This window comes from Rutidosis leptorrhynchoides, chromosome 11 (assembly GCF_046630445.1).
Source record: "Rutidosis leptorrhynchoides isolate AG116_Rl617_1_P2 chromosome 11, CSIRO_AGI_Rlap_v1, whole genome shotgun sequence".
In the NCBI taxonomy this organism is placed as follows: Eukaryota; Viridiplantae; Streptophyta; class Magnoliopsida; order Asterales; family Asteraceae; genus Rutidosis; species Rutidosis leptorrhynchoides.
The window spans coordinates 354711854-354783942 of record NC_092343.1 but is presented as its reverse complement, the minus strand read 5'-3'; the positions used below and the strand labels follow the sequence as shown (position 1 = coordinate 354783942).

At 33.2% G+C, this 72089-nt stretch overlaps 3 protein-coding genes across 3 annotated transcripts; 2 read left to right on the top strand and 1 right to left on the bottom strand.

Annotated features, from left to right (window-relative positions):
- Window positions 1–3331: 3331 nt before the first annotated feature.
- LOC139875855 (uncharacterized) lies at window positions 3332–3724 on the top strand. The gene has a single exon (XM_071863148.1). The coding sequence runs from the start codon at window positions 3332–3334 to the stop codon at window positions 3722–3724; it is 393 nt and encodes a 130-aa protein (XP_071719249.1).
- A 1111-nt stretch (window positions 3725–4835) lies between these two features.
- LOC139875854 (uncharacterized) lies at window positions 4836–5858 on the top strand. Its single transcript, XM_071863147.1, has one exon. It carries the CDS (start codon window positions 4836–4838, stop codon window positions 5856–5858), a length of 1023 nt encoding a protein of 340 aa, XP_071719248.1.
- A 34165-nt stretch (window positions 5859–40023) lies between these two features.
- LOC139875853 (uncharacterized) lies at window positions 40024–41809 on the bottom strand. Its single transcript, XM_071863146.1, has 2 exons — window positions 41654–41809; window positions 40024–40536 (listed from the first exon to the last, which is right to left on the bottom strand). The coding sequence occupies exons 1-2, from the start codon at window positions 41807–41809 to the stop codon at window positions 40024–40026; spliced, it is 669 nt and encodes a 222-aa protein (XP_071719247.1).
- Between the last annotated feature and the right edge of the window lie 30280 nt (window positions 41810–72089).

Here is a 72089-nt window from a genome sequence, read left to right as displayed (position 1 = left end):
CGAATCCAACTTCAAACAACCATAACTAATCATTCAAAACACGTATCTTATATCGTTGAAAAGGTAATTTAATGAGGAATATAACTAAACACTTTTCATCACACAAAAATATCATTTACAATAACCGAATTCTCGTCAAGTGATCATTAAAGGTTCATTATCAAGGTTTCAAGTTCACAAAATGCGTAAGATGATTCGGGAACTTAATACACATATATAATATGCCGTTTCGTAGGTAATTATGCATACAATACTACTAAACACTTATAATTAACATTGAAAAGCATTCAATGCATCAAAAATCCATTTTACTTCTATCAAACTCTAACTTAAAATCATAAATTTAGCAATTATGTTTATGGAGTCTTTCTAAGTCAACCTACACATCAAATTGAAGCTAGTGATGCTAGTAACACATTTAATACATGCACTTTTAACTTCTAACAACATTTAGGCAAACAAATCCCAAGATCAAACACACCAAATTTCAAATTCATGCTAGTTACTTAAAATAACAAGATCTAGTATATAAATCACATATTCATGTTAGACTTGAGCCATAGACACTAATTAATACTTTTATAAGTTAAAAACATCAAGAACACAAAATCTAGTGTTTTTAGAAAGTTACCCAAATGTAATGAAGTTGGTATGGAATCGAAGAGGAAGTTGCAAGGATTCCAAATATGTAATTTTTTTTTTTTGATGAACACTTGCTAGATCGAAAATGGATGATGATTCTTTAAATTTGGTGTTGAGAGAAAGAGGTGGAAGTATTAGAAAGTGGGAGGTGATGAATGAGTGAAGGAGGTGAAGTTGACCCTTTAACCTAGTTAAATCTTTGGACATTTGGCAAGTTTAGTCCCTCAAGTTTAGAAGCAGGTGCGTGAATTACCTAAACGAGATATTTTAAAGTGCGTATTAACGAAAGATGTTATAATTATATAACGGACTTTAAAATAGTATAACGGAAGGTAAACGGAAAACAAACGGAAAAAGACGGGATGTTACAAACAATACCCAAAACCCCCAAATTTCACAAGAAATGGGGTTTATAACCCTAACTAGCAAAACCCTTAACATACTTTAAATTAAACAATGAAATTCAGAGTTAGAACTTACCACCACTACCAAAATGTAGCTAGGAACGAGATGAACAACTTTAACACTAGCCTTTGGTGAGATTTCCACTTCTTCTCCAAACCAAGTTTTCTCACTCTAAAAGTCACCCTCTCTCTTTAAGATAAGATGGAAGTATTTTGTGTGGGTGAGAATGAGCTCCAGTTGAGGTCTAGATCAGGTTTGATGATCCCAAACCGACCCCAAAGTGGAAAGACTAAAACATCCTTCAAAAACCACTTAAAAAGAGGGTTAGTATGCGTGAATTCTTTGCATATAAACTTCAAAAACATGCTGTACCCACACTTGTGCACTTGGTTCATAAGTTGTATCAACAATTTGTAGTTGATGCTTACACTATGATTGAGGCCGAAAGAGTCTCATACATCAGGAATAATCTGAATATTCTAAGAGCAGATATTTTCACCAACTTAATGAATTCAGCGGCATCAGATTCTGCGGAGAATAGTATGATGGGAAATAGGATAAAACTTCCTTCCTAATTCACATGGAGTGCTAGATATATGATTGAGAATTATCGTGATGCTATGACACTTTGTCGTGTATTTGGTTATCCCGACTTGTTTTTAACTTTCATATGTAATCCAAGTGGCCAGAAATCACAAAAGAATTGGACGGGACCGGTTTTAAAGCAGAAGACAAACCATATTTTTGTACAAGGATGTTTAAAATGAAGCTCGATCAACTGATGAAAGATATAAGGAAAAAAACTTATTTGGTACTGTTAAAGCAGGTTTGTCTATTACCTTTTAATTAGTTTTTGTATATAATCTTCTGTTAAATTATTTTTTATAGGTAATGAGTACATAGTATGTGAACAATCACTAATATACAACAAACTTTAGACTATTCAATAATATAAAACATCCTTATTAAGAATTTGTTTCTTTATTTTTAGAAGTCTATACCATGAAATTTCATAAACGTGATTTGCCTCATGCCCACATATACTTATTCCTTGATGAAAGAAACATAATGCCTCAACTAGAAGATGTAGAAAAGTATATATGCGCTAAAATACCGAATGAAATCAACGAACCAGAACTTTATCAACTCGTGTCAGATTTAATGATACACGACCCTTGCGGTGAAAAGAATCCATCGTGCTCATTCACTGATTCAGAACGAAAATGTACAAAAAGGTTTCCAAAACCTTTCTCAGATGTCACAAAAACTGATGAAGACGGTTATCCAATTTACCGGTAAAAAACAAAGGTCACGAATTGGATAACAGAAGTGTGGCAGCTTATAACCCTTACCTCCTAAAAAGGTACCAAGCTCATCTCAATGTTGAGTGGTGTAACCAAGTTGCTTCAATTAGTTATTTGTTCAAATATATCAACAAAGGTAATGATAGGATTACAATGATTGTCGATATGTTTCATCTTATGAAGTCATTTGGAGGATTTTGAAGATCGATATACATCATCATTACCCCAGCGTTATAAGACTATTGTTCCATTTGGAGGGACAACAGCAAATCATTTTTGATGGAGAGGAATTAATCGCTGAGGTATTAGAAAAGCCATCAGTCAATACGTCAATGTTTATCGAATGTATGAATTGTAACGTTTCCAACCAAGAAGCACGCGAATCAACTTATGTCGAATTCCCGACAAAGTTCATTTAGAACAAAGATAATAGGAGTTGGATTAGGCGTAAAAGAAACACCGATGCAATTGGACGTATTCATCATGTGGCACCAGCGTCTGGAGATCTATTTTTTCTTAGAATTCTACTCAACAAGGTTAAAGGACCAACTTTCTATCAAGATATTCGGACAGCAAATGGTCAGGTATTTAATAGCTACAGAGATGCTTGCTACGATTTAGGTTTATTGGATGATGATAAGGAGTATATAGAAGGTATACAAGAGGCATTTTTTGGGGAGGGTGGTCATTTCGTCAGAAAATTATTTGCACAATTACAATTATCTAACACTATGAGTCGACCTGAAGTTGTATTTGAGAAAACATTTTGATAATTGTCAGTGGATATCGTTCATCCCCACGGAACAAGTAACGATATTAAATTATATTATACTTAAATTGTCATATTTACTATATTAATAAATTAAATTTAATTCTTTGCAGGATCACATATTGAGATTGAACTTTTAAAAGATTTGACTTTATAAGAGATTGACAAATTGCTTCAACGCAATAGTAGTTCATTGAGAAGTTTTAGTTCAATGCCTTGCCCATCGAATCATACAAGGAATATTTTAGAAAACCATATTATTATAGATGAGCTCTCCTACGATAAAAGTAGACTTGCAAATGAACATTCAGATTTCATTACGAAGTTAACATCCGAACAAAAGGAGGCATACGATCAAATAATAAAAGTTGTTGATCACGGCAAAGGAGCTGTGTTCTTTTTGTACGGTTATGGTGGTACTGGAAAAACCTTCCTTTGGAAAACACTCTCAGCTGCATTGCGCAGTAAAGGAGAAATTGTTTTAAATGTTGCGTCAAGTGGGATAGCAGCTTTGCTATTATCTGGAGGTCGGATGGCTCATTCACGTTTTCACATACTGCTTCATCCGTATTTAATAGCTACAGAGATGCTTGCTACGATTTAGGTTTATTGGATGATGATAAGGAGTATATAGAAGGTATACAAGAGGCGTTTTTTGGGGAGGGTGGTCATTTCGTCAGAAAATTATTTGCACAATTACAATTATCTAACACTATGAGTCGACCTGAAGTTGTATTTGAGAAAACATTTTGATATTTGTCAGTGGATATCGTTCATCCCCACGGAACAAGTAACGATATTAAATTATATTATACTTAAATTGTCATATTTACTATATTAATAAATTAAATTTAATTCTTTGCAGGATCACAAATTAAGATTGAACTTTTAAAAGATTTGACTTTATAAGAGATTGACAAATTGCTTCAACGTAATAGTAGTTCATTGAGAAGTTTTAGTTCAATGCCTTGCCCATCAAATCATACAAGGAATATTTTAGAAAACCATCTTATTATAGATGAGTTCTCCTACGATAAAAGTACACTTGCAAATGAACATTCAGATTTCATTACGAAGTTAACATCCGAACAAAAGGAGGCATACGATCAAATAATAAAAGTTGTTGATCACGGCAAAGGAGCTGTGTTCTTTTTGTACGGTTATGGTGGTACTGGAAAAATCTTCCTTTGGAAAACACTCTCAGCTGCATTGCGCAGTAAAGGAGAAATTGTTTTAAATGTTGCGTCAAGTGGGATAGCAGCTTTGCTATTATCTGGAGGTCGGACGGCTCATTCACGTTTTCACATACTGCTTCATCCGTATTTAATAGCTACAGAGATGCTTGCTACGATTTAGGTTTATTGGATGATGATAAGGAGTATATAGAAGGGATACAAGAGGCGTTTTTTGGGGAGGGTGGTCATTTCGTCAGAAAATTATTTGCACAATTACAATTATCTAACACTATGAGTCGACCTGAAGTTGTATTTGAGAAAACATTTTGATATTTGTCAGTGGATATCGTTCATCCCCACGGAACAAGTAACGATATTAAATTATATTATACTTAAATTGTCATATTTACTATATTAATAAATTAAATTTAATTCTTTGCAGGATCACAAATTAAGATTGAACTTTTAAAAGATTTGACTTTATAAGAGATTGACAAATTGCTTCAACGTAATAGTAGTTCATTGAGAAGTTTTAGTTCAATGCCTTGCCCATCAAATCATACAAGGAATATTTTAGAAAACCATCTTATTATAGATGAGTTCTCCTACGTTAAAAGTACACTTGCAAATGAACATTCAGATTTCATTACGAAGTTAACATCCGAACAAAAGGAGGCATACGATCAAATAATAAAAGTTGTTGATCACGGCAAAGGAGCTGTGTTCTTTTTGTACAGTTATGGTGGTACTGGAAAAAACTTCCTTTGGAAAACACTCTCAGCTGCATTACGCAGTAAAGGAGAAATTGTTTTAAATGTTGCGTCAAGTGGGATAGCAGCTTTGCTATTATCTGGAGGTCGGACGGCTCATTCACGTTTTAACATACTGCTTCATCCTACAGATGAGTCCTTTTATACTATTTCTCCAAGCAGCAAATTGGGTGAGCTCATTAGGAGGGTAAAACTGCTTATTTGGGACGAGGCCTCGATGGGTAACAAGATGTGCGTTGAAGCACTGGATCGTTCTATGCGTGATATATGGCATCAAGTCAATCCTGATAGCATGGATACTCTGTTTGGGGGTAAAACAGTTGTGTTTGGTGGCAATTTTAGACAAATGTTACCCGTTATTCAAAAAGGTAAAAGAGAAGATATAGTAGATGCATCTATAAATTCTTCCTATTTGTGGGATTATGATACTGTTTTAAAACTTACAGTTAACATGAGATTATGTGGTATTGAAACTAATGCTAATACTAGAAATTTTGCTCAATGGATACTTGACATAGGCAACAGTGATGTCGGTGAATATGAAGACGCGGTTTTTGATATTGAAATTCCACAAGATCTTTTGATAACAGATATTGATGATCCAATTGGTTCTATCATCTCAACTATTTATCCAGATTATCTTCTTAATCTTGGCAATCTAAAATATTATCAGCAACGTGCAATTCTTGCTCCAACTCATGAAGTAGTTAACATCATTAATGATAGAATGATGATGTGTTTGGAAGGAGAAGAAAGGTCATATTTGAGCTCAGACAGTATAGGTACGTCATAGAAAGATGCTAACTGTAATAATGAAATGTACACTACCGATTTCCTAAATAGTATTGAAGTTGGTGGTTTACCAAAGCACAATCCGAGGCTCAAAATTGGTGTACCAGTTATGTTACTTCGAAATATAGATCAGGTAGGAGGTTTGTGTAATGGTACACGTTTACAAATTGTTCACTTACGAGAAAAAATCATCAAAGCAAAAATTTTAACCGGGTCAAACGTGGGGAAGATTACAGCTTTATCATGTATGCTTTTCGTAGTGATGGACAAGAGAATACATTTTAGATTCCAAAGAAGACAATATACATTGTCGGTGTACTTTTCAATGACAATAAATAAAAGTCAAGGACAATCACTATCGCATGTCGGTTTATTTCTTCCAAAACCGGTCTTTAGTCATGGACAACTATACGTTGCACTATCTCGGGTTACTAATCTGCAAGGAATCAAGATATTAATCTTAGACAAGGATAACAAACTATCCAACACAACAAAAAATGTGGTATACAAAGAAGTTTTGCAACACTTAGAGACTTAATTGAAGAAATGTTTTAAATAATTTCCGTTTGTATGATATCTATGAATTATTATGTATGTTTAATGTTTTTTATTTTAAATATTTAAATTATGTTGCATTATTATGAGATCCATCAAGTATAATCTATTTTTTAAATATGTTTCATTCATATCATATATATGAAACGTAGTATATGTTTTAATGTTATGTTACTAATATTATACGTACGCTATCTTTGAAATAATATTAAATCCAACGTGCAACGCACGGGCTCTTAACCTATATATATATATATACATATCACATATATATATATACATATCACATATATATATACATATCACATATATATATACATATATATATATATATATATATATATATATATATATATATATATATATATATATATATATATATATATATATATATATATATATATATATATATATATATATATATATATATATATATATATGAATAAGGTTCTGAGAAAAGGAGCAGAACCAAAAGAGATTCGAGAAAAGAACTCCTGACAGTCAAAAAGAAGGATGCTCATTTTGAAATTCCCGACAAAAATCTGAAAGGATTATAAAAATCGATCCTTAAAAAACTCCTATCTATCCAAACCCCTTTCACACCCCAAACCTCCAATCACCATCTCTTCACGAAATAAGTCGAGCCTATAACAGAAAATTCTCTCAAATAAGTGATGGAGATTAAGTCTTGATCAAGCCTATGGCGAAGAATGCCAACATGATTAGCTATGAGCATTTCATTTCTTAGAACTTTAGGACACCTGATACACTTTAGTAAATTGAGTGACCCGAGTGAGATAGCCTTAGTTATGTAACCTCCTCTCATGCTTGCGGGAAAAATATCCAGGAATAACAAAAAGGATAAAACTAAGTTTTCACTCTTACGTCTTGCGAAACAAAGATCGATTGACTACTACGAATAGGAATCTTTTGTGCTAAAAGATCGAAAGTTTGCTTAAGGAAAAGCAAAGTCTACGTGTGGGATATTTGATATCGGCTAAAAAGTCGCATTTTTACCTCGATATTAAGGCCCAAAAATAATAAAGTTACAAGCTTTATCGGCAAAATAATCACATTGTCGGTTGATTTTGTAGATTTATTAATCACGAAGATGATGTAAAATGAATCAAGTAAATCGGAGCTAAAACGAAGATTCTAGAGCGAAAACGGTGAAATAAAAGTTACGATCCAGCAAAAATAGCAAGTCAGGCAAGCCATACGGCTTTCCATGTGGGCTACCATACGGCGTGCCATAAAGGGATACGGCCTTCCATGCATACGCCCAGGTCAAACGGGCTGCCAGGTAATACGAGCAGGCCATACGGCCTGCCAACCGTATGATAGCAAATTTTAAATCTATTTAAAGGGCACTTGTCATCCATTTTCACATACCTCTTCAAACTCTCTCACTAAAATACACTTTCTCACTAGAAGCTTTCAAGGCCTTCTCACCTCCGAGCAGGAAATTAAATACCCGGAGGTGAACGCCGAAGATTGTACTAGGAGCGGTCTAGAGGATGTCAGCACTTGTAATGGTCCAGATCTCGTCTGTATATGGTAAACGCCTTCATTAATTTAATAAAGTTATTTTATTACTTTAAGTTGCTTTCATCTTGCATGCTTGTCTATCTGTTGCAAATGTTTATTATATGTTGAATATCTTATCCGAAACTTACGCTATTGTTATACTGAAACCTTGACAGTTTAGAAGTCTAATTCACAGACCACCCTTTCCATTTAGTCACGTGGCTATAACCTAGTATTAGGACTTGATCAACCCTAGGATACAAGGTAAGTATTTATGTGTGCTTAACGTCACAATAGGGATATAGTACCTACGCACGGTTAATCACTTATCCGTCAAAGAAGAGCTGCCCATTTAGGTTGTGATTAGAGTAAGCAATATAGAGTTTAGTGAACATTGGCTTACTCAAAAGCATGATTCGCGTTAGAAGCAACGTTCTTGAGATGTTGTAAGATGATCCGGGGTTGAGTAACTGATCGCAAAGGAGAGACCTCTAATCCAATTGGCAGTACCTTAGGATATCTAATATTGCACATCTGTTAATATTAAGGCATATCTTGGTATTAAGTGGAGGAATGTTATTGTAGTTAAACCAACTAGTATTAAAAAAAGATGAGACTTTCCTTTAGGGATATACCACTTTATTCATCTACCTAGGATTCTATCCATAAGGTCGTTTAAACCCTGTAAGGTTAACGTTGGGAGTAGGGATATCCTCTTAGCTAGAATCTTCAAAGCCTAAACTCTTAGTGACAAATCGATTAGGTTCATAGCCCGATTGATTGAGGTTTAGTGTTCATTCTAGGAAGTTGATTCTTTTAACAGCTTTCCATCAGTATCTTATTCTTCATACCTATCCCTTTTTATCTTTATAGTTTGTATTACCTTAGTTAAGTTTAATCTATCACTACTTGTCGCTAGGGTTAACTATTTAGGCACTTTTGTCCCACATAACTAAACAAACATACAAAAATATGAACCTAAGTTATACTTACCGCTTACTCATTAAAAGGAAGACAAGTAGGTGAAATATACCTAGAAAAATCCAGCTAAAAATAAATAATAAAACCATTACTCCCTTTTGGTAACTGATTCTGACATTTTATGACCTAACGACACCGCATAAATAAAACCGTCCGTTTTGGCCATATCACACCCTCTCTCAAAAATTAGGATAGTTTATCACAAATTAGTGTAAGTTTGTAAGCTTTAAAGGAGCGGTCTTTACTTCTTAAAGCAAGAGTCAGAGCTCTGTCTTATGTAATATTTGTCTATGAATAAAACACAAGTGAATTACCATGATAGCAAGGATTCTAAGATCATTTATGTCATTGATGTGCATAGATCCTTGTTGAATAAATTAAAAAAAAACTAACTAATTAACTACTATCGCATATTACATGAAATAGGGTCGATCAATGTAACAATAGGTAATAGGTAATTCCAGTTCGTCCCAAAAAGAGTACTGCAATTATGTTTTGTATCAAAGTTGTCACAGTTTATATTGGGAAGTTATTGTTTATTAACTAAACAATATTTAATTAACAATAAAAAATAAAATGTATTCACATAGGTTTTCACAATCCTCCTAGCTCGCGTTAAGCTTTTAATGATACTGTAGTTTATTTAACTTGTACTCTAGTTCATATACCTACTTAATAAGTTAGACTAACCGGTTATTAGTTATTCTCAAAGTGAATTAGGTAGATAATATGATTCAAGTGTTCGACTTAATTAGGTTCACTAAATCTTCAACTCTTGTTTATTGGGTAGATAGTACAATATGTTACAGAGCTCATCTAAATCTCAAGACTTAGGTGTATACTAGTCAAATTATTATCTTCAATTGGTTCGCATTTAATAATAAAAATAACTACTTAGGTTGACATGCATGGAAAACTAGTAAGAGCCAAGTATTAGGATTAGCTAGGTTCATCAATCTTATCCTTTACCTACGCATATAATTCCATCTTAATGTCTAGATAATCAATGGTTCTTACTTGAACATATAAATTCTAAATCACACAAGCAATTAAATAATCATTAAGCATAACTTGGAATCATGTATTATTTAGGGTATACTAACAAAATTAGCTAGCCATGCAAGTAATAATAAAGTAATAAAGACCGAACAAATAAACAAGACAAAAATTAAAGTAAACCTTGAAGTAAAAGTAAACATTAATAACAAATAAGAAACACCTCAATGGTAATTGTAGAACAACTGCAATAGGATATTAGAATCCCTGAATACTTGAATGTGAAAACCCTAACTATTCTTGAGAGAACACTAAATAAAAATGAAAAAACTGAACTAGAAATTGTATATCTGACCCTCTGGACTAAGACCCAATTTATAGTTCAAAACCCCTAAAAACATTTGATTAATAGAGCTGGCGGCTGTTGAGAAGCCAGCGGTTTGTTTTCTATTTTAGTCGGCTGCTCTTTTGCTATTTCTAGATCCTTTTCCAGCAGATGGCGGCTCTTTGCATAGATTGCGGCTCGAATTACTTTCTTCAATATTTTTTATCTTCAGTTAATCATTATGATAGCCACCGACCCTTAAATAGTCGGGGGCTCTTTTCACTTGAAGGTTGGCGACTCTTCTATAGCCGTCGGCTATTTTGGCTTTTCTGGAAATTCGAATATGATCTTCAATATGATAGCTGGTAGATGTAGAACAGATGGGGGATGTTTTCATAGTTTTTTACTTTACTTCATTCCTCATCCCAACTTCATCCAGCTTTTGTCCTTTTAGCCTCTTCTAAAATTATTTTCATTACTTTTCCTAAAAAATTACTTAAACTATTCAAAACACATAAAACATTATTTTTTTCTCAAAATAAACACAATTAAACTTAGAATAGAAATAATGTCGCTTTAAATTGATTTATAAAACATGTATAATTTAAGCGATATCAGTCATTGTAAGCCAAATTATTGCTATACTCATTATTATTACGTTAACGTATATCATAGTTATATAATTATTATATGTGTTGTTATATTTTTAATTATTACTGATAACGCTCGATTTATACATTTTTATTCTTCACACTATTGAGACAGTCGCATTTATTTCGGGTGGCATTTGAAACTAAAGTGTTTATAAAGATTATAATTAACGCCTTTTATGTCATGGTGGTGTTTTGGTCAACAGTTGGTGATTTTGATGATTTTAAAGTGCTTCGAGGCCAAAATATTGAGTATAAGGTTTCAGGTTCGAACCGAGGTTGACGCCAATTTTTGGTAGTGATTTTTTGGGACAAAAACAGAGTATCTGGTCTCGCTATCTCAAGGTATGGGTCACCAGTCACGAGAATGGAGCCGAAGTCAAGTTCGCGAACCGAAAATAAGAAAAACGACCGCGAAACCTAAAAATTCAAGCCTCGCGATCGCAATGTGGGCAGTGGAATCAAGCTCACGAACGCGAGCTTAAGTCGGCCAGACCAGGTGTATAAATTCACATTTACAAATCAGTTTTGGGGGATTACGTTTTTACTTCGTTCTTGGGTGTTTTTTTGCCGAGTTTAGAGCTACAAAGACCATTCTTCACCATCTAAAGGGGATAATCATTAAGCTTGAAGATTGGATCAGAGATCAAGATTGGTACTCAGTTTTCATCTATTTTCTGAGATTATAATGAATACTTTTGCTATCTTTGTTTCTTTTATTGTTTTCATGAACATGCTAGGCTAAACCCTTAAGTGTTTGCTTTAATGTAAGACTTTTGATGATGGATTGCTCATATTTTGAAGATTATTAATGTTATTATGTTTAATTGATTATGTTCTCTCACAAGTCCACTGTTATGATTGTTTATATGTCTTAATTTTATTATATGGATTGTTACTAGTTAATGTGAGTTGATTAGTGATTAACAATCAACACTTAGGTGATCTAGACAATTGTATGTGAGTGCAATTGGTGATTAAATGGCATTGTGATAGCATAATTGTGTAGTTTGTTTTAAGTAATCTAAATAAACTACGGTTTATGTGAGTTCAACGAAGAGGAAATCTCAATAATTAAACAGGGTAAATTGAACCATGAATGAGGTTTATGTGAGTTTACTGAATTCATTAGGTTTTAGTTCATTGATATTTTGAGGTTGAAGTGAATTACTTACTTATAACTATCTAATAATTAGTTTAATCGTTAAAGAGTAATCCTAGTTAATTGTTAATCATTGAAGTGAACAGTGCTTCGTCCATCTGGTTATTCATTTTACTTACTTTTCGTCATTAGTTTAATTACAAAACTCCCCCTTTTACAACTTGTCTTTAGGATAATTATTAGTTTTTAAATCCTAATCAACCACTCTCTGTGGACAAACATGACTTGCTAAATCTTTACTACATTGATCAGGATTAGTTGTCTGATTTGTGTGTTAAAACCATCTAGTTTAGTGCAACAATTTTAGGTGCGGTTATACAACATCAATTACTATATCATTATCGTAATTCTAATAAGTAATATCTCTGTAATATTCACCGTGTAAGCTGTTGAATATTACTGTATCTATCAAATAATAAACTCTTTAATATACTTTCTGGTTCTACACTTTAAAACTTCTAAAAACTCTCGGTAACTACTTTATATATATATATATATATATATATATATATATATATATATATATATATATATATATATATATATATATATATATATATATATATATAACGTTGGTCAACTAAAATACTAGTTTACGGATTACCCTTTACAACTTTTTGTGTCGTTAACGGTTAATTACTCTTATACATCAAAACTTTACTTTTCATAAACTCGTTGATTATCTCTGTTAACGTCTCCGGTGAGGCTCAAATAATTATACGTCATAATAATTACGGAAGAGTAGGGTTGGCCGTAGTGGTTGAGACAAACAACTTGATTGAAAATGAGGTTTTAAGTTGTTGTTACACACGTTCAGGCATTATACTCGATTAAGTCCAACGTCTAATCAAGAACTTTTATACAATCGTTAAATATATTTTAAAGTAGTCATAGTGGTTTGCTAAAGAATTTACTAAAATCTTGTCGTTAAAAAAACTATAATATTAAATAGGTCAACGTCTTATTCCGATAGCTAATTATAGGCCGTCAGTATTCTCTGTTAAATGGTGCGGTGCCGGAAACAGGTAAGTCACCCTATAGTTAGAATCACTCATGGCTTAAAGATTACCAGTGACATCCTTGGAACCTGACCAATTAAGGAGGGCTTTCAGTTTACAACAAGTTTTAATAAACTATTAGGAACTTACCTTCGATTAACCTTATGAAACCATGAATTATAATCTATAGAAGTTTGATAGATAAATCTATCTCTAGTTATATATATATATATATATATATATATATATATATATATATATATATATATATATATATACCGGTACCAGGTCTCGCGCTCAGGAGGCTTGATTACCCGAGGTTTTACCTTCTATGGGGGAGTCAATGTGCTCGTTCATAGGAGAGTTTCCTCGCTTACCCAATATATATATATATATATATATATATATATATATATATATATATATATATATATATATATATATATATATATATATATATATATATATTATAATAATATAAGTATGTGGTTATATATATTCGAAAGCCATTCCACAAAAATATTGAATATTATTATTATAAGTATATTTAAACACAAAAACCACTAAAAACAAAGCATCAAACTATTGTTGGTTTAAAAACATGAAAGTACTCACAAAAATATAATAAACATTAAACCGAATATGAAATTAGAATACCTATAAGTTTTACCACAACTGGTCAGAACCTAGGTCATACATACCCTATCTACTTGTTAGAGAAAAGTGAGTACGAATCTAGTCATACATACCTCTAATGCACTCGTGCGACAGGTTTGCTCTCTGTAAGCTGAAATGCCCAGCTCCTGAAATGACCAGAGTAACGCAACTGTGCCAACCATCACTAGTAAAAGCCGAAGCAATCTATCATCCGAAAAGAACATGACCATTGGTGGCGCATCAAAATTCAATAATGGATTTATTCTAAATGAATTTTTCAGTTTCGTATTGAATATGTGTTAGGAACAGATTTCGTATTGTTAGGAAAATATTTCCTATTTATTAGAATTGATTGGATAAAATCGGTAGTTTGTATAAATCCCTCAATTAGTGGGATTTGCATTTATCTAGGGGATTTAGTTTCCTAATTCTTATCCCCAAGACTCTATAAATAAAGAGGTCTTGGGGTGAGGTTAGTTGTCTTTGCCTGCAGCAAGAACCGATCTCATAACTATGAGATCGTCTATCCGCTGTTTTTCATTGTTTATGTTCTTTAATTATTCAATAAAATGTTAAACTTTGAGAAACTTCTTTTGTTCTTCGTTTCCGCACTAAGCTAATGTTTAATTCTTTTGCTTGATCGACGTTATGGGGTCTATCAATTGGTATCAGAGCAGGATCAACATATCTTGTTGATGATCCGGTCATTTTCGAGCAAAAGATGTCTTATTGAAGATACAAAAGAAAAATCGTTTTCAGATTCGTCATGCTATGCGCAGTCTATGTAAAACGATTGTTTTAGATTCGTTGGCCGTTAGATCGTCATGATTTTTAGATATGAGGTTAACGGCATATAGATCTATCTCGTGTAAAATTTTTAGCTTGATCTGATAATTATATTAAAAGATATGTATTTTTAGTTCTGCTATAATTCTGAGTCTGGAAACTCAGACTCAAGACTCTGATTGAGATATGAGTCTGGATTTCGGACTTAACAGCTTGACTCAAATGCAGACTCAAGATCAGACTCAAGCACAGATTATAAAGATCAGATTCAGACTTCAGTTTCGGGTGAACTTATACTTAGTAGAAGTCAGACTTACACGAGGTCAGACTCAAAATAGTTCAGACTCTAGGACTCCAGACTCAAATCAGGTCAGACCCATTTGAGTTCATCTCTTTTGAACTCAAATTTTGAAGTGGTTATTCCTCAATAAGAAGACCGGATGTTAGCTCAACATAATCAACATTTATGAAGATGAAGATTCAACAAATATGTTCAACATTTATACGCAAGTGGTTAAGCGGTGGTGAACGCGGTTTTTCATGCATATTTTCAAATGCAGTTTTGTCATGATTATGTTCATGTTAGTTGATGATTTGTCTTCAGGATACATAAGTGCTGATGAGATGTTGAGGCTATGTGTACAACATTGATAAATAAAGAGGAGGAGAATCAAGACTAAAGAAAGATCAGTTTATCAAGAGTTATGAAGATCATACAAGATGGTTAAAGCTTTGAAGACAAAGATTAGATTTATTTTTAGTCTATATTTACATCTTGTAACCGATTGTTTTATCCTAATCAATTAGGGGGAGATTGTTAGGAAAAGGTTTCCTATTGTTAGGAAAATATTTCATATTTATTAGAATTGATTGGATAAAATCGGTAGTTTGTATAAATCCCTTAATTAATGGGATTTGCATTTATCTAGGGGATTTAGTTTCCTAATTCTTATCCCCAAGACTCTATAAATAAAGAGGTCTTGGGGTGAGGTTAGTTGTCTTTGCCTGCAGCAAGAACCGATCTCATAACTTTGAGATCGTCTATCCTCTGTTTTTCATTGTTTATGTTCTTCAATTATTCAATAAAATGTTAAACTTTGAGAAACTTCTTTTGTTCTTCGTTTCCGCAGTAAGCTAATGTTTAATTCTTTTGCTTGATCGACGTTATGGGGTCTATCAATATGCCGTAATTCACGATAATCATTCAACAAACACTTTCATACACTCGTTTCCAACTTTTTATTATATTTTCTGTTTATTTTTTTTATTTTTTATTTTTCGTCTTCCTTTTTCCTTTTTTGTTTGATTTTTGCTTTACTTTTCTACTTCCTCGAGCTTGATTATATTTTAGTTTTGCACGTTTAGAGTGAAAAAGATGGCTGTGTCTATTTTTTGTTTTGCTTTTCTTCTTCCTCAAGTTTGATTTTATTTTAATTTTGCAGTTTAGAGTGAAAAAGATGTGTGTGATAGCAGCAGACGAGGAAGAAAGTGAAAGATAGGTTAGGATATTTTGTTTGAATCCTTTTAACAAGTTATTTTTATTTCTTAATTCTTTAACAAGTAATAAAATAAAAATTGTTAGAAGCTAAACTTGATTTTGGGTCATGTGTTTGAATTTGGGCTTGCAAGTATAAGTATATTATATCAAGATTATAGTCCATTATCTAGAAAGTTCATATAACATGTAGTAGTCAAAGTGTGTAAAATAATCTTGTAAAATATCTGAGTCTAGAATTATCATGAGAATACTTAAGAAATATTTAGATACCAGTATATGATGAAGTGTTCTATTCCATTGTGTAGTATAAATACAGAGCTTCACCCCTCATTTGTAATCAAGCAATAAGCAATAAAAAGAAAACCTTTCAAGATCAATCAAACTTCTAAATCATCAATCCTCTCTTCTAAAAATAATATATACATAGCCTCCTATTTCTAACAAATTGGTATCAAGAGCTTGGTTTCACAAGATGATGGCCAACAATGTCATCACATTTTGTCACCTCACAAAGGATAATTATGAACGATGGAGCATCCAAATGAAGACCTTCCTAGGTGGACAAGACCTGTGGGAGATTGTGGAGGAAGACTATGAGGAACCTATAGAAAAATGTTCTCTCAGCATGGAGAAAAAACTATTGAAGACTAACGATCAAAAGGCTCTTTCCTTCATCCAACAAAGTGTAGATGATGGAGCTTTTGAGAAAATTGCATGTGCAACCACCGCCAAGAAAGCATGGGAGATCTTAGAAAATTCTCACAAGGGAGTTGAAAAGGTGAAAAAGGTTCAACTACAAATCCTATGAGGTGAGTTCGAATCCTTAAATAAGAAAGACTCTAAATCAATTTTTGATTATTTTACAAGAGTCTTGGTGATTGTCAATCAATTAAAGAGGAATGGTGAAACTCTAAGTGACGTAAGAGTCATTGAGAAGATTCTTAGATCATTAGAATCAAAATTTGACTATATACTTGTAGCCATCGAAGAATCTAAAAATCTAGAATCAATGACTATCGACGAACTCATGGGTTCACTACAAGCCTATGAAGAGAGGTTCAATAAGAAAAATAAGGAGCCTTCGGAGCAAGCTTTACAAGCAAAACTTTCTTTCAAGGAAAAGAGCAATGAAAAGACTCATCAACCGAGTCAATAAGGTCATGGTCAAGTACGTGGTCGAGGACGAGAGCAAGGATATTTCAAACGTGGAGGCTATAGTTCTCACAAAAATGAAGAAAGAAGCCAAGATTTTCACTCGAAAAGAGGTCGCGGGAGAGGCTACACAAGTAGAAGGCCAAGGTATGACAGCTCTCAAACTAAATGCTATAATTTTCATAAATTTGGCCACTATTCTTCGAAATGCGAGAAGTCAAACAATTACGTGCAAGAAAGAGTAAATTTTGCACGAGAAGATAACGAAGCCGTGGAAAACACTTTGTTAAAAGCATGCAAAGGTGAAGACAACGGAGAATCGAATTTGTGGTATCTTGACACGGGTGTAAGCAACCATATGTGTGGTGATAAAAGCATGTTTGTGGAGTTGTTCGAGGTAATAAGTGAAAATATCACCTTTGGAGATTTCTTCAAAGTCCCGATTAAAGGCAAACGTAAGATCCTCATCCGCTTGAAAAATGGAAGGCATCAAGTATGTCTCTAACGTGTATTACGTGTCCAATATGAAGACGAATATACTGAGTATGGACAACTCTTAGAGAAAGGCTATGATATTCATATGATAAATCGTAGTCTTTCTTTAGGAGACCAAAAAGGAGTTTGATTGCTAAAGTGACAATGTTAACGAATTGGATGTTTTTGCTAAATATTCAACATGATATTCCATGATGTTTAAAAGAAAGTTTCAAAGATAATTCTTGGCTTTCAAACATGAGATTTGGACACTTAAATTTTGGAGGCTTAAAATTATTATCAAGTAAAGGAATGGTGAAGGGTTTGCCTCTAATTAATTATCCATATCAAATATGCGAGGGATGTCTTCTAGGAAAGCACTTCCGAAACAATTTTCCAATAGAGGCTTCTAGTAGAGTGAAGAAACCTCTAGAACTTATTCAGAAGGATGTATGTGGTCCCATCAGTCCACCGTCTTTCGGTAAAAATAGATATTTTCTTCTATTCATTGATAATTTTAGTAGAAAGAAATGGGTATATTTTCTAAAAGAGAAGTCGGAAGCTATTGAAATGTTTATGAAGTTTAAAGCGTTTGTGGAGAATCAAATTGGTTTCACCATAAAGGCGACGAGATCCGATCGTGGAGGAGAGTTTACATCCAAGGAATTTAAGGAATTTTGCGAAAACAATGGCTTACGACATCCTCTAACTCTTCCGTATTTACCTCATCAAAATGGTGTTACGGAAAGAAAGAATAGGACCATCCTTGATATGGCTCGGAGTATGTTAAAGATCAAAATGATGCCTAAGGAGTTTTGAGTTGAGGCAGTGGGACTATACGATCTATCTACCAAATCGCTCCCCACTGGAAGTGTCAAGATCAAAACGCCCATTGAAGCTTGGAGTGGAAGGAAACATAGCATCTCACACCTACGAGTTTTCGGAAGTGTAGTATATGCTCATGTTCCAGATCAGAAGAGGACGAAACTTGATGATGAAAGCGAGAAGCTCATATTCGTGGGCTATGACTCAAGTTCGAAGGGTTACAAGCTATACAATCCCAAGACCAGAAGAGTAATCTCTAGTCGAGACGTGGTGTTCGATGAAGAAGAAACATGGGATTGGAATGTTCCCGAAGAGGAGAACTATGATGTTCCCCCTTATCCGTTCGAGAGTACTATAAGGAACGAAGAATATCTAGAGGTTCAAGAACCTTCTAGTACACCATATCCACACTCACCACATACCTCAACCACATCAGATGAAGCAACACCAACATCAGGAGGAGAATTAAGTAGGCTACAACATCTCACAAGGAGCATTGAGGAGTTGTATGAGGTAACTCAGCCTATGGAGGATCTAACATTGTTCTGCCTTGTTGCTGATTGTGAGCCAATAAGCTATGAAGATGCAGCAAAAAGCCAAAAGTCGAAACCTGCCATGGACGAGGAGATTCAAGTAATCGAGAAGAATGATACGGGGGATCTTGCCACACTACCAAAGGGGCATAAGGCTATTGGTGTAAAGTGGGTGTACAAGGCCAAGAAGAATTCCAAAGGTGAAGTTGAAAGATACAAGGCAAGGTTGGTGGCGAAGGGATATAGTCAACGAGCCGGGATAGACTATGACGAGGTATTTGCTCTCGTCACTCATCTAGAAACTATAAGATTAATAATCTCACTTACGGCTCAGCATAATTAGAAGATTTATCAAATGGATGTCAAATCCTTATTCCTTAATGGCCACTTAGAAGAAGAAGTCTATATAGAACAACCTTTGGGATACATCGTGAAAGGTCTAGAGAATAAGGTGTTGAAATTGAAAAAGGCCTTATACGAGTTAAAGCAAGCGCCTCGTGCATGGAATAGTAGGATAGACAAGTATTTCCAGCAAAATGACTTTACAAAATGCCCACATGAGCATCCTCTCTACACCAAAGTAAGCAAGGATGGAGATGTTATGCTTGTGTTCATATACGTGGATGAATTGATATTCACCGGTAGTAATCCCAAAATGTTTGAGGAGTTTAAGAAAGCAATGGTTCGGGAGTTCGAGATGACCAACATTGGACTTATGGCTTACTATCTTGGGATCGAGGTGAAACAAAAGAAAGAAGGAATATTCATATCCAAAGAATGTTATGTGAAGGAAGTGCTGAAAAAGTTTAAGATGAATGACTGCAAGACAATGATCACTGGTGGATTGCAATCTCAAATTATCAAAAGATGATGAAGAGTACTTGGTTGACCCAACACAATACAAGAGTTTGGTTGGAAGTTTGAGGTACATAACCTGCACAAGACCAATTATTCTCTACGAAGTTGGGCTAGCAAGTTGATATATGGAAGCACCTACAATAAATCACTTGAAGGCAGCTAAGAGCATACTTCGCTACATCAAAGGTACGGTTGACTATGGTAAGTTTTATCACCTTCTCATCATTTCAAGATAGTTTGATACAGTGATAGTGATTGGGCTAGAGACAAAGATGATCGTAAGAGTATGAGTGGTTTCATGTTCTATATGGGAGATACAACGTTCACATGGAGTTCGAAGAAGCAACCCATAACCCATTGTGAATTTTTCAACGTGTGAACTCGAGTTTGTAGCAACAACATCGTGCACCTGTCATGCATTATGGCTGAGGAAGTTACTAAATGAGCTTAATTTTTTCCAAAATGAAGCTACAAAGATATATGCGGATAAAAAGTCTGCGATTGCTCTAGCAAAGAATCCAGTCTTCCATGATCGAAGCAAGCACATCGATACGAACTACCATTACATCAGGATGTGTGTTACAAATAAAGAGGACTGCCAACTGAGGACTATCAACTGAGGACTGCCAACATTGAACAATTAAAATGAATTAAAAATATTGATTATAACATATGAAACTAAACAATTCTTCAAGTTTGCCACTAGATTTCACCCTAAAACCTCATTTGTATCTTGACGATTACAATCTGCGTCCAAACCTTTCATAATTCTTGAAAACACCTCAATCGAGAGGATGAACTAACCGCACTTCATCTACGGAAGAAAAGATTTAGGTACATAGTTATGCACCTGAAGAACTCTCGAAAACTGAGTGAACATTTAACACGTAACAGTGCTAGTTTCTTTAGTGTTTTTATTACCCAAAATAACTTGGTGATCCCTTTCAAAGTAGCAAATTTTGTCACAGCTCCAGCAAGTCAACTTCGACTTTTCGTTCGAAACAACCTTATTATAACTTTGATATATATGCGTGCTCTTTATTGTTACCGGGGAACCTTTTATATTCCACCATATTACCATCAGCGTTTAATCATCTAAAACACAATTCTCCTGAAACCACCTCGGATTGATAATCGACGATTCAGATATGGCTGCATTAAATGCAGAGGAAACAGTAAAATTGTAGATGGCCTAAATGGCCAAGAGTTTGATGATAAAGAATGGAGTGTTGGGAACGCTCGATAGAGAAATTGGTACTGAAAAACGGATTGAGCTAACCATGAAGGAGACCAAGGCCAAATACAAGGACCAAATCCTATATTCAAAGAATCCATGTAATTCTGGATCCGATGAAATCTTTAGAGAATATCTTGCTCAGAAGTCATGTTAAAATCGTGCGGAAAATTTTTCTTCATCAACCTTCGAACTTAGAAATTCCAAAATATCATCATAAATATCTTCGATATTTTTGAGGATATTTTCATAAATATTCTTGCCCGAAATTATCTACCTCTTCGTGTTTACTGTATTCCATTATATTGGAAACTTCTGAAAAATCTAAGTATAAACTATGAATGAATTGTAGAGAAGTGTTGGGAATTGAAGCATGGGTTAGTATAATATAATAACGCCCGGCCAACGTGATTATGTTACAGTAAGTCATGCTGAGTTTCTAATGGAACGTGATAAAGGATCACAGATCATACCTTTATCATGAACCATGTTACATAACTCTTTCATTTTACTTAACCTCTGAACATATCAAGAAAATATATTCTTGATAGTTCTATCCTCTGTGATTCTGGTAATTTACTAAATCAAATCATGATATTACATTCCTTCCTGCTTAGAATATTATGATCAATCGAAACTTCATACCTATGAATTCTGAACCATTATTCGCTTGATTTAAAGTCGGAAAGAGAAAACAAAAGGATAGAACTCCAAAATATAAAAGAAACGAAGAAGGTGAATTTATAGTGAAATATCCGACAGAGCAATCAAAACAGATCATCACATTTAAATTAAAGAGGATCCTAATCTCCTTATTTTCTAAAGAATCAAATCTTATAAAGATTTCGAAGATTTTCTCTAAATCCTTAAATTATGGGAATCAACCGTGATTACGTCACCGGTTAAGACGAACCTACATTTACTCATTTCATTCTTTTGTGATAGCTTTACTCGTACTCTTCGAATAATCGAAATATTTTATACTTATTACTCAATGGTAATAAAACTCTATTTATCAGTTCATATGAGTCATGAAAACATACTTATTATCAGCCATGACCATCCCAATCCAATTTCGGGACGAAATTTCTTTAACGGGTAGGTACTGTGACGACCCGCAAATTTCCGATCAAAATTAAACTTAAATCTTATATGATTTCGACAAGATAAGCAAAGTCTGTAATGTTGAGTTACAAAATTTTTGAAACTGTTTACATGAATTCATTTAACCTTTGACTATTTCCGACGACTCACGAACAATTGATGTAAATAAAGATATATATAAAAATAAGATACAAGATAATGAAGTGGTTATTAAAAATAAAGCTATATATATAATTATATAAATAATTACTATGATATGTATATTGGAATATATATAAAAGGTATAAATATTATAAGTTATTATATATAATTATTAAATATTACTTAATTAATAATATGTAGTATTATTACATTAAATGTTAATTACAAGTAAAAAAAATATAGTTGTTATATTATTACTATTACTAATATTATTGTTATCATTATCATTATTTAGTATTATTTTGATGTTATCATTATCAATATCATTATTAATTCTATTATTATTATTATTATTAGTATTTTTTTATCAATATTATTATTATTAATATAATTATTAATTATTATTATTATTATTAATTTTGTAATATCAGTTAACTGAATTTGTATCAGGTCACCATTTGAATTATTATTATTTTTGTCATAATATTCCTACCCGTGATCCATGGTCGACACCCACATCATTCTTTTTCTGTTACCTATCCATATCTATCCCCATCCGTCTTTAATTAAATATTTTCATCTATCTATGATATAGATATATACATACACATGTAAATGATAAGAATACACACTTCATCACCATTACTATGATCTCTCTTCAACTCTCTAACTTCCCTATTTTTTTCTTCTTTCTTTTGATTCGTGAACCTCACCTATCACTACTATTATTTTTCCACATTACTGTTCGAAAACCAACCCAAGAAAAATCAAACAAAATGTCATAAAGTCTTTGTGGACAAATTTGGTGGTGGCCACTAATTGTGAAAACACGATTGAAAATGGATTGAATTAGATACTTATGATTTTGGTTCTATTCTAATTTTCTTAACATATACATATATACATGTATCCATAATCGATTTTTTTTTCTATAAGAGGAACCCCACCATTTCAACCACTTTTAACTTTGTGTTTCATTTCCTCTCTTGTTTCTTATTTACTAATCAACCTCATCGCCTTTAATTTATAAAAACAACCCATCACTACCATTGAGAACCAACCACATCATCTTCTCTTCCAACCCCCACCATAACCGGAACCATACTATTATTTCTGTTGTCGATGAACTGAACCACATGCACACACCATCATTTACCGTCGACTACTACTGCAGCTATTTAACTTGTTGCTGCTACTACCGTGTACCACAACACATCACCCGAACACCTACTTGTTACTACTATCTTCTGTTTTCCTTTCTTTTGTTCGACTGAAGTAACTCACCACCTTGATCACATAAACAAACCAAATCTCTTTATGTTTCTGTTTCTGGGTCAGCTCAACAATCCACAAATCATCTTGCAAATCAATCTCTAAACCATCTGTTTACAAATTCTTTCGACTGCTACAACTGAGACAGCTTTCACGCCACCCAAACACTCACCTACACCGCTGCTATTTGCTACTGTTTCTCCTTCTTCTATTCAAACAACCTTATAAACCTGCAACCTGCTAATATCCTACTACTGCTCTTCCGTTCTGTTACAAACCGATCGTTTTCTGTTTCTCTGTCCTACTCGACAAATAATAATCCAACAAACCTGCTATAATCAGTCGTCTTCTTCTCTGTTCGGTCATACCATCACCGTAACAACCACTGGTGCGGTACACGTTATCCCCCGTTACAGTGGAAAACAAATGTTGATGAGGGAATAAAAAGAAGGTGGATGGGTCAAGAAAGAGACGTATACCTTGATTCTATATCAACCGACACCTCCTTATTCTAATTTAACCATTGTGAAAAGAAACTGAATCGGGCCATCAGTTTATATGGGCTGTGGTAATCATATTCTTAAACATTTGAGTTGTTGGGCTGAATTTTTGATTTGTGGGCCGAAGTATATAAATTCTGTTGGGCCATAACAAAAACTCTTTTGTTATTTATTTAGAGATGTTACGGTTGTGATTAGATTACACGTATGATGAATATATATACGATATACGTGATGATTAAGTGATAATCGATGTATTAAGATGATGATTAGATCATGAAAATGTTTAGGCAATGATGATGATACGAATTAAGATAAAAATGATGAAATACATGATGAGATTAGATGATACGATAATAATGGTATCGTGATGATAGTATGATGATTATGACGATGAAATTATGACTTAATCATGGTAATGGATCGTAATGATGGAATTGATTCAAATGATAATGTTTAAGATAACAATGATGATAGTAATAAGTGTTTGAGAAGGATAAAAACGGATTCATCTGTTAAAGAAATATTCGTGCAGTTTAAAGCAGAAAAATAAAGATAGGGTAATGGTTTGGTGTGTTGTCATTGAACGAGAGGTCTTGGGTTCGAGCCGGGGCGACGGTGTTATATTTTTATGAGCTTGTTTTCTTCAAAGGTTATATCCTAAAAATTTTATTTTTATTATTATTATTATTATTATTATTATTATTATTATTATTATTATTATTATTATTATTATTATTATTAGTATGATTATTATTATTATTATTGATATTATTACAATTATTAACATTATTATTATTATCATTATTATTATTATTATTATTATTATTATTATTATTATTATTATTATTATTATTAGCATTATTTTTATATAACAAATTATTGATTTACAATATATATATATATATATATATATATATATATATATATATATATATATATATATATATATATATATATATATGTATTAATATAACTATATGTACAAATATTAATATACAAAGTAAATATATATAACTTTAAAATAACAAAGATATTACTAAATTAAATAAACTGGTTTGATTATTATTACATGTTCATTATATGTGTTAATATATATAAATGATATAGGTTCATAAATCCGTGGCCAACTCTGCATTATTCAGTTGTTCAATATCGTAATATGTATTTTTACTACAAAATACGATAGGTGAGTTTCATTTACTCTCTTTTATATATATTTTTGGGACTGAGAATACATGCGCTGTTTTTATAAATGTTTTACGGAATAGGCACAAGTACTAAAACTAATTCTACGTGGATTTAAACCAGAAATATACCCTTAGCTTGGTAACATTAAACTACTTGTCTATGTACGGTAGGCGCGAATCCTAAAGATAGATCTATTGGGTCTGACAAACCCCATCCTGACTATGGGATGCTTTAGTACTTCGAAGTTATATTAAACACACCTAATCTGGTGTACTTCAGAGGGTAAAACATGAACGTTAAGGCTTGTTACCGAGTGCCTATAACTTATAGAATACTTTCATACACTTGCGAGTGTACATATATATATATAAACGGAAATCTTGTGGTCTATTAATATATTGAAATGATTGTTATGATAAACCTATGAACTCACCAACCTTTTGGTTGACACTTTTAAGCATGTTTAGGACGGGTCATTTCAGAAAGATTGTTAATGATGTGTTGGTTAACAACTTTATACTCAGTCATATAATTCTTTATCGATTCAATACATCATCATATAAACATATTGAACAGAATCATTAGAAAAGTTCATAAACAAAAATTATAACAGTGAATCATATCGATTAGAAGTTTAGGGCTACAAATAGTTATGTTTAATTTCATCTAAATTGAAGCAATCGTAATAGATTATTGGAAGAAGACAGAGAAAGGATGATCATGAAATGAATTATAGATGCGCACAAAGAAAATAGAAAGCTGTGTATAGGGTAGGATCTTGCTATATGGCAGGGTTTTAGTTTTGAGGAAATAAAAAGAAAAAATATCATGGTTGGTCCAAACTTTGTATCAAAAATCAAGATAGGGACTAAAGTTTAAAACGATCACGTTTGGTCTCAACTTTTTAACATAATACACGAATAGTCCCAGGTTTTAACAATCGTTAGTCACTACCAGTTAAGTTGAATTAATGAAGGGTATAATGGTCATCTTATCTTTTCCTTTCACCTTCGTCTTTTTCCCTAAAAAATTTCATAAATCCTAATTTCTTAATCTTCATACCTATTCATCAACTTCAGATGACAAACTTACAAATGGCCTTTTTTAAATAAAGAGTTACAGATCTAATTATATAAAGACACGTAACATTTGCTTCACCATGTTCCACCACTTACTTGAATTTGCATTCAGATTCATATGCAAACTTGACAGTAAATAATTAACAATTAACAGAACATCAAATTCAAATTACTTGAAATAAAATAAACAAAAATCAAGGTGATTCATGTATTAACCATCTTATTATTAAAAACCAACGAAATCAATCATATTTTTTTGGTGCTCTGTTATTCCAGCAAATTGAGAGTTTCCAACGTTGCGATTTATCCACCAACAACTAAAAACAATAACCAATTGCTTCTTTCTCAACAACCGCGTGCAATTCAAACCAAATAGCTCACACGTTATTGGCGTATGCGTCTCCATCTCCGGCAGAGTAGAAGCAAGAACACACGGCAGATCTAGTCGGTTTCAGATCCGGCGACTAAATCAGTTGCTGACGAAGTAGTCATCAAGAACATAAGCTTTTAAAGAAATCCGATGACTAAATCGGTTGTTGACTAAATCCGGCGAATGTGCTTTTTCTATCTATTGGGTACCTCCTGAATCTGAGCATCGCCTTAAACCCATATCTATTGATTTTGTAATGTTTTTTTGTTTGTTGTGGGTTTTTTATTTTTTGTTTTGTTTACCCTCACTCAATCCCGCAGCACCACATATCTTCAAGGTAACCTTTGTTACAAAGTTACTAACGCTTGTTAAATATTGGGACCATTTGTGTACTATATTAAAAAGTTGGGACCAAACATGATCATTTTAAACTTTAGTCCCTATCTTGATTTCTGGTACAAAGTTTGAGGACCAACCATGAATATTGGGGGAAGGGCACAATGGTCCAAAGATAAATTTTAGTGGTGTATGGTATAAAATTAGTGGTGTACGGATCAACTCCCGTGGTATAAATAGAGAGCTTCACCCCTCATTTGTAATCAAACAATAATCAATAAAAAGAAAAGCTTTCAAGATTAATCAAACTTCTAAATCATCAATCATCTCTTCTACAAATAATATATACATAGTTTCCTGATTCTAACAAAATTGACTAACATCCTATCTGATCCCTAGTTTAACTGACATCATGTCACCAGTAACATGATAACTGACCCATGTCACTACTTTATGTGCTCTATGGAGTTTGACAACTATATTGACACTTCTTTTTGTGAGAGCATATTTTTCATTAGAATTTATGATCAAGAGAATAAGTTAGACTCATTCTTAGATTCTGTAACTGAGTATTTTATTATAGAGAGATTAGCAACACTTGTATCATCATCAGACGATGTTGAGCGATGAATATTGAGAGGACAAGAATTCGTACTTAACATATAGTATCCGAATTCAATCAACAATACTCAAATGTTATAGATACAAAACCGAATATATAGAATATGTTGATTTAATTTGTTTTTACCAAAGTTTGGCTTACTTAATATATTATGCTAAGTTTTAGTTTAATACTTATACTTAGTATTAGTTTCTTTGGATTAGTTTAAATAAATGTTTTAGTCAAATGTATCGGTTGAAAATGAGTATTGTTTAGACCGAATCATATGGACTAGAAAGATGCATGGCAATTTGGAACATGGCAAAGTGGGAGTATGCTGCCGTTTTTAGGTAGTGAGTGAGTGGTGATTTAGTGCTAAGTTCAAGTAGTATTTAAGAGTTCATATATTGTACTCAGTTTAACACAAGGCAAGAAACAATGTAGTCTTTTTACTTCTTTTGTTTCCATTATGTCATTTGCATACCACCATTAACATGCAGATACTATTATATTCGGGTTGAGAGGAACTTTGGTCCATCAAATGGTATCAAGAGCTAGGGAGACTTTTCAACTAGGATTCCGTTATTCGGGTGAAGAATCTAACCGAAAACAAGAAATCGTTATAGCTCATGGTCAGGGTTTGTTTTCTTGAGTGGTGTAAAAGTTTCTTGAAACAACCCGATCACAGAAAGTTGAAGCTCTTAAACTATTAAAGGTGGTTATAATGAAGATATTAAATTTGTTTCTGAAAAGAGAGTAACTAGTGGATGTACAAGAAAAAGTTACAGCGTGTTCGGCTTGTTTGCAAGAAAAAATATCACTTTCACATATAAATTTTAGAGATTATATATAAGGAGGTCACCCAAATTTATCAATTTATGTTGTAGGATATCCATATTTTATAATTGGGTTAAGCCTACTCAAGGGTCATATACTTTTCTTTATCCCGATATAGGCCATATACAAAAAAAAAATACTATTATAGGCCATAAACTTTGAAAAAATGTGTTAATATAAACATACTTAATACTTAACTTGTTAACCTGTTAAAATACTCGTTATTGATGAACTTCAAGCAACAACTGATTTGGCGATTAAGTTGTTTTCATGCATTGAATACTTCATCTAGAGATTATATCCTCATAATTTTAAATCATAAATCCTATTGTTGATCGAGTTATGTGGAATTTTTATTTTGAAAAGGTTGAAACCGAAATCGTTCGATTCATGGATTTTGAGAGTTTGTTTGACGAATCTGATAATTGGTTTGTGTTTAGGATGATATACCGAAGGTATCTGCACATTTTCGTGTATTTTTATGTTGATTTGTTGTACAACCGCCGTAGGCCACCACAAACCACCGTGCTCCGCCGCCCAAGTCGCCGTAAAACTAGAAAAAGTATGAAGAACACCAAGAACAACGAAATCAAAGATGAAGATGACCGGTTTAGCAGGTAACCAGACACCTTTTGTTTATATTAGCACATTTTTCTAAAGTATATAACTTATGATAGTATTTTTTGAGTATATGGCCCACATCAGGACAAAATATATATATATATATATATATATATATATATATATATATATATATATATATATATATATATATATATATATATATATATATATATATATAATTCCTTGAGTAGCCTTAACCCTTTATAATTTTTTAGGCTACCTAAATTTGTATATATTTTATTTTATACCAAATCATGCATTAACTCATTTATTTATTTTTAAATAAAATAATACTTGTGTTTATTTGAAAAATGGAAGTAATATAAATAACTTTTTCAAGAAAAACATGGTTATTTGTATTTTTTCACATTTTTCTTTTGAGTTTTTAAGCGCATTTTGTATAAAATGAACAAAACACAAATTTAAGTGGCTTATAAAATCATTATCAAATGTACTTTGAATAACAAAATGATAAACCTATGTGGCCTGTTAATCTATAATCATTAATCCCTAAATTTTAATAATTGATGAAAGTGGACATATAGTGTAGATATGAAAGAAGTACACCAAAAACAACAACAATGAGCTTTCTGTTATAATTCAGTAGGCTTATAACTACCTTTAGTGACGTGGTTTGTGACTGTGGACTATTGATAATTATTAGAAGATATAAAAAAAGATAGAGAGTATATATGAAATATATATGTAAGAATGGTGCACTGAGTGATTACATTTGATTACATATTTATACTACAAATTTTACTGTGCAAATAGGTGAAATAGTAATATCCGTGATCATCCACTTGCTTTATCATTATTCATGAATTTGATCATCCACTTGATTTGTCTTTATCATAACACTCCCCCTTGGATGACAAATTTTATTAAAGAGCAACTAGTACTGCCTCGTTAAAAACCTTGCTAAAGAAAAACCCAGTGGGATAAAAACTTTAGCCAAGGGAAAAAGAGGGCAGCATAAAGTTGACTCCCCTTCAAGTAGACATCGTTGATCTTTTACATCTTTTGAACATGCCTCATGCCAATATTGTAAACATGCGTTCTAAAAATAGCAGTTGGAAGTGCTTTGGTGAAAAGATCGGCAGAGTTTTTGATGGATTGAACATATCTCATTTCAATTTGGTTGTCTTTGATGAGATTTTGAGTATATGAGAAGAATCTAGGAAGTATGTGTTTTGTTCGGTCACTTTTGATATACCCTTCTTTCATCTGTGCTATGCAAGCTGCATTATCTTCATAGATAGTTGTTGTACTTTTATCGCGTTCTAGTCCACAAGAATCAGTAATGAGTTGTGTCATTGATCTCAACTAAAAACATTCCCGGGTAGCTTCATGTAATGCAATCACTTCGGCATGATTTGATGATGTTGCAACAAGTGTTTGTTTTTGAGAATGCCATGATATTGCAGTACCTCCATTTAGGAATACATATCCATTTTGAGATTTAGCTTTATGTGGATCAGATAAATAACCTGCATCTGCATAACCAACCAAATCTTGTTTTGATTCGTTAGAATAAAATAATCCTAAATCAGTAGTTCCTCGAAGGTATTTAAATATGTGTTTGAACCCATTCCAGTGTCTTTTGGTAGGAGCTGAGCTGAACCTTGCCAACAAATTAACTACAAAAGAAATGTCAGGTCTTGTACAATTTGTAAGATACATAAGAGCTCCAATTGCACTAAGATATGGTACTTCTGGTCCCAGGATATCTTCATGATCTTCACAGGGACGAAATGGATCAGTGTCAACATTAAGTGATCTAACAACCATAGGAGTACTTAATGGTTTTGCCTTGTCCATATTGAAACGTTTTAAAATCTTTTCCGTATAAGTTGTTTGATGTACAAGTAAACCATTAGGCATATGCTCAATCTACAAACCAAGGCAATACTTGGTTTTTCCGAGATCTTTCATTTCAAATTCTTTCTTTAGAAGTTGAATGGCTTCATGGATCTCTTTATTTGTACCTATGATGTTAAGATCATCGACATAAACGGCTATGATCACATATCCGGATGTTGTTTTCTTAATGAATACAAATGGGCAAATAAGATTATTGGTATACCCTTTACATATCAAGTAATCACTTAATCGTTTATACCACATGCAACCCGATTGTTTCAACCCATATAAATACCTTTGTAACTTGATTGAGTACATTTCTTTGGATTTTGCATTGGTTGCTTCTGATACCTTAAATCCTTCAGGTATCTTCATATATATATCACTATCAAGTGGTCCATATAGATAAGCAGTCACAACATCCATGAGATGCATTTCTAAATTTTTAGAAACTGCCAGACTGATTAAGTATCTAAAAGTAATTGCATCCATAATGGGGAAATAAGTTTCATCATAATCAATTCCCAGTCTTTGAGAAAAACTTTGAGCTACAAGTCTAGCTTTATACCTTGTAACTTCATTTTTCTCATTTCTTTTTCGTACAAAAACCCATCTATATCCCACTGGTTTCACATCTTTAGGTGTGAGAACGATAGATCCGAAGACTTTTCTTTTATTGAACGATTCAAATTCAGCTCTTATTGCTCCTTTCCAATGATCCCAATCATGTCTATTTTGACATTCCATGACAGATTTTGGTTCTGGATCATCATCATCATTCATGATGTCATATGCAACATTATATGAAAATATCACATCAAGATTTTTCATTTCATTTCGGTTCCATAATATTTTTGAATGTGCATAATTAATTGAAAATTCCGTATTGACATCATCAATATCCTCTACATAAGGAGTATTGATTTGTGGTTCTTGTTGAACACTTTCTTTTACCTCATTATCAGCTGATTTTTTTTTCGAGGATTTTTATCTTTCAAACCAATTGGTCTCTCACGTTTCTGGCATGGCAAAGACTCAAGAATGACATTATTACTAGCTTTTGGAATTTCAATTCGAGCTGGAACATTTGCTGCTGGTATATATGATTTAGTCACTCTTTTTGTATCTGTAAATGCATCAGGAAATTTATTCGCAAGTTCTTGCATATGCATTATTTTTTGAACTTCGATTTCGCATTCTTTTGTGCGAGGATCAAGATACATTAATTGAGGTTCACACCATGAAACAACATTTTCTTTATTTTTTATTTCTCCCCCTAATCTAGGGAACAATGTTTCATTAAAGTGACAATCAGCAAAACGTGATGTAAAAACATCACCCGTCATGGGTTCAATATATCTTATGATTGAAGATTTTTCATATTCAACATATATTCCCATCCTTCTTTGAGGACCCATTTTAGTGCGTTGTGGTGGCGCGATAGGAACATAAACCGCACAACCAAATGTTCTAAGGTGGGAAATATTTGGCTGATGGCCAAAAACAAGTTGCAAGAGAGAATATGTATGACTTGCACTTGGTCTAATGCGAATTAATGATGCAGCATGTAAAATTGCATGACCCCATACAGATACTAGGAGTTTTGTTCTCATTATCAATGGTCTAGCTATTAATTGCAATCGTTTGATTAGTGATTCGACTAAACCATTTTGTGTATGCACATGGGCAACAGGATGTTCAACAACAATCCCAATAGACATGCAAAAATCATTAAATGCTTGAGATGTAAACTCACCAGCATTATCCAATCTCACCCTTTTAATAGTATAATCAGGGAAATGTGCTCTCAATTTAATAATTTGAGCAAGAAATTTTGCAAATGCCACATTTCAACTTGATAATAGACAAACATGAGACCATCTACTAGATGCGTCTATTAGGACCATGAAATATCTAAATGGTCCACATGGTGGATGAATTGGTCCACATATATCACCTTGAATTCTTTCAAGAAACATTGGTGATTCTTTTTCAACCTTAAGAGGTGATGGTCTTATTATCAATTTTCCAAGTGAGCATGATGTACATTGGATAAGTGCATCATGAGGGATCTTTTGATCCGTCAATGGATGTCCATGTGTATTTTGAATTATTCTTTTCATCATTGTTGATCCTGGGTGGCCTAATCTTTCATGCCATAGATTGATCATTACAGGATCACATGCCTTTTCATTAACTACCATGTGTGCTTCTGGTACACTTATATATGTATAATGTAAACCAGAACTAAGTCTTGGTAGTTTTTCAATCACATGCTTCTTGTCAGTGATACTTAAGTATTTATCATTTTCTGTAGTCACTGACTGATAATCATATCCATTTTGGTATATATCAGAGAAGCTTAACAAATTTCTCTTTGACATGGGAGAAACTAAGGCATTTTTTATCAGAAAATTTGTACCATTTGGTAACATGAATTTTGCCTTTCCCGTTCCTTTTATTAAATCCACAGGACCTGATATAGTATGTACCGTTCCTTCTGTTGCTTTAAAATCAGTGAAATATTTTTTATATTTGAGTATAGTGTGTGTGGTACCACTGTCTGCAATACAAAGATCCCCACCATTTGACTGATTTTGAACTCCAGTAGTGTAAATAATGAACTTCAAAATATGAGAAACAAATAATGAGTACATAATTCATCAATATATTACATTCGAAATATGTTATAAACGAAAGTACATAATAAGGAAAGATATAGTAAAGTAGATATGGTATAGATCGTAAATCTATATCCATTTATTTGATATGAACATATAATAGAAAATTTATTCATTAAAGTAGTCACTTGTTGGCTCAGTGATTTTTGTATCAAGGTCATCTACAAGGTTTGCCTCTTTTCTTTTTCTCTTTAGAGATTCTTGATATTGATTAACAGAATATTGATTTGTTCGACAGTTCTTAGACCAATGTCCAATTTTACCACATCGATAACAAGAATCTTCAATATTCTTTGAAAAGCTTCCTTCAACATTATGATTTGTGGGATTGTATGGTAGTTGAAATTTATAATTTTGTGGATTATTATTTCTTTGTCCACTACCACGACCACCATAAACATTACGACTACGACCACCACCATGACCATTACTATAAGGGTGATTTCGAACATAGTTATGATTTTTATTATTGTTATGGTAATTTCCATGATGATGGTTTTGGCCAATATGACCACGACCTCGCCCACGTCCTCGTCCAGGTGCATTTCTTTTTTTATTATTATTATTGTTAATAGCATTAGCTTCAGGGAATGCTAGCGCACCCGTAGGACGAGATTCTTGATTCTTCATCAGTAATTCTTTATTCACTTCTGCAACTAAGAGATAAGTTTGAAGTTTGGAAAAAGTTTTGTAATTCTGCAATCTTAAATTTTCTTGTATAGTTATGTTTGCAGAATGCATTGTGGAGAAAGTTTTCTCCATCATATCAGCATTACTTATTTCTTGACCACAGAATTGAAGCTTTGAACGAATCTTGAACATGGCCGAGCTGTATTCACTTACCATTTTAAAATCTTGGAACCTTAGATTTCTCCATTCTTCCCTCTCAGCTGGGAGTAATATTTCCTTTTGATTATCGAATGTACTCTTGATACTTTCCCATAAAACATGTGGATCTTTGATAGTGAGATACATATGTTTTAAGGTGATATCAATATGTTTGCGAATAAAAGCAATTGATTTTAATTTATCTTGATCAGAACAAGTATTGTTTTCTTTTAAAGTTTCTAGAATACCCAATGATCCAAGATGTGACGATCGCTCCAAATCCATATGGACGAACACGTCATTCATTGATTTCATTGCGAGGTATTTGAACTCTATATGATACGTTTTGTAAACATTGCATTCTTTTGAAAAGGCACACCATAAATGAATATTTAAATCAAAGGTTTTCGACATCTGATGATTTCTATACATAGACAATCACTGTAAATAATAGTTTACAACAGTACTTCCGTTGACAATGCAGTCAAAATAAGATACATGGTGATGATTGGGTGAATGCAACGTTTTCTTGAAAAATATGCCATGTAAGACTCCATGCACATAGCTTGTCTATCATATAAGCAAACAGCGGAAGACTTCTAGAAAACCTGAGAATAAACATGCTAACAAGTGTCAACACAAAGGTTGGTGAGTTCATAGTTTTAGTGTTTCGCATAATCTGTATATAAAAGTGGATCACAAGATTTCAGTTCTTTCATCCAGAAACGTTTATCAAATCATTCTACAAGATTGAGTACCCTGGTAACTAAACTTTAACGTTATAATAAGTACCCCTATTTTAACATACATGCAACCAACATGTACAATACACGCAAACCAACGTGTACTAAACTCAAATAGCATACGTCTGTTTTATAGTTCAGGCTAGGTTTCTATACCTGGAACAGACGGGGATGTCAAGCCCTATGGATCCATATATAACTACTCGCGCCTACCAGTTCTTATAACTGGTAGTTACTAGTTACCAAAGCTAATGGATTTTTGGTTCAAACTCAGTGTAGAATTTAGTATGTACTTGTATCCATTGCGTTTAAAATAAAGTGCATGTATTCTCAGCCCAAAAATATATATTGTAAAAGCAATTAAAAAGAGAGCAAATGAAACTCACGCATATAAATATTGTAAATCAGTTAATAAAGCATTTGCATGTATTCTCAGCCCAAAAATATAGAGAGTAAAAAGGGATTATATGAAACTCACCTTAGCAGCATATAAAGTCGTTCACTAAAATGTGATCGAAACTCGGATTACCAAATAACCGTAGATCTCAACGTATCAATATTGAGATTCAATATTGTAGGAAAGTACGTAGACGCAACGGAGATGATAAACACTAGGTTTGATTCACAAATATACCCCCGAACATTACCCATAACCTCCTTGACAATAACCCATAATTTCCTTAGCTCTATCCCGCTTGAAAACCATTTTGAAAGTGACACTCCCATAACCTCGTCGTAATATTTTATGTATAATATATTTAGTAATACCAATATCACTAATTAAGATTAATAATAATATTAATCTTAATAATAATAATAATAATAATAATAATAATAATAATAATAATAATAATAATAATAATAATAATGTATAAGTGTATGTGTGCGAGTGTTTAAATGAAAATGAATCAAAATGAGAACCATCGGATATTTAAAGACCTGACCCTCCCCACCTAGCCATGCGATCGCATGGGCTTGGTGTGGTTATGCCATGCGATCGCATGGCACACTCATACAGCTGGAACCCATTTCTTTTTAAGGCTGTCGACATAATTTTAATTATTATTAATTATTATTTAATTTATATAATTAATTATATAATATATTATATTTACATGCATAGTAAAAATATAATTTTTACTCAAATGATACGGTCGTTGTCACTCGACTCACATACCACTTTCGGTTTTTCGAACGCACTTTCGTACGCTGAGAAAACTAGTACTTTTCGTTTCGTGACTCGTACATTTGTCAAAATATAAACTTAATCATTGATAACTATGTCACTCTAAGTGTAGCTTTAATCAATTAAGTGTTTTGGTTATTTGCTTCTATAAATCATCATCTCATAGTATACACATATACATATATATAATTTTTTTATTTTGAAATAGTGTTTTACTGTAGCATTTTGGGTACTGTAGCAATTTGAAAATACTGCAGCAAATTAGTGTTTTACTGGTTCATCTTAAACGCTTTAGTTAACTTATCTAAATATCAATCGAATCAATAAACGATTGTTACTATCGTTTACTAAATAACTTGAAATTATATATATGTATATATATACATAAATCAGTTTTTAAATACACATTGGAAGTTATTTATAAATAAATTTTAATAATAAATATTTCAACTTATCATATATATTCAAATAGATATTTAAACCAATAAGTTTAATGTACGATATCAAATAATTAATACATTGTTACCTTTTCAAGTTATAGTATATATGTATCTATTTACATATAATTGTTCGCGAATCGTCGAAAACAACCAAAGGGTATTTAAATATATAAAAGTAGTTCAAAAATTTTGAGATTCAGTTTTACAGACTTTGCTTATCGTGTCTGAAATGTTAATCATACAAAGATTAAGTTTAAATTTGGTCAGAAATTTTCGGGTCATCACACAAGATTTATTTCTACATCCATGACCCATGATGTGTAGTTTGTTCTCGATACGTCTAGGGCATCAAACTCAAGCTTTGATAAGTTTGACATTTTCTATTTTCGGAAAGATGAACAACATAAATTATAATCATAATCAATTTATAACAACATGAAATTAGAATCATTTTAAATTCATAAGTAGCAAACAACAAAATAATGGTATGATTACAAATAATAAAACCACAAGGGCAGGATAGAATATAGGTTCACCCGGTGGTATATTAGCAACAATGATGATAGTTAATATGACCAATACAATAGGAAAAATCATCCTTGTGTGAATCATCTTTACAAAAACTTTTTGAGAGTGGTAATCTGAGAAAATGAAGATTGATTTGTGAAAATGTGAAAAACGGAGATGTTTATTTTATATTTGAAAAATATAGTCGTTGTAACGTCGTCAGTTGACGTTAACAACCGTTATGTATACATGACCGTTGTAACGTCGTTAGTTGACGTTAACGACTGTTATGTACTCGTTATATTAATAATAATTTTAATAAAAGAATTTTATTAGTATAAATATGATTACTATAAAATACATTTAGTATAAATACGTTTAGTATAAATACGAAGATTAAGAGAATAAACATATTATGCATAAATAATAAATTTAAGAATAAACATTAGTATGCATGAAATAAATAATGATTAATTGCATATAAATGTTAGATAACATAAATATAAATGTTAGTGAAGTTAATAAGAGTTAGATTACAGAAATATAATTTAAGCGGTATAACCGACCATATATAACTTAAATAACATAAATATAAATGTTAGTGAAGTTAATAAAAGTTAGATTACAGAAATATAATTCAGGCGGTATATATATAACTTAAATAACATAAATATAAATGTTAGTGAAGTTAATAAAAGTTAGATTACAGAAATATAATTCAGGCGGTATAACCGACCATATATAACTTAAATAACATAAATATAAATGTTAGTTATGATGATAATAATATTTACCTTACTAATAAATAATAGAAGATATTGTTAAAGAATTATTTTTTTTTACCTTGATTATACGGAGCACTTCATGCTGATAACGTGTTATAATTCAGTAGGCTTATAACTACCTTTAGCGACGTGTTATAATTCAGTAGGCTTATAACTACCTTTAGTGACGTGGTTTGTGACTGTGGACTATTGATAATTATTAGAAGATATAAAAAAGAGAGAGAGAGAGAGTATATATGAAATATATATGTAAGAATGGTGCACTGAGTGATTACATTTGATTACATATTTATACTACAAATTTTACTGTGCAAATAGGTGAAATAGTAATATCCGTGATCATCCACTTGCTTTATCATTATTCATGAATTTGACCATCCACTTGATTTATCTTTATCATAACACTTTCATATTATTTATCTTGTAGTATTATTATATAAAATGGGATTTGCATAAAATATGATTATAGAAGGATGACTTTTGCATTTTTGATTGAACACAATTTGGACTTTTGTATACTACTACTCTATACGACATGAAGAATTTTCTTCAGTAAGATTCTATACTTTATATTTGTTGGTGGAGATAAAAAGGGATAGATATTAGTAGACTTACTTTAAATTTTCACAATCTGCATTTAATTAGCAGTATTATTATTTTCCTCAACATATGGTATATACGGGTCGGACCCATGTACGCCGCCCCTGTATGCTAAGTCTAGTACACAGAAGTTTATAAAACTTTATCGGTATTTTTAGTAAAACTTTGATGTAATGCAGCAGAACTTGATGAGTAATTTCGGAAATGGAACCAGAATGTAAAAAGTTTTGTTATATAACTTTTAATTCAACGTTATATAATTATGATTTGTTGAAGATATGTTGTTATTGTTATTATATTATACATATATACTAAAAGTTATGGAAGATCCAATTGTCGTTTTGAGTTTGCGTTCACACTACAAACGGTCTTCCAACTTCTACTCAATTTACACAACGGCGTCTCAAGTTTACACTTTTTCAGTGGTAGAAAGCGTAAATATATAATTTTATTAAAATAAAAAAACTAATTTCACCCAAATTTTTAACGGGCCCTATCTTCTCCCTCGGTACGAGTTAAATTTTTCCGAAACCACCGTTCAACTTGAAAAAATCAGACAAACCCAACGGAACTAACTATACGAGAAATGGACATCGTTAAAAAAAACACTAGATAACGGGTCATATATTCTCGCTCGGTGCGAGTTAAATTTTTCCGACACCACCGTTTAACTCGAAATAATTTTACGAACACAACGCGACTAACTATACGCGAAACGGACATCGTTAAAAAAACACTAAATATTTCGGGCTATATTACATACATATACATACACGTCCAACAAACAACCCAACCTACTAGATATATTAGGTACCAAACAACGTATATCCAAATTCGATCGCGCGTCGAATATAACCGCAGTAACGCGCGGTCGAATTTTTTTGTAGTTATGACTATTATTAGCACAACTAAACCTGTCAGTAGGTGAAGAATAGTCAAATACTCCGTAACGATAAAAGTAGGAAACTTGACTTAAAAATAATTTAAATATAAATAAATAAATAATTTAAAAGGTTACCTCTAAGAAGTATTCTAGGGACTTTGAGCTCGCATGTATAATTGTCACCAAGTTTGAACTTCGCTATTCATCTCTTAAGAAAAGAGAAGGATCCTTAAAAAAAGAATATATTTTTTTTTGAAAAGCAGCAATCTTATTAATATACTCAAGATGTTTACAACTCAAAGTTTACAACACATTACATCGATGGCCTCACGATTAACTAGAAATTCACACGAGATAACTAACAAGATGTTAAGTAATCATTAACTAAACTAGGAAAATATGTGGATTGTGAATCCAATTGTGCCACTCGATCTTCTTTTCTCTACATCTCTTAGCGACCCATTCAAACGATTTTAATTGTATCTCACATAGCGCAATCGGGGGATTCCAACTTTTATTATTGAAGATTTTTTGGTTTCGATTATGCCATATGAGATATCCGGACGTCCAAGTAATCGCTTGCCACAGTTTGATACCAAAATCCGACATCGCAATATTTGATGGACCTTGGAATAACTCATTGATGCTAATCGAGGATAGAAGTTTCACTCCCCACCAATCGAAAACCTTTTCCCAAATTTCTATTACATGTTTGCAAAAGACTAACGCATGCTCAACCGTTTCGATATCATCGTCGCAAAGTTGACACTGAACGCTATTCAAATCAATACCACGTTTATCTAATTCGCACAATGCCGGTAACCTCTTTTTTCTCGCCCTCCATATGAAAACTTCCACCTTTTTTGGAACAAAATTATTGTGATAACCCGGGAATTTCTGATCAAATTTAAACTTAATCTTTTATGATTTAATGTTTCCGACACGATAAGCAAAGTCTGTAATATTGAAGTCTTAAATTTTTTTTTTTGAACTATGTTCATATATTCATTTACCCTTTGACAAATCCCGATGATTCACGAACCAGTGTTTGTAAATATGTATATATATATATATATATGTGTGTAGATATATATATAAATATTACTTATGTATATATATATATATATATATTGTTATATAAAATTGAATTGTTTAAAATATATAATTAATAAATGTATTTACTTAGTAAAAATTTATTATTTAAAATTGTTCTTATATATAAAGAGCATATTGAATAAATATGATTTTGGACTTATTCTGTAAAAGTCTGTAACACTCGGTTGACATTTCTTTAGTGTTCATAATGATATAGTACATATGTATGAAGATTTAAAATGAAAGTTGAACTGTAAATTGATTACGAAGATTTTAGGCTTCATGAAAATATTTTTACCTTTCTAAGATTAAATACTAGTACTCCGTACATATAAATTGAAACAGAAAATAAATATTTATCGAACCTTTTTGATCAGGTTTCAAACAGTTAATGAGTGAAATAATTAAATACATTTAATCTAAAAATATGGGAATTTTTAGAAACACTTTTATACGTCAGGTGTTTAGCAATGGACACGATATAACCAATCGGAATAAACTGTCGGTAGCATACATACAAATATATATCACGAGAATATAATTCAATTACTATTTCACTGTTCACTTTTTGATTCATAATTCTCATTCTCTATTATATATGTAATAGATTATAGATACATGAACACATAATAACATTTATTATTCTCCTCCTAATCTTCTTCTTCGGTTTAATCACCAACCATCCAAACCCTTACCACCCAACCGACCAGCATCACTTTTGTTTCACTAGATAACCAAGAACACCACTCCATTAACAATCCACCGGTTAACCACCATTAAAAACCGTTAAACACCCACACTTGATACTTGTCCCTGCTCAATTTCAACAACCAAACAAACCACACCAATCTTGATGCTACTAAACTTCCTGTTTCTGCTTTCAGTCGAGCCAAGCCACCATCTTTCCGTCTCCTCTAACCTCCCCTCCAAGATCACCCACTTTATCAAGAACAACCAAACCATCTTTGATATCTCTTACACTATTCTTCTTCTTCTTCTTCTTTGAAAACCTATCGTAAAATTTCTGCAGGCTCTTGTCACATCCAACCACCAAATGCTCACCAATCTCGAACATCACCTGTTATCATTGTTGTCTGCCATTTTTCAGTTGAAGTAAGAATCACAAACACCCTTTAACCCTCCACAATTTTTTACGGTATAGCTGCAACTGCTGTTCCATGTTGTCACCCAAAAATACACCCTACCGCTACCCACTTTGAGTTACTACAGCTGCAAGTTTTTTTTTCTTTTTCTTCTATTTGAACCAAGACACGACACCACCACCATCACATGTATTTTATCTTCCATCTAAAACTGCTGCACCTTATTTATATTCTGTTTTAAAAACTCTCGCATATGCTATTCTAGTTTGAACCATATATAAATTGTCCCACCATTTATGATGTAATCCACTATCCAGCTACTTTAACAAGCGCTATTCTATCTAAAATATTAAAATGGAAGGTTAAAATAATAATGAGGGACAAGCTTTAGGTTGAGATGGCCTACAACAAGTAAAGTTAATAAACCACTTGGACGTACTCGTTAATTCTTTGGTTGTTGTAGGGCCTTGATGAATTAAAATTATAACAAAAAGTTGTGTAGGTTACTAGTGGGCCGATATGTTAATTAAGTGGGATTAGATTACATTAGATATTAAGATTTAAGAATGATGATTGAGATTATAATAGTGATATGATTATGGCGAATATAGTCTAAGTTAGTGATGAGTGATGGTTCATAATGATACATAATTAACAATATGATGATATAGCGAAGATAATGATGATAATCACGAGGGTTATGTCAGAATGATGAATGCAATATAGATAAAACAAGATGATGATAATTAAGATTAGATAATGGTGATAACCGTTGTATGATTTTATGATGATGTTATGAGCATGTTGAATGATGAAACGATAAGAATATGATTAAAGTGATGTTAGATGATTGTGAAGATAACGAGCCAAGAAGAAGATGACAGCAGGCCAAAACGGGTTTTATAGGTTTAGTTTAGAAATTAAATCAAGAAAGTAATCTGCAGTAATGGTTAAGGAGTGTTTGTGTGTAATGAAAGGTCGGGTGTTCGATTCCAGGCTGTGACATTCTTTTTAGAAAAAGAACCGAAAGTATTTTAGGCTTTTGATTTCAACATGGGCCGTGAACTTTCATGATCTAATTGGGCTTCTAATTTTCCTGTTGGGCCAAGAGGTTAAATACATTTGGTATCTAATATAAATCAGAAAGACGTAAACAGCAAGAAGGTTAGGGAGGAGCTGTTAAACATGTGGTCGCGAGTTCGAACCCTACATGGTGCATTTTTTTTATAAAGGCTGAATGGCGGAAATTAGAAACAGGAAGTAAGGAGTTAAATAAAAATCTGGTTATGTATAAATTCAGAAAAAACGGATCCAGTGGAGTGGTTTAAGTGTGTGTTGACAAACGAGAGGTTACGGGTTCGAGCCCCGTCGTTCGAAATTCTTTTTAGAAAAGTCTTCAAAAGGGTATACACATTTATATTCTCATTATTATTATTATTATTATTATTATTATTATTATTATTATTATTATTATTATTATTATTATTATTATTATTATTATTATTATTATTATTATTATTATTACTTGTTATTATTAATATTCATATCATAATCTTTATTAATAATTTATATTATTATCATCATTATTACTAGTATTATCATTAAAATTATTATTTTTAAAATTATCATCATTAACAAAAGTATTTTTATTAAAATTATCATTTTTATTGTTATTATAAATATTAACGTCTTTATTATCATTATTAGTAGTACCATTATTTTTACTATTAAAAATATTATCATTTTTTTTATTATTCTTATATTATCATTATAAATAATAATAATAATAATAATAATTAATAAGAATATATAAACTTGTTCGATTACCATTATATGTGTTAATATATATATAACTGTTATAGGTTCGTGAATCTAAGGCCAACCCTATACTTGTTAAATGACGTCATATGTATTTTTACTACAAAATACAGTATGGTGAGTTCATTTGCTCCCTTTTACTCTTTACATTTTTGGGACTGAGAATACATGCGCTGTTTTTACAACTGCTTTATTAAATGCTTTTGAAATATGTTTTGAACTGCGAATACATGAAATGCTTTTATAAATGTTTGACGAGATAGACACAAGCAAAACATTCCTCGAATGAATTATTATGCAGACAGAAGTTCTGCGAATTATTATTGAATTATGTGGACATGATAATTGCCACCATTGAATTATGTGGACATGATAATTGCCACCATTGAATTATGTGAACATGATAATTGCCACCAATTGATGTGAATGTTATGTATCGAGAGAATGATTTTTATACACAGGTTATTTGTAGTATATTTTGTACACGAGATATGTGTACGGTTACTAAGATTTATGAAAAAGGATTTCGTACACGAGAAAGGTGTACTGTATTTAAAAGATATCGCATGTACATTACAGGTGGGTATAGGATTCGGGCCCATTTGTACCATGCAGCATTTAAATCTTGTGGTCTATCAAAATGATGAATTTTATTGTTTTATGATAAACCTATGAACTCACCAACCTTTTGGTTGACACTTGAAAGCATGTTTATTCTCAGGTATGAAAGAAATCTTCCGCTGTGCATTTGCTCATTGTAAAAACATTATTTGGAGTCGATCATCGCAATGGAACCAGATGTTGGTGACTTCGTCCGGACAGATTAGGACGGGGTATGACATGTGGTATCAGAGCGGTGGTCTTAGCGAACCAGGTCTTGCATTAGTGTGTCTAACTAGTAGTTGTTAGGATGCATTAATGAGTTTGGACTTCGACCTAGTAGTTGTTAGGATATATTTATAGGTCTGGACTTCGACCGTGTCTGCATGTCAAAAGTTTTGCTTATCATTTCGTGTCAAAAATTATTTGTTTATCATCCTTAAAGTCTAGACACGTATTGCTGCCTCTATTGCATAGACAGTGTATAGATAAATTCATATCTTAGCGTATCTGTTATTGTTACCTTTGCCTGACAGTTTCCGTAGATTCCTCCGTAACTTATGAGATTTTAGTATTATATATGCATATGTAAATTATGTATTGCAGGGTACTAATCTACATCCTATAATCTATTTCTTATCGAAAATCCTTCATCTGATCGTATGAGATGAATTCCTCAACCAGTTCGAGTCCCTTCCGACAGCTATTCCAATAGTTATTCCGACAGCTATTCCGATATAGATTTCCACTCGAACTCCGAAAGCAGTGTAACCAGAATGGAGCAACCAATCAGCCATCCCCAATTCATCTGATGGGTTCGTAGTCGACTTAATCAATGGAGACGCGAAGAAGTCGATCCCTTCCACCAACCGAATTCACCTCTTGACGAATAACCCGAAGCACTTATCGGTGAATCAATCCGAAACACCATCTTCACCCTCATTTCCAGAGTAGCTCGACATGATTATATTCTATCCACAATTTGAAACCTTATTCATCTGCTCGTTCTGACCGACAATTATCCCGGAATAATACAAAAAGTCAACGAACTTCGCGCTCGAGTAATCAATTTGGAAAATATGGTGCAAAATCTACCAGCTTCAGCAACATCACCGACACCAACAGTACCATCAGTAACAGCACCAGTACTATCAACAATCCATGCCTCAACATCTCATTCTGTACCTCGAGTATAATTATCGTTCCACGAATCGTTCTACATCATTTATCTTCATTCGACATGGCGATTAAATAATCTCTAATGTTTTAGAGGTTATATATATTCTTATTCTAAACGGTAAATCAAATGAGTCTAATATTATATTGACTCATTAAATCCATGATTTCATCTGAAGAAAATATATATGTATATATGTTTTCATAAAGATTGTAATTAAAAATCCTTTTGTAAAAACTGTTAATGATGAAAATATTTTAACGGGTAGGTAATACCCGAGAAATATTTAAGATTCACATTAATAAGTTACACTGTACATTCTTCAAATCTGAGTTAACAGTCATTTACTATCCTACTTACATTCACCGATATATGTATCCATTCACCGCGGAATAACCCTTTTCATTCAATTTCATATTTGGATTATGATCTATCAGAATCCAACAAGTTGCATAATGAAGAAAACATTGGACAAAAATAAAAATTGTTAGAAACAAACAAATTAACTATGAGAAATTTTGTTAAGAATCCACGCTAACTATTCCTAGCTAATTGTTCCTAGCTAACTGATTACATTTTATATTATCGCAATTTAATTATCACAATTTACATTCTCGCAATTTTATTTATCGTCATTTAATTTCTGTTATTTACTTTACGCACTTTATTTATCGTTATTTAATTTCTGTTATTTATTTTAGGCATTTTAAATATCGGGACACGTATACAAGGTTTTGACATATCATATCGACGCATCTATATATATTATTTGGAATAACCATAGACACTCTATATGCAGTAATGCTGGAGTTAGCTATACAGGGTTGAGGTTGATTCTACAATAATATATATAGTTTGAGTTGTGATCGAGTCTGAGATGTATACGGGTCACGATACGTATTAATTAATTCGAATATTATATATTAAACTATATATGAATTATTGGACTGTCAACTGTGGACTATCGACTGTGGACTATCGACATTGGACAATTAAAATGAATTAAAATATTGAATATAACATATGAAACTAAACATTTCTTCAAGTTTGCCACTTGATTTCATCTTAAACCTCATTTGTATCCTGACAATTACAATCTGCGTCCAAACCTTTCATGATTCTTGAAAACACCTCAATCGAGAGGATGATTTAACCACACGTTATCTACGGAAGAAAAGATCAATGCATCTAGTTATGCACCTGAAAAATCTCGAAAACTGAGTAAACGTTTAACACGTATCTGTGCAAATCCTTTTCAAATTAGCCAATTTTGTTATTTCCAAAAATATAGTGATGAGTGATGAGTGATGGTTCATAATGATACATAATTAACAATATGATGATATAGCGAAGATAACGATGATAATCACGAGGGTTATGTCAGAATGATGAATGCAATATAGATAAAACAAGATGATGATAATTAAGATTAGATAATGGTGATAACTGTTGTATGATTTTATGATGATGTTATGAGCATGTTGAATGATGAAAAGATAAGAATATGATTAAAGTGATGTTAGATGATTATGAAGATAACTAGCCAAGAAGAAGATGACAGCAGGCTAAAACAGGTTTTATAGGTTTAGTTTAGAAATTAAATCAAGAAAGTAATCAGCAGTAATGGTTAAGGAGTGTTTGTGTGTAACGAAAGGTAGGGTGTTCGATTCCAGGCTGTGACATTCTTTTTAGAAAAAGAATCGAAAGTATTTTAGGCTTTTGATTTCAACATGGGCCGTGAACTTTCATGATCTAATTGGGCTTCTAATTTTCCTGTTGGGCCAAGAGGTTAAATACATTTGGTATCTAATATAAATCAGAAAGACGTAAACAGCAAGAAGGTTAGGGAGGAGCTGTTAAACATGTGGTCGCGAGTTCGAACCCTACATGGTGCATTTTTTTTATAAAGGCTGAATGGCGAAAATTAGAAACAGGAAGTAAGGAGTTAAATAAAAATCTGGTTATGTATAAATTCAGAAAAAACGGATCCAGTAGATTGGTTTAAGTGTGTGTTGACAAACGAGAGGTCACGGGTTCGAGCCCCGTCGTTCGAAAATCTTTTTAGAAAAGTCTTCAAAAGGGTATACACATTTATATTCTCATTTTTATTATTATTATTATTATTATTATTATTATTATTATTATTATTATTATTATTATTATTATTACTTGTTATTATTAATATTCATATCATAATCTTTATTAATAATTTATATTATTATCATCATTATTACTAGTATTATCATTAAAATTATTATTTTTAAAATTATCATTATTAACAAAAGTATTTTTATTAAAATTATCATTTTTATTGTTATTATAAGTATTAACATCTTTATTATCATTATTAGTAGTACCATTATTTTTACTATTAAAAATATTATCATTTTTTTTATTATTCTTATATTATCATAATAAATAATAATAATAATTAATAAGAATATATAAACTTGTTAGATTACCATTATATGTGTTAATATATATATAACTGTTATAGGTTCGTGAATCCAAGGCCAACCCTATACTTGTTAAATGACGTCATATGTATTTTTACTACAAAATACAGTATGGTGAGTTCATTTGCTCCCTTTTACTCTTTACATTTTTGGGACTGAGAATACATGCGCTATTTTTACAACTGCTTTATTAAATGCTTTTGAAATATGTTTTGAACTGCGAATGCATGAAATACTTTTATAAATGTTTAACGAGATAGACACAAGCAAAACATTCCTCGAATGAATTATTATGCAGACAGAAGTTCTGCGAATTATTATTGAATTATGTGGACATGATAATTGCCACCATTGAATTTTGTGGACATGATAATTGCCACCATTGAATTATGTGGACATGATCATTGCCACCATTGAATTATGTGGACATGATAATTGCCACCAATTGATGTGAATGTTATGTATCGAGAGAATGATTTTTATACACAGGTTATTTGTAGTATATTTTGTACACGAGATATGTGTACGGTTACTAAGATTTATGAAAAAGGATTTCGTACATGAGAAAGGTGTACTGTATTTAAAAGATATCGCATGTACATTACAGGTGGGTATAGGATTCGGGCCCATTTGTACCATGCAGCATTTAAATCTTGTGGTCTATCAAAATGATGAATTTTATTGTTTTATGATAAACCTATGAACTCACCAACCTTTTGGTTGACACTTGAAAGCATGTTTATTCTCAGGTATGAAAGAAATCTTTCACTGTGCATTTGCTCATTGTAAAAACATTATTTGGAGTCGATCATCGCAATGGAACCAGATGTTGGTGACTTCGTCCGGACAAATTAGGACGGGGTATGACAATTATTACGGAGAGTTTCAACACAATTAGTACCTAGGGAGATAACCTTCAAGTCAATAAGTGTAGAAAGCCTTTTTGTAGTGAAGAGACCGTTGCTCGATAACCCCCACTTCCAAGAGTCTGATTTCGAAGTATCAATGGAAATGGACGTGACTAGTGCTTCGAGCTGCTGTAACTCAGTGCGTGTTCGACCTGTCGGCTCGCGAATCCAGTCCCATGAACCTACTGCTGCTTTCCCAACCCACTGTATTCTGTCTTTGACCCGTGCCCTTCGACGTCTGTCCAGTCAAAACAGTCGGTTGAAGGAGCTTTCGAATGGTTCAGGGCATGCCCATGCTTCGCACCAAAAAGATGTGTTGCCTCTATCCCCAATCTTTTTCGTAAACGAGTTGGAGAAGAAGACACCCGAATTATCTATGTGACCACCTGTTTTGATAACATTTGACCAAGTAGAATTAAAAGTGAGAGAACATTTGGAAATAAACGAATCCAAACCACCCGACGAGCTGTAAATGCTCGAAATAACTTTGACCCACAAAGCGTTGGGTTCGGTTTTAAACCTCCACCACCACTTGCCGATCAAAGCTAGATTTTTACTTTTTAGGGAACCTAAATTTAACCCCCCCCCCCCCCGACCCATATGGCAAGAGAACTTCATCCCATTTAACCCAAGCAATTTTAGAGTCACACCCCGACCCGCCCCAAAAAAATGTACGTCTCACACTCTCAAGCCTTTTTAACACACATGGCTGGGCACGGAAGAGCGAGAAGAAATACAACGGGAGACTATTTAGCACCGACTTTGCAAGTGTTAATCGACCCCCAAAAGACACCGAACGAGCCTTCCAATCCGAGAGTCGCTTCTCAAATTTGTTAATCACCGGCAACCAACTTTCCCACTTTTTCATGTTTGGCCCAATTGGGAGGCCAAAGTAAGTAAACGGGAGAGAACCAACCTTGCATCCGAATGCATTAGCCACATAACTCACCTCATCAACATCAACACCTAACCCGAACATACTACTTTTTTGGTAATTAACTTTAAGACCCGAAAATAATTCGAAACACTTGAGAAGTTTCATTAGGTTGTGAATATTCCTCAAATTCCATTTACCGAAATAAATGGTGTCATCCGCGTATTGAAGATGGGAAATGCAAACTTTATCGACCCCTACATCAACACCTTCAAACATGTTGCTTTGAACCGCCGCCTTCATTAATGCATTTAAACCTTCCGCCGCAAGAATAAAGAGGAAGGGGGAGAGGGGTCCCCTTGACGAACCCCTCGACCCAATTTGAATTCTTTAGTCGGGGAACCATTCACAAGAATTGAGATAGACGCGGATTGAAGGCAAGACATTATCCATTTCCTCCATTTTGAACCGAACCCATGAAACACATTACTTCTTCCAAAAACTCCCAATTTAGACAATCGAACGCTTTCTCGAAATCTACCTTAAAAATGAGGCTTTTAGAATTTTTTTGCTTTAAGTGAACAATTGTCTCATTCACGATAAGTGCACCATCAAGGATGTTTCGGCCCTTTAGAAATGCACTTTGTTCTGAACCAACTAATTTCGAGACTACCTTTCTAAGACGATTCGACAAGAGTTTGGCTACAATCTTGTAATAACTCCCGATGAGGCTAATCGGTCGAAACTCGTTTAGAGAAGAAGGATCCGCTACTTTTGGAACAAGTGTGATAAAGGACGCATTACATCCATTGGTAATTTCACCATTTTCCGAAAAAGATTGGATTGCATTGATGAGATCAAACTTAATAATCCCCCAAAAATTTTTATAAAAGCTCAAGTTGAACCCGTCGGGCCCCGGGGCTTTAGTACCGCTACAGTCTTTAATCGCCAACCATATTTCATTTTCCTCAAATGGAAGTTCAAGTTGATCAGCTTCTGTGGTAGACCGAAACCCTCGGGCAGAATCAGAAACGCAAGATCCAGCAGGCCCCATCCCCGGTCTTGGATCAGCAGAGGCCATCGAGCCCAAACCATTTTGACACGTCCCAGAACTGTTTAGCCAATTGATCATCCGAGGCCTGTTGTGTGACTTCTCCTCAAAAACTTTCTGAAAATGCGCCAATATTTCACCCTTTACATCCATCGGGTTATCATTCCAAACCCCATTGATAATGAGACCTCGAATATTGCTTTTGTTATATCTCCGTTTAATTGTGGCGTGAAAATATTTTGAATTCTCGTCTCCTTCTAAATTCCACCGTGCTCGAGATTTTTGTTTAAGCATGTTAATCTTGATATTTTCCTTGCCTAACCAACTCCTTCTCGCATCTAACCATGATTTTCTATCGCCCTCGTTTAAACCACCTAATTCTGCTTTTTTTCCCATCCCTCAACTTGAGACTTAAGTGTTTCGATTTCTATGTCCAAGTTCCCGTATACACTTTTACACCAATCCCTAAGGTCATTCTTAACATTTTTTAATCTATCTCTAAAAACACAATCTTTTCGAGTGCATCTCACCGGTTTATCCCACGATTTTTTAACAACTTCGCCCGCTTCTTCATTTTTGAACCATTCGTTAAATACTTTGAAAGGTTTGGGTCCATAGTCTATATATTTGTCTTTTAAGACCAATGGACAATGATCCGAAGTATTTCTATCCAAAGGTAGAACCGAGAGGTCCCGCCAAAGATTAATGAACTTGTCGGAAACAAGGAACCTATCGAGTTTGCTAAATTTTGACCCATCGTCGCTTATTCTCGTGAACTTTCTTCCCGTAATAGGTATCTCAATTAGGCTATTTTTTGTGATGAACTCATTAAAGCGTGCAGCCCTTTTTTGATGAAATACACAATTTAACCGATCCGAGCTTTTTCTAACCTCATTAAAATCCCCGCAGAGAACCCAAGCCGTATCAACTTCCCCCATAATACTATTAAGTTGCACCCACATTTGTTTTTTTCTCGCATCGTCATGAGGACCGTACACATTTACAATAATCGTTTCATGCCCCGAATTAACCCAGTGACCGCGAATAGCAATGAAAAAATCTGAACACAATGACTCAGTGGCATTAAAGCTTCTTTTTATCCCAAATGAGAAGCATCCCTCCCGATTTCCCAATAACTTCCTTTTGAATATATCCAGCATCAATATTACCCGTCATATTAATAATCCAACGATCTGACACTAGCCTACACCTAGTTTCTTGTAGCGCAATAATATCACAACGTTCTTTAACACATAGGGATTTAACCCACCCGAATTTCCCCTTAACACCCAAACCGCGAACATTTAACGTAAGAATCTTCATATTATAAAAAGGTGGAACGAGTGAATCATGGAACTTACTGGGGATCAAGGTGTTTCCACCTTAACCCGATGTGTTGGCTATACTCCTGGATTTCGTCACTATTGATGGGGCTAATTGATGATGTAGCGTGAGGGTACGAAATAGTATTATTTTTAATACAAAATACTACAAAATATGACACAAGTTTTATTAATTTACGGATGGGATATACCTAAACCTTGCTACAACATTATAGGCAGTGTACCTAATCGTAGAGTAGTGTAGTTTTTAGTAAGTCCGGTTCGTTCCACAGGGAGCTAGTGATTACGTACTATATTTTTATAAAACTATATATATATATATATATATATATATATATATATATATATATATATATATATATATATATATATATATATATATAAGTAGTAATATTATTATAAAAGGGGGTTTTTTACCGGTTAATGACCGGTTTGTCGATTTTATATTTTTAAGCGTAAAGATAAATGACAATAATTAAAGTGCGTAAAATATATAAATGACGATAAATAAAATAACAATAAATAAAATTGCGATAGAATATGAAATAAAAGGATTATGCTTATTTAAACTTCCGTAATCATGATGTTTAACGTTTTGATTTTAATTAATTGTTACTCGGGTTAATTGTCCTTTGTCATGGTTTATTTGATACCTATCTAGTTTTTATCCATAATAGTCCATCGGTTATAAATATAAAGTGCGAGTGTCCTCGTCAAATTACCCTTATACCCGAAGTCAAATATTCCAACTAATTAAGGATTTAAACTGTGACGCAGTTATCACTTCTGTCAACAATTACACAAGTTATCACTGTATGTAATCTACCCCTGTTTTGATTAGATATGAATATTAATTTACCCACTTGATCAGTTTGAATAATCAATTACCCAACCCGAATAATTAATTAAATGATTATAATAGATTCCATATGAACGTCACTAAATAGGACAACCATAATCATTATTAATTATTAGGATAATTAATTTGAAGATAGGTTCGACAGACTCCAATGAGTTGTCACTCAATTAGACAATACCCCCCATCTATTAATAGTCAATAGTCCAATTTCCACAAGTGTCGGTCTTTTGCCCAAACCTTAATTATGGTACAAAATCCAATAACCCTGTCTTAATATTTAGTCAAACATCACGATTACTTCAGCTTAAATAAGCATAATAATAACTTAGTTACGAGACATTAATTTAAAAAGGAAGAACATAACTTACAGTGATTATTAATCGTGTAGCGTTACACGGACAGAGTTTCGACTTTAAAACCCGTAAAACATTCCTTACAATAACCCAATTATTATTAAACTTAAACTAAAATTAAAATTATAATTATAATTATAAATATATATTACATGTAAAGAGAAAGAAAGAAGAAAAGGTGTACATAAATCGATCAAATGAATTGCCTTTTATAGGCAAATATTGAATTGAAATTTTCACTTATGACCCCTTAACTATGCTCAATTAACAACTTTTTATTATTTATTATTATTCTTATTATGAATTATTTAAATATTATATTATATTCTTGTGCATAGTTGACTTGTACTTTCAGCTCCGTTGCGTCGAGCGTTGATAGTTGGCTCGGGTACCGGTTCCGGATTTTCGAACGTCCTTTCGTATAATTTAATATCTTGTACTTTGCGTTTTGTAACTTGTACTCTTGTCATTTTTAGACGTTTCTCATCAATAAATTGAACCTTTTGAATTGTATCTTGTACATTTGAGCTTTTTGGACGTTTGTGTCTTCAAATCTTCATTTTCGCCTTTTGTCTTCGCACTTATTTATTTAAACAATTACAATGAAAATATAATACAATTACATATGAAAACCTATTATTTAGAAGGGATATTGCTATGACATATATGTTCCTTTTTAGCCTTATCAAATATCCCCACACTTGAGCGTTGCTTGTCCTCAAGCAATACAGAACTTGAAATAAAAACATACATGAATCACTTTTTTATTCATCACACTTTGTACATTAGTGATTTTGATATGGTGGTATAAACAATGATAGTAACGATAGAACCATGGTTAAAGGTGGGTGTGTCATCCACAGTTGCCTCGGGTTTAGGTCAACGACACTTGCAATCAAATAGCCGATTTACTTTCAGTTTCCAAAGCAAAGTGCACATTTGAAAGGTGGTTTACAGTCCCACATAAATATGAAAATGTAGATCCTTAAGAAAATTGGATCTTTATGAAAACATTTGATCTTTTTGAAAATTTAATCTAGCTTTTACCCTAGATAAGTTTTCCGGAATAACCCTTCACCGGTGTTTGCAAAATATTTTTGTGGGTTGTGTGGGTTTCAGATTTGAAAATTTTAGCTCAACACTTGTGGTTTTGTGTTACCCACTTGCTAACCTTGTATTGGGAAAGCAACACGTCCAGTTTACTTGTTCCGTATATTACCTTTCGGTAAACTACCGTCCGGTTGTAAAGGAAAGCGATGAACAAGAAACTGTTAAGGCAATGTCTAATGACATGCATATGATTATGGTCTTAAAACGTGTCGGATGCTAGTACTATCCTTTGTAGGAGCAATAGTAAAGATCATCCTATGATTTTTCGGTCTGGAACAAGGTCCTGTCTCCGACCATGCTATGCAACCACCGTTTCTTACTGTTGACACCCGATTTGGTTCAGGTGACCTAATGAATTCTGATGAATTCTCAGGATTTTACGTTCAATGGTAATGAACGCATTGAAAATAGGTTTTCAGAAAACAAATCGGTTTTATTTTTGATCAAAATATTTTCTCGTTCAAGCTCGAGTTTAGATATCATTGAATTCCATGAGTTTGTAATTCTCAATCTTTAAGGTCAATCTCTAGGATTGATTAATATCAGTCTTAAAAGCTGATTTTTGATCTTTAAGGAGATTATCCTTTCTGGGGATGGGGATTTGATTCATTAGTCTTATCAAGCTAATTTGCACGGTGCCCCCCCATTGTACGAGATAAATCCTTCTCATGGTTAGGATAAATCTGACCACATGGCGACCCTGTTTGATGCTGAGGTCCGTGGATTTCCTGCTGATTTTAGAGATGACTTTTCTAGATTTTTCGTCAACCTACAGCTGGTCTGGACGACAACTTCATGACCTAAATCAAGAAGCGCGTTTCTTTTTCGGAAGACTTTACTTCCTTTTAATGATGCAATTGATTCATCGTGTAGATCCATCTTTCTTACAGTAAATCGGGTAAACCAGTTAATTTAGTCCAAAGTAAAAGCACCTGCAATAACTTTACAAAAACATGTGATAGATAGTTTTTAATTGAATAACTTGGTACATTCTCCCTACACTTGACTTTTTTCATGCGTATTTTTATATCTTAATAAATAAATTCAAGCGTTTTAGTTGTTTCTCAATTTATGTCCTTTCCGAGGTAACAATAATTTCGGCATTAACACCTAGTTTTATCGTTCATAAATATGTATAAACATGATTTTGAATTCATTTAGTTAAAAAATTTTAAAATTTTCATAATATTTAGAAAATAAGCCAAGTATAAACCCGAGAGAATTTATAACCCTTCCCCACACTTGAGATCATGCAATGCCCTCATTTGCATGAAATCAGGCTATAATTATAAATTCATGAGGGTGATTAGTGTAGGAAAGTGATTAAAAATACCCAGTTTGTAATTACAAAGCTCGTCGAATGATAGATGGCGCGCCTCATCGTTCATTCCTTCATTTATTATATCACATTTGTTGTTTTGCATCTTGTCGTCAAAATCAGTAGCTTTTGCTGAATTTAATGTTAGTCTTTGAAAGTGCGTTGTTTTACCCTGTTGTTTACATGATAAAATACAAACATATATACATATTTTTAAAGTTGGGTATATTATCCCACGTTCAAAAATTTATAAAATCAAATATATTTTTTTTTGCATACTTTAAATCAATAAAATTAAAAATAATGATGACAAAATTTTTCGCCCCACCCTCTGGTAAAGTAATTTCGGCTCAACGACCTAGTCTTCAACTCACGATGAATTTTAGAAATCATTTTTTTCAACTTAATGAAATAAAGTAAATTTTTATTTTTAAATTCACACAAAACTTAAAAAGAAAACATATTAATTTCATATAAAACCTAAAAAACAAAAAAAATCAGAATGGGGGGAGAAAACTAGTTCTTTAGTATCTGCTAGTGGAAAAGACCAATCGAATTCCATTCTCGGAACTACACGAGAACAGAACAACTAACTCCAAACAGCATTTTCTTTTTAGAATATTTGAATCTCCTCACACTTAGGTAGATGTGGTGTCGAAATTGTGATTAACTTCATTGTCAATTTCTCTTGGACCATAATCAACTTGCATATCTGTGACTTTTGCTTTAAGCCAGTGACCAGCTTTTTCCGTAATATCCACAAATTCAACTAGCTTCGCCTTTTCTTTAGGCGACCGATTGGATACTAACCGGTTATATAACTTAAAGTTCCCCTTACTTTTAGCATGAATAACCCGTTTAAAAAGTTTCTTCATTGAACTGTTAATAACGGGGTCATTTAATTTCGTATCAACTATGGGGTTCTTTATTATCAAGTCATCATTAGGTGTTACTTCATTTTCCCCACACTTAGGCGTTCTATTATTGTTAAGCATTACCGTTGGAGTTGGTAAAACAACATGGTTCTTACCAATCGTTTTTGTCGGTTCAACGGTTTTGGTTTGTGGATATTTAGACTTTCAAATCATAAAGGTGATCGATTTCTCATCATTACTAAGTGTCATTCTACCCTTTCTTACATCAAATAACGCCCCGGTGGACGCTAAGAATGGTCGACCTAAAAGTAGAGGAACGTTTGAGTCCTCTTCTATGTCAATGACAATGAATTCGACTAGAAAGGTTAAATTACCTACTTGAACGGGTAGGTTGTCAGCAATTCCAACTGGGTGCTTAATGGTTTGATCAAGGAGTCGAACACTCATATCCGTTGGAGTTAACTCACCTACACCTAATCTCTTATATAATGAAAGAGGCATAACACTCACACTTGAACCTAAATCTGCTAGTGCATCATACATGACACAGTCACTAAGTATACAAGGAACAATAAATTCACCCGGATCACCTACCCTAGGTGGAGGATTTGGTGGAACTATCTTCACCGGGTTTACTTCTACTGTTTTTGTTTCTTGCACTTTTTTATTCTTCTTCTTCTTCTTTCCAGAGGTATCACAAACTTTATTACTTATTACTTGCTCATACTCAACTCCTTTTCTTGGAAACGGGATGGGTGGTCTGTATGGTGCCACCACTGGCTTTACATACTCGGGTGGTGGTGGTGGTGTAACTTCTTCATTGTTACTTACATCTAAAACCTCCCCATCTTCTGATGCTGGTTTTTCAGAATTTGTTAAAACCATATTAACATTTTCATTTCGAGGATTTACTTCAGTATTACTCGGTAGCTTTCCTTGTTTCCTTTCACTCATCAATCTAACAAGAGTACCTACTTGTTTTTCTAGATTCAAAATAGAAGCTTGTTGAGTTCTAAATGACTGATCATACCTCTCATTCGTTTGAGTTTGAGTTTCAATAAATTGTGTTTGAGATTCAACTAGCTTAAATACCACTTCTTCCAGATTTGACTTTTTCTCTTCGGTTTGTTGTGGTGGTTTATACAAGCCAGGTCTTTGTTGATTGAAAGTGTTGTTTTGAGTTGGTTGGTTATACGAGTTATTGTCGGGTCCTTTTGGATTGTAAAGAATGTTTTGATTTCGATTGAAGTTTGGCCTTGGCGGTTGATAATTATTCTGATAACTATTTTCCAGCCTTTGGTTCATGTAGACAACATTCTCACGTTGTTCCATCGTTTGTTCAATGTGACAGTCTTTCATTAAGTGTGGTCCATCGCATTGCTCACAACTGATTCGTATTGCGTGAATATCTTTATTCATCTTTTCCATTCGTCTCTCGAAAGCATCTAATTTTGCGGAAACGGAATCAAAGTTATGGCTAGAATCGGCTCTAGCCGCTTTAGATGAACGATATATATCTTTCTCTTGGTGCCACTCATGAGAGTGGGAGGCTGTGTTATCAATAATTTTGTAAGCTTCAGTTGCGGTTTTCTTCATAATGGAACCACCAGCTGTTATGTCGATGTCTTTTCGTGTAGCAACGTTGACACCTTGGTAGAATATTTGTACTATTTGATAAGTGTCTAAACCGTGTTGAGGACATCCTCTCAACAACTTTCCAAATCTTGTCCACGCCTCATATAGAGTTTCATTTGACTTTTGTGTGAACGTAACAATTTCTCCTTGAAGTCTCACGGCTTTAGATGCCGAAAAGAATCTTTTAAGAAATTTCTCAACTAAAACATCCCATGTGTCAATCGCCCCTTCAGGTAACGATTCTAACCAATCTTTGGCTTCTCCCTTTAAAGTCCAGGGAAACAACATGAGATAGATCTGTTCATCCTCAACTTCTCGGATTTTGAATAGTGTACAGATCCTATTAAACGTACGAAGATGTTCGTTTGGATCTTCCTTCGGCGCACCACTATATTGGCACTGATTAGTTACCATGTGTAGGATTTATCCTTTGATTTCATAATTTGGCGCATTAATGTCTGGCTTAATAATGGCGTGACCTTGGCCCGTGCGTGTGGCTCTCATTCGGTCTTCCATACTTAGAGGTTCCAGATTTTCCATAATTGAATTTGTTGAATACGAATCACTAGAAGATTATGATTTAATGGTTTGTGGTTCAGGAGGAATGATTAGTGGTTCTGGATCTTGGAATTGTCCCTGAATATTCTCCGGATTCTCAATTGTGAGGTCGGGTTCAAAAGATGGATTATCGAAAATTTGAGTTGGAGTTCTTGGTCCACTAGATGATGATTCTAAAGAAAAATCAACGGCGACAATATTGGCTAGATGTCTTGATCGAGTTATAGGTGGTGAACGTATGAAAGGTGGTGAACGTTTTACTCGGTGCATTCACTGAATATCCTATTAGTTTTAAAAGGAAAGAAAAATTATATAAGTTATCCAATTAATAGACTTTTCTGATTTTGCCCACATTTCGAATAGCCAAAAGATGCAGCAGAGGGGCAGGATTCGTTTGGTCTCAATATAATTGAGTACTGTTTGGCTCCAATAACCCGGTCCACGTACAAATCCAACTATTACTACGAACCAGAAAATTTTGATGTCTATCAATTTAACCACTTAAAATAAATTTTCGTAATTTTAAGAAATTTAGATAAGAAGTAGAATAAAAATCTTATCCTAAAACTAGAATAGCGAGAAATAAGAAAGAAAAAAAAAACGCGTCGAAAAAGGTCGAAAAATAAAATGTCGAAAAATAGGCGTCGAAAAATAAAAATAAGAAAGTAGCGCGAAAAACGGCGTCGCAAAATTCTAAAGCACATAAATCTTAGTCTAAGGAATAAGCACTTAAGGGATTTTACGGCAAACCTAAAAATTCTAGAAATAAAAGTAACTATGGCAAAACTAAACTTAATACTAAAAATTGTAACTAGAGTCTAAAAATCTAAAGGTAATAAAAAAAACTTTTTTTTTAATTTTTTTTATATTTCGTTTTTTAAGGATTTAAAATTTTTTTTTAAAATTTTTTTTATATATATATATTTTTTTAAAACTTTTTTTTTAAAAAAAATTTCTTTAAAAAAAACGATTTTTTTACAATTTTTTTTTTAAAACGAATTTTTTTCTTTAAAAAAAATGATTTTTTTTGCACAATTTTTTTTACTATTCATGAATAGTAAATGAAAAGAAATTAATTAATTTACTATTCACATGAAAGCGACATGATAGAAATTATTAATTGCAAGTTACATAATATACCCCTGAAATGTTTAATAAATACGACTTTTTAAAATTTTTAAAATGAAAGAAATTAATTAATTTACTATTCACATGAAAGCGATATTATAGAAATTATTAATTATAAGTTACATAATATACCCCTGAAATATTTAATAAATACGACTTTTTAAAACTTTTAAAACTTTTACGTATCAAATTTGATTCTAAAATATTATTATATTATTATATTTTATTTCAATATTATTATATTATTATATTTATTAAATTATTATATTTAAATTAATATATCTTTAATCAATCAAAAACTAAAAAAAAACTTAAATACCCCGTGAAAACACAAAAAGTGTCCCCAAATTACTTTTTTTATAACTATATTTTTACAGATATAAATTAAAAATATAGTGCTTTAGCGCTCCCCGGCAGCGGCGCCAAAAACTTGATGATGTAGCGTGAGGGTACGAAATAGTATTATTTTTAATACAAAATACTACAAAATATGACACAAGTTTTATTAATTTACGGATGTGATATACCTAAACCTTGCTACAACATTATCGGCAGTGTACCTAATCGTAGAGTAGTGTAGTTTTTAGTAAGTCCGGTTCGTTCCACAGGGAGCTAGTGATTACGTACTATATTTTTATAAAACTATATTTATATAAATATATATATATATATATATATATATATATATATATATATATATATATATATATATATATATATATATATATATATATATATATATATATATATATATATATATATATATATAAGTAGTAATATTATTATAAAAGGGGGTTTTTTACCGTTTAATGACCGGTTTGTCGATTTTATATTTTTAAGCGTAAAGATAAATGACAATAATTAAAGTGCGTAAAATATATAAATGACGATAAATAAAATAACAATAAATAAAATTGCGATAGAATATGAAATAAAAGGATTATGCTTATTTAAACTTCCGTAATCATGATGTTTAACGTTTTGATTTTAATTAATTGTTACTCGGGTTAATTGTCCTTTGTCATGGTTTATTTGATACCTATCTGGTTTTTATCCATAATAGTCCATCGGTCATAAATATAAAGTACGAGTGTCCTCGTCAAATTACCCTTATACCCGAAGTCAAATATTCCAACTAATTAAGGATTTAAACTGTGACGCAGTTATCACTTCTGTCAACAATTACACCAGTTATCACTGTATGTAATCTACCCCTGTTTTGATTAGATATGAATATTAATTTAACCACTTGATCAGTTTGAATAATCAATTACCCAACCCGAATAATTAATTAAATGATTATAATAGATTCCATATGAACGTCACTAAATAGGTCAACCATAATCATTATTAATTATTAGAATAATTAATTTGAAGATAGGTTCGACAGACTCCAATGAGTTGTCACTCAATTAGACAATACCCCCCATCTATTAATAGTCAATAGTCCAATTTCCACAAGTGTCGATCTTTTGCCCAAACCTTAATTATGGTACAAAATCCAATAACCCCGTCTTAATATTTAGTCAAACATCACGATTACTTCGGCTTAAATAAGCATAATAATAACTTAGTTACGAGACATTAATTTAAAAAGGAAGAACATAACTTACAGTGATTATTAATCGTGTAGCGTTACACGGACAGAGTTTTGACTTTAAAACCCGTAAAACATTCCTTACAATAACCCAATTATTATTAAACTTAAACTAAAATTAAAATTAAAATTATAAATATATATTACATGTAAAGAGAAAGAAAGAAGAAAAGGTGTACATAAATCGATCAAATGAATTGCCTTTTATAGGCAAATATTGAATTGAAATTTTCACTTATGACCCCTTAACTATGCTCAATTAACAACTTTTTATTATTTATTATTATTCTTATTATGAATTATTTAAATATTATATTATATTCTTGTGCATAGTTGACTTGTACTTTCAACTCCGTTGCGTCGAGCGTTGATAGTTGGCTCGGGTACCGGTTCCGGATTTTCGAACGTCCTTTCGTATAATTTAATATCTTGTACTTTGCGTTTTGTAACTTGTACTCTTGTCATTTTTAGACGTTTCTCATCAATAAATTGAACCTTTTGAATTGTATCTTGTACATTTGAGCTTTTTGGACGTTTGTGTCTTCAAATCTTCGTTTTCGCCTTTTGTCTTCGCACTTATTTGTTTAAACAATTACAATGAAAATATAATACAAGTACATATGAAAACCTATTATTTAGAAGGGATATTGCTATGAAATATATGTTCCTTTTTAGCCTTATCACTAATGATAGGTCGATTGCCTTCCATAGATTGCCCAGCTTTCGAACCTTTCCCATTTTTCCTAGGCCTAGAGCAACATGATTTACACTTGTGGGTGTCATCTAAATTAATTCCTCTTCTAGCCATACTTTTCATCCTCATAATTCTTGATGAAGCTTTACAATTTCCAATTGCTCTCCAATAACAATTGTTACAGAAGGAGATCTCAGAGGAGTTAGAGTGATTTTGCCCAGAGGTTCCAGAATTAGGTTTTATTTTGGATTTGGATTTTGGTTTTGTAAATCTCCTATTTTTCTTCCTTTTTGATTTACGAGTATCAGACTCCTCAATATCATCGAGTTCCGAATCTTTATTTTTATTGAATTGATCTGATGAATGGCTCGATTCAGAATCAATACACATCTCCTCCACATCACTTGGGCAAACTTTAGAATGATTGTGCCCAATCTTACATTTGGATCCCACTTCATTGTCAACAGGCCCATCATCGCAATTGGGCTTATTAGCATTAGGAGTCGGCCCACCATTTCCCTCCAGGCCCTTATCCCCACACGACTTTTCAATAACTACATCACCCGTATCGCTCATTTTTTGAGGCTGGGACCCACAAGGCTCATTATTGGGTGATCTTGGAACCCTAACAGATTTTTTGGAATTTGATATTTCACCACTTTCAACCGCCGTATCAGCCACCTTTTCATCACTCATATCGAAGTTGACCTCAAACCCTTGGCATCCAGACCCTACATCTTCCACAACCGGAAAATCTTCACCCCCGTTCGCCTGAGAATTATCTGGATGATCGGAATCATCATCTTTATGGTTTCTTTTTTTAGACATGAATTCCTCCTCATTGAAATCAGAGGAATCGTAATCGCCTTCTTCATCAGTAGGATATAGGGAATCATCCACATATAAGGAACCAATACTTTCAATATGTAGCTGATGTGGGATGGGTTGTTACAGTTGCTCCTGCTACATTTTTATCCCCTTTTGAAGACCAACCCGTTTCAGAAATTTTAACTTCTACATCTGTATGACCCAATGTTTTAATAACAACATAAACCACACCAATTTGTGCATACAACATATTATCATACTTTAAATTCATATTTGGGTCAATCGAACCATTGTTAGGTTCAAAAAGTACGTATACTAAAGGAACGTTATTCGGATCACTTTTGTAAGCAAAATAAGGATACGCGTTGATGAAAAATTGCGAGTCAACTTGAGCATGAAAGCCAAGTATTGGTTTTATATATTGCACCATACTTTCTTGAAACGGACCTTGTGAAGGAGGGGACAAATTAGCAAAAAATTTTAACGAATGAACTGTAGTTATGTACACTTGTTTGTTTAGTCCGAGGTTTACTAAAGCGTTATACATAGTTCTAGCATTGCGAGTAATAGATAAGATGCTAATTGAGTATCTCCCCCACCTAAAACCTCATTTCCAACGTTGATGTAAATGATCTTTGTTTGTGAAATATATAGTTGTTTTGTTGAATCCATGTTTGCGCTTGTTGAGGAGCTTCCATTTTTTTGAAGGTTTTCAATACCTAAACCAATGATGAATTCGACATTGGTTCTGCAAATGATTCTAATACTTTAGGATTGACATCATAAATTTTTACTCTATAAATGTTTAACGATTTAAGGAGGTCGGATACTTGTGATGGAGACGGAAGATTGTTAGCGATTCGTGCATAGTTCACCTCAACTCCAATGCTAGTAATACCAAAAAATAACTCTGGAAAAGATACAATTGAATAAATTTCAAACTAGTGTAATTGTTCAAACTCAGATTATGAAAACTAGATTCAAAAAGCATAAAATAACATTTTAAAATTCGGAATCAAATATACTTTTGACATAATTGGGTTATTTTGTGACCGTTTTCGATACTTTCTCATGCCACTCAAAGTTGATGTGCTTTTAGTGAAGGTTAAATATAATTAGATTATTTTGTGATCGCTTTCAATACTTTCCCATGTCACTCAGTTTGTATTCTTGAGTATTTCTTTTAGCGGAAAAGAGTGTAACGACCCGAAAAAATCGTCATTGATGGCGCCGTTAACTTAGGTCCCGTTGCGTGGTCATAGTCCCTAAATGAGACGCGTTTGACCAAAATTATGTCGCATTCATTTGAAACGTACATGACTTGCAAAGTTTTAAGTTGCCAAACGGTTCGACAATAAGTTTAAGTTTACAAAAGTTATAAAGTATAAATGAAATGACTTGCGACATAATATAAGTTGAAAATCACGGTTTGTTATAAATAGCGTAAGCATGTATGCTTTAAGTTGAATCCAAAGGTGCTATCACTAGCGTATGCATGTATGCTTGACCCCAAGCAAGTGATCAAAGTATGCGGAAGCAAGTATCAAGTAGCCAAGTATGAACCTGAGAAACATATAAAAAACTGTCAACAAAAAACGTTGGTGAAATCATAGGTGTATTTGTAAACGTTGTTTTTGAACCACAAGATTTTGTAATTCCATAAAGTTGATTATCCAAATCGTTTGCATTCCAAAAGTTGTTATTCGCGAGCACCCAATTATCAAGGCTTAACGTTTCTTTTACCCCATACACACAGTGTTAGAACCTACACTGTTTCTCAAAAATATATTTCATCTGCATAACGGTAGCGAACCGTCCGAATGAGGGTTTTTCAAACCCGTATGGCCACACAACATAAGTTCTCACTTACACCCGGCAAGTGTAACTAATGATAATCGAATTAAGGATTTCTGTTCTAACTCGTACGTGGAATGTTTGTTTTCGTACTTGTGTTCAAAGCATAAAAGTAAGTAGTATAAAATGTATATGTTTCTCATCCCATGATTTTAAAGAGTAAAAGTTGTTGAAAAGATGGGACTATGATCTCACCTTGAGTGCACGAGAATAAATATACTTCACAAGGTTAACGTGTGCAAGAACAAATGCTAGTCTTGACCTAAACAAATAGGTTGTATCAATAACGGTAAATACGGTTGGTCAAAGTTGTTCAATTAGTCCAATGGCTCGTTACGACTCAATTATATAGCATGTGAATAACGTTGTCAAGTTTCATGCAAGATACAAGCATAAAAGCACGTTAGAACGATTGCATAAGTGTTTGGTTAAGTTTGACTGAAAGTCAAACTTGGTCAAAGTCAAAGTCAACGGGTTCGTTCGGGTATCCGACAATTTTTCCATGATGAGAAATCATATATAAGCATGTTGGTCAAGTTTCATGTTAATCGGAGGTGCGTAGCATAGTTAAAATTAAACGTAAATGAGACTTTTTGGACAACAGGCAAATGGCGCGCCGCTCAGATTCATGGCGCGCCGCTCCGTTTCAAGGCAAAGCCTCGGCACCAATTTGTAGGCATTTAGCGCTCCGCTCAAGAATCGGCGCGCCGCTCCGTATGCCTGACGGAAATTTTGGGCTGTTTTCAAGTGTTCAACTCGAACCAAACTTCATTCAAACATAATTTATGAACCGTAAACACTCAAAACACGTATCTTATATCGTTGGAAAGGTATTTTGACAAGAAATACAACTAAATACATATCATCAATCAAGTTAATCATTTACAACAACAAAAACCTCGCCAAATGATCGTTAAAAGTTCATCATTCAAGTTTCAAGTTCGTAAAACGCATTTCATGATTCGGGAACCCAATTTACACATACAATATGCCGTTTCGAAGGTAATTATGCATACAATGCAACTAAACACTTACTAACAACTTTTAATAGCATTCAAAGCATCAAAAGTTCATGTTAAAAGCTATCAAACCCTAACCAAGAATCACAAAATCAATAATCATGTTGGTGATGTTTTTCCAAGTCAACCTACACATCAAATCGAAGCTAATGATGCTAGTAACACATTTAATACATGAACTTTAACATTTAAACAACATTTAACCAACCAAAATCAAGGATTAAGCAAACCCATTTCAAGTGTTCATGCTAGTTACTCAAAACAACAAAATCGAGCAAACAAATCACATATTCATGTTAGACTTGAGCCATAGACACTAACTATCACCATTTCAAGTCCATAAAACGAATTAGAGAAAAATTAGAGTTTTTAGAAACTTTACCCCAAGTAGTGAAATTGGTACCAAATTGAAGAGGATGAAGAGAGGATTCCAAAAGTACAATTTGTTTTGTTGTAAGCTTCCTTCAAATGATTTAGATGATGATTTAGTGAGTTAAGTGTTTAAGAGTAAAAATGGAAGTATGAAGATGGTGGTGGGTGATGAAATGAATGAGTGGTGGGGAGGTGATTGACTAGTTGACTCTCTTGGTCAAGTTTGGTCATTTGGCACAAATGGTCCCTCGAGTTTAAAACGGGCGAATTAACCAAACGAATTATTTTAAAAACGCTAGAGTAAACGAGAGATGTTATAATTAAATAAAGAAAATATTGAAAACGCTAATTAACGGATGATACGAATTTAGATAATGAAAGATATTATCTAAAAAAAAGACGGCGTTAAAATGAATTAACGAAAAAATGCGGGATGTTACATTACCTACACCTTAAAAGAAATTTCGTCCCGAAATTTAGTTGGAAGTAGTAGTCGTTGTTGATTCCACGAAATCTTGCGTTGCCAATTCTACGAATGGGTGAAGGTACTTCCTTGGGCATTCCAACGAACTTTGACGGTCGGGATTTTACGTTGTTTTAAAGTTTGGTTTCACGATTCATAGTTCTACTAGGAAGTGATGGTTGTCGTCGATAGTAAGCTCTTCGAAAAGGATAACAAATTCTTGTTTCGTAAGACACGTCTTTAAGTTTGATACACAGAATGTAGGATGAACGGAATTTGTTTAAGCAATGGGTACGCCCCAAGATTTTAAAAGGATTCAAATGTCGCGAATTTAGCGTTCTACGTTTCCCGAAATGGATTACACCTTTCTAAGGTGCAACTTTTAATATTACACGGTCACCCACTAGGAATTCGAGAGGCTTACGTCTAACATCGGCATAGTGGCGATTACGGGCCGTCTTGGGTCTTTCTTGGATTTGAACGATCTTAACGGTTATTTCATGAATGAGTTCGGGTCCGATGGTTTACTTGTCACCTACTTCGGTCCAACGAATAGGAGAACGACATTTTTGGCTATATAAAGTTTCAAAAAGGTGCGGTGTTAATACTCGAATGATAACTATCGTTGTAAGAGGAGATCAATTAAAGGCAACAATACAAGTTCGTGATATGTTTTCCAAGGTTTGAATCATATGTTTGCTTGGTCCGTCGGTGTATTGATGATACGCGGTACTCATGTTTAAACGTGTTCGCAAGGCTTCTTATAAGGCACTCCGAAATCTAGAAGTGAAACGAGCATCTCGATCCGAAACAAATGACAAAGGCACACCGTGTCGAGATAGAATTCCTATAATGTATAGTTGTACAACTTTTTCCCATCTTGTTGGTTTCTGAAGAACGTTTGTTGGAACAAGTTTCTTATTTGTTACTAAAAAAAAAACGTTTGTTAGGACTATTCACCCTCGTGGCGAATACTAGTATAACATGAAGAGTCTCTCTCTCCATTGAGAATTTAGATAAAGGTTTTCCTTACACGGAAGTATGAGTGTAATGCGAGAGAAGTTTCCACCTCGATGTGAGTATATCAAGCGTTTCGTAGTCCGTCGATAAAAGTGTGCGAAGACGAGATAGTATACACGTGTAACATATGTTTTGAAGTTGAAAGAATTGGTCATTCATTCAGAAGCATAAATAGGATTTGGTAATATCAAGATGTGTCCCTGGTATGGTTGTTATCAATATTCTCGAAGTTTTCGGATGCCAACAAGGAAAAATAAAATCATGTACATGGCACATGATGGTGATTAGGTTGATCGAGTCCAATCACCATCACGAGTCATTAGAACTTTGGTATGACTTACCATAATATAACTACGTTGATCGAGTGTCGTTATATTATGCTAACTCATACCTCCATTCCCACATCACTCCATAGAATCAAGTTCGTGTAATCGTGAAGATTTAAAATGAACAAAATATAATGGCATCTCTAACGTGAATCGTATTAAATCGAAAGAATTAGTGCAACTCTGAAGATGCGTTTCTCGAGGGAAGTGTATAACTGGTTGTTCACGTCAATGCGGTTCAAATCAAACAATAATGTCTTTGAGTACGACAAGAGTAACGAATCGTGATAACGAATAGTATGCGACCGTAGTGATAAGCGGTGATGATGATACTCATCTAGAGTAGTGATAGTAGCAACAAGAAGTGGGAGATAGTGAAAGTTACTGGTGTAACATCGACAGTGGTTAGTGATTGCCATGGTGGTGGAAACTTTACAGCGCTCGTGGATAGTAAGCTGAGACGGTGGCGAATAACAATCGAGGAGATAGAATTCCCGAACTACTATAACTAATGAAGTCTTCGTCATCCTCACGTGTATGAATCTTGAATTTACGTGTGTTATCAGAAAGTGGCAGAGTACGAGTTCGTATGATGAAAATTTAGTACCATTAAGAAGTTCGCCTAAGAATGATTCAAGTATGAATACACAAGTAGTCAAGTAAGTGCTATCTATAGCACATGTAAGTCGGAATGCAATGGTTAACTATCCAGTTGTAGTCTAGATTCACTAATGCGTCCTAATGACTCTGTCAGACACACTAATGCACATCCTAGTTCCCTACAACCAATGCTCTGATACCATCTGTAACGACAGATGGGGACCACGTCTCACCCAGTTCCTTTCCAGCTAACCGCTTGGTGACCACTGAGCGTACCTCAGACACTGATTTTACGGCTCGCATTTCTGCCAAACTGCCAACCCTCCTACAAAGGGACCGCAAGGGGTAAGAACCAATGCTTCGTCACAGGTAACACTGTGAGAACCCCCTCTACAATTAACCCGCCAAAAAGCATAGTCCGTTCAGGGTGCCCGGCGTGGCAGCCGGACGCGTGACTACCTTTACGACTAAGGTTAAATCAGCTCTGATACCATCTGTAACAACCCGACAAAATCGTCATTGACGGTGCCGTTAACTTAGGTCCCGTTGCGTGGTCATAGTCCCTAAATGAGACGCGTTTGACCAAAATTATGTCGCATTCATTTAAAACGTACATGACTTGCAAAGTTTTAAGTTGCCAAACGGTTCGACAATAAGTTTAAGTTTACAAAAGTTATAAAGTATAAATGAAATGACTTGCGACATAATATAAGTTAAAAATCACGGTTTGCTATAAATAGCATAAGCATGTATGCTTTAAGTTGAATCCAAAGGTGCTATCACTAGCGTATGCATGTATGCTTGACCCCAAGCAAGTGATCAAAGTATGCATAAGCAAGTATCAAGTAGCCAAGTATGAAACTGAGAAACATATAGAAAATTGTCATTGAAAAACGTTGGTGAAATCATAGGTGTATTTGTAAACGTTGTTTTTGAACCACAAGATTATGTATTTCCATAAAGTTGATTATCCAAATCGTTTGCATTCCAAAAGTTGTTATTCGCGAGCACACAATTATCAAGGCTTAACGTTTCTTTAACCCCATACACATAGTGTTAGAACCTACACTGTTTCTCAAAAATATATTTCATCCGCATAACGGTAGCGAACCGTCCGAATGAAGGTTTTTTAAACCCGTATGGCCACACAACATAAGTTCTCGCTTACACCCGGTAAGTGTAACTAATGATAATCGAATTGAGGATTTCTGTTCTAACTCGCACGTGGAATGTTTGTTTTCATACTTGTGTCAAAGCATAAAAGTAAGTAGTATAAAATGTATATGTTTCTCATCCCATGATTTGAAAGAGTAAAAGTTGTTGAAAAGATGGGACTATGATCTCACCTTGAGTGCACGAGAATAAATATACTTCACAAGGTTAACGTGTGCAAGAACAAATGCTAGTCTTGACCTAAACAAATAGGTTGTATCAATAACGGTAAACACGGTTGGTCAAAGTTGTTCAATTAGTCCTATGGCTCGTTACGACTCAATTATATAGCATGTGAATTACGTTGTCAAGTTTCATGCAATATACAAGTATAAAAGCACGTTAGAACGATTGCATAAGTGTTTGGTTAAGTTTGACTAAAAGTCAAACTTGGTCAAAGTCAAAGTCAACGGGGTCGGGTCGGGTATCCGATAATTTTTCCATGATGAGAAATCATATATAAGCATGTTGGCCAAGTTTCATGTTAATCGGAGGTGCGTAGCATAGTTAAAATTAAATGTAAATGAGACTTTTTGGACAACAGGCAAATGGCGCGCAGCTTAGATTCGTGGCGCGCCGCTCTGTTTCAAGGGCGCTCCAGTCAGGAATCAGCGCGCCGCTCCGTATGCCTGACAGAAATTTTGGGTTGTTTTCAAGTGTTCAACTCGAACCAAACTTCATTCAAACACAATTTATGAACCGTAAACACTCAAAACACGTATCTTATATCGTTGGAAAGGTATTTTGACAAGGAATACAATTAAACACATATCATCAATCAAGTTAATCATTTACAACAACAAAAACCTCGTAGAATAATCGTTAAAAGTTCATCATTCAAGTTTCAAGTTCGTAAAACGCATTTCATGATTCGGGAACCCATTTTACACATACAATATGCCTTTTCGAAGGTAATTACGCATACAATGCAACTAAACACTTACTAACAACGTTTCATAGCATTCAAAGCATCAAAAGTTCATGTTAAAAGCTATCAAACCCTAACCAATAATCACAAAAATCAATAATCATGTTAGTGATGTTTTTCCAAGTCAACCTACACATTAAATCGAAGCTAATGATGCTAGTAACACATTTAATACATGAACTTTAATATTTAAACAACATTTAACCAACCAAAATCAAGGATTAAACAAACACATTTCAAGTGTTCATGCTAGTTACTCAAAACAACAAAATCGAGTAAACAAATCACATATTCATGTTAGACTTGAGCCATAGACACTAACTAACACCATTTCAAGTCCATAAAACGAATTAGAGAAAAATTAGAGTTTTTAGAAACCGTACCCCAAGTAGTGAAATTGGTACCAAATTGAAGAGGATGAAGAGAGGATTTCAAAAGTACAATTCGTTTTGTTGTAAGCTTCCTTCAAATGATTTAGATTATGATTTAGTGAGTTGGGTGTTTGAGAGTAAAAATGGAAGTATGAAGATGGTGGTGGCTGATGAAATGAATGAGTGGTGGGGAGGTGATTCACTAGTTGACTCTCTTGGTCAAGTTTGGTCATTTGGCACAAATGGTCCCTCGAGTTTAAAACGGGCGAGTGAATTAACCAAACGAATTATTTTAAAAATGCTAGAGTAAACGAGAGATGTTATAATTAAATAACGAAAATATTGAAAACGCTAATTAACGAATGATACGAATTTAGATAATGAAAGATATTATCTATAAAAAAAAGACGGCGTTAAAATGAATTAACGAAAAAATGCGGGATGTTACAAAGAGTGGAGAAGAAAGAGGAATGATAGTGTCTTACTATCCTTTCCAATCTGTCCAAATATGGGCGGAGAGTTTTGGTGACAAAATCTAAAGGTAGTATCCTTCCTAATCATCTCCGCTCCTCTCATTTTCACTAAAATTTAAAACTCGAGAATCGCTGTTATTTTTTGATCTATCAATCTCCTCTCCTTTCCATCCTGAATAAATCTCGAGAATACAGCATCAAATTTGATGTGCTTCTAGTGAAGGTTAAATTTGAGAACTCTTGTGAGAATATCGAGGCACCAAACACTAGGTTATACTTATATTAAATATGGATCTATGTACATAATAGAGTTCATACTTTAAAATAAACGGATAACAGGAAGAAAGTATTTTTAATCAAATACACACGACATAATAGAGTTATTCCGTGATGGCTTCCGACCCTTTCCCAGGCCACCAAAACCAAAAGATG

What these genes read in the sequence shown, in the direction of transcription:
- LOC139875854 (XM_071863147.1), top strand. Translation starts at nt 4,836, where the DNA reads ATGCCTTGCCCATCAAATCATACAAGGAATATTTTAGAAAACCATCTT.
- LOC139875853 (XM_071863146.1), bottom strand. Translation starts at nt 41,809, where the DNA reads ATGTTCGAGATTGGTGAGCATTTGGTGGTTGGATGTGACAAGAGCCTG. An exon ending in TGGGTGATCTTGGAGGGGAG is followed by an intron (nt 40,537 to 41,653) that starts GTTAGAGGAGAC and finishes AAATTTGATCAG; the next exon opens with AAATTCCCGGGTTATCACAA.
- LOC139875855 (XM_071863148.1), top strand. Translation starts at nt 3,332, where the DNA reads ATGCCTTGCCCATCGAATCATACAAGGAATATTTTAGAAAACCATATT.